This window comes from Microtus oregoni, unplaced genomic scaffold (genome assembly GCF_018167655.1).
Source record: "Microtus oregoni isolate MIOR12 unplaced genomic scaffold, Mior012 000013F_ref0000133, whole genome shotgun sequence".
In the NCBI taxonomy this organism is placed as follows: domain Eukaryota; kingdom Metazoa; phylum Chordata; class Mammalia; order Rodentia; family Cricetidae; genus Microtus; species Microtus oregoni.
Genome location: NW_024543072.1, coordinates 37,299,263 through 37,371,351, shown reverse-complemented (window position 1 = coordinate 37,371,351; position 72,089 = coordinate 37,299,263). Strand labels below are relative to the sequence as shown.

Sequence of the window (72,089 nt, the reverse complement as noted above, 5' to 3'; positions counted from 1 at the left end):
TGGAGAGATTCTTTATCTCTGAAGACTCACCTGAGTAGTTCCATTGAAAGAATTCTGTTCCCTATTTCCTTGTGAAGGAACTGATTGTCAAGCAGTACCCTGGTGTTGTCTGTATTTCTTCTGTCTTGTCTAAAGAGGCAAGTCTCCAAGGAGCTGAATGGTCCTGGATCTAAGTACTAGTTCAGTTTCTGGGAGTTTAAAGGTGACAAGATGACAAATCAGAAGCAACTGAATCTTAAAAAGTTTCACTAGGTGATGATGCCGGAATGAGATGCGTGTTTATACCACTCTCATTTTTCCATCATGCAAAATATTAACCCTGTAGTGCTATCCTACCACCACAAACAATTCATTTCAAGCTGTGAATGGTACATTTCCCCCCAATTTAACAACCATTTATTTAACAATAATTTGCTACAGAATAATATCTCAGTCACCAACAGATGGTACATATGACAGTGGTCCAATAATATATTATGTAGTGACATCATCATAGCAATCTTACCTTGTCTAAGTATACTCTATGATAGTCAGACAATAATAAAGTAGTGCAAAAATACATTTCTTACAAAGTATCTTCATCATTAAGCGGTGTGTGTCTGTGTTTAAAGTTAAGCAAGCACAGAATAGCACAAGGAGGATCATCCCCCCCCCCCTTAACTATTTTTCTTTTTCTTTTAGAGATTCTTAAACTTTATATGTATAAGTGTTTCACCTGCATGTATGTATGCACAATTATGTTTTTCTTGCCATGGAGGCAAGAAGAGGGCATTGTATCCCTTGGAGCTGAAGTTATAGAAAGTTGTGAGCTACCACGTGGATGCTGAGAATCGAAGCCCTGTCCTGCAAGAGTATCCAGTGCTCTTAACTGCAGAGCCATCTCTCCAGAGTCAGTGGAGGAACTTACTGGGAAAAGATGAGCACACGTTATAAAAACCTAACATTTTAAGCACTGCTTTGACAGCAGGTGCTTTCCCCTGCTTACTATAACTCTTAATGTCTCCGTTCCTAGCCCTTCCAGGCTCTGTTCATCATGCCAGCTTGCAGCATTCCATGGTTTGGGAAATTTGATGTTTTGTAGAGAGATCTTCAGAAAACACCCATGATTGGGAGTTTCTAGATCTACATCTACAAACATTAAAGAGCCAAGGGCTGGAGGCTGAATTTAAAGCACTCAAGGATGTTTCTTACAGATTAATCCAGGGGTGATATGGTTCTTCTAGAAGATGTTGTGTCTTGGCCATTGGATTCATGAAAGAACTGAGACTCAGTGGTCACTTGGCAGGAATAGTCAAATGTGATGAAATATACAGAGGGCTAGGGAATATGTCTGCCTGGGTGATCAAATTTATATGGATTATATTTTATTTTAAACCTAACTAAAGTTACATAGGCAGGAAGTTGTTCTTCAGTAGAAATATCAACATATTAGTGGTGCTTGAAAGCCTCTGTATTTTATATGACTACTGCTTCCTTTAATGTACCATCAGATACTGGACATTTGGACTATGTCTTTGTGTTTTAAGGTTATGGATTCTACTATATTAGAGGAGGTTAAAAATTATATCCATCTCACTTTCCATTTTCCCCTATCCTGTGATAGTCTTTTGGGCTGACATGATAGCTTAATAACTCTATAAAGAATCTGATGGCCTTTCTTATCAGGAAAAGTAGGTGACAGACAAATTCCCAGGGAGAAGACATTGTTCTTAACCAGAAAAAAAATGTGAGAGGAAAACATGGAATGAGGGTGTGAGTCTGAGAGAAATCCTTCCCTCTCAGGAAAGAAGGTTGCATTACACAGAGAGGCCAAAGGGAGATCTGCAAAAGGATGAAAATAGAAACTTTCATGGCCGGTTTTGGTGGGAACAAACATGGAATAAAATGGCTTCACTCATGAGGAGAGATTGACTTATGGAAAGGGCGGCTAATCAGTTTGCCACCTCTCTGGAAGCTGGCTGTTGGATTTTCAGACTGGCTGTTGAGGTCTATAATGGATGTATTTGACATTAGCAGATCTGTTCTGAAGACATTGGACAATGCCATGAGTTTGCATTGGCTCTTTGCGGCAGGACAATGGGAGGATGGATGGATGGTGATGGAGTCTAATGAGATGTATCATAGAATAAAGTTCTTTCTCAACCTGCGACGCCATGACTCTCTGACTCCAAAAGTATAAATTGAAAAAGTAAAACAGAGCAGTAAAGCCCTCTAATATCACCATTCTTGTTAATGAGAAAAGTAATACATCATTCCACTTTTTGCACTCCTTTTATATAAAGAAAGGTTAAGGTTGGGGCTGGGACGATGGTTCAGATTGTAAAGTGCTTACTCTATAAGCATGAAGACCTGAGTTTAGATTCACAGAACCCATGTAAAATCCAGGCCATGCATCTGCAACCCTAGTGCAGCTGAGAGTGATAGAGGAAGACATCTGATGTCAACTTCTGATGTATGCATGCGTGTGCGTAGATACCTTCACACATGTGCACCACCTGCCCTCCCCCAGATGTGAATATACCACAGACACACATGTTATAGATGTGCATATACCACAAACACACATTTTATAGATGTGCACATACCACAGACACATGTGTTATAGATGTGCATATACCACAGACACGCACATTACAGTTTGGATGTCAAATGTCTCATGTGTTAGAGTTGGTGGTACTGTTTTGAGATGTTGTGAAATCTTTAGGAAGTACAGATTCATTAAAGAAAGTGGGTAACCTGGAGACAGGTCTTTATAGATCCTCACCGCCCCCTCATGGATCTTTCTTTCTTTCTGCTTTGCTAAGATGTGAGTGCACTACCACCCCAATACCACGGACAGGCACCCACTCTCATGACTACTTGCCTTCCCCACTTTTAAACTGAGCTGGCATAAATCCTTCCTTGCCTAAGTTGCTTCTGAGAGGTATTTCACACCAATGAGAAAATATGAATGGCACAGAAGATTGGCCCAGAGAAGTGGGTCTGTTGCAATGATAAATCTTTCCATCTGGCTCTTAGGCCTTCTGAGCAGAGTATGGGAAAAGGTGAAAGAGTCTGGAGCTGCTGTAAGCTGGAGAATCTGTAGAATGCTGCAAACAGAGCTTAATGGATGATTCTGGGGGGACCCAGGAGACCAGGAAGTCAGTTAAAATGTAGACAGTAAAGGTTAGGTTTGTGAGGTTTCCAGGGAGAATGATGACTCTGTTGGGAGCTAGACTGACTATAGGCTTTTCTCGTTATATTTAGGGGAAAAAAACAAACAAGAACAAAAACAAAACAAAAATGAAAACAAACCAAAAACCAATCTGGTTCTGCCTGTGTCCTAATAGAGCAAAGCCAAACTCCAAAGCAACTGACTGATTTGTCTGGGGGAGGAAGTTTTAGTCTTCAAACACTTCAAAGACCTACAGAATATGGCATTTAAAATGTTTTAATAACATTAGGTTTTTCTTGACTCTGAGACATGTCTGCTTCTGGCAGTATCAATATACTTCAAAGAAAATGATGGGCATTGAAAAAACTCTGTATGGAGTTTGCTTTCTTTATGACAAAAGCTAGCCATTTGGGCAAAGAAAACGTCCTCACCTCAATTGCTGACAGTATACTGTCCAAACTGGACCGGCAGGATGCAAAAAAAAGTGACTACTAAAGTTTGCCAAGACAGGGGCAGTCCTTCAAAATTCCCTGCTTCTCAAAAATGTCTATCAGATATTCTAGGTCTGTATGCCAAAGATGGATGCTCCAACACTGCAAAAGAACTTTGGGTGACTGTTCAGGCAGCCAGATATCCCTGTCATTAGTAACATTTTATCTTCTGGGGTGTTTGATGGAGTTGAAGACTCGATAGTCACAGTTTAAGTTTTCCTTAGTTATGATAAAAGGTAAATTAGGTTTAAAACTTTAGACTCTGAAAGACGAGATAAACTATAGAGCATTTCCCCCAATTTGGCAAATACAAATGGACTGGGTATTGTACCTGTAATTATTACCTAATAACTTTTTCTTGTATATAATTTTACTATGTTAAAGTTAAGAACCTCTTTTTTTTAATTGGTCAAAAAGGGGAGAAAGTGAAATATTCCTTTATACTCTGTGAATATATGTTGCTGTGATTGATTTAATAAAGAAGCTGACTGTCCAATATCTGGACAGGATAAAGTTAGGTGGGAGAGCCAGACTAAGAATATTAGGAAGAAGTGCAAAGTCAGAGGAGTCACAAGCCAGACACAGAAAAAATAACATGAGAAGTTCACAGATGAGGTCAACAGACCTCAGGACAGCACATAGATAAATAGCAATGGGTTAATTTAAGTTGTAAGTGCTAGTTAGTAATAAACTTGAGCTAGCAGATGAGCATTTATAAATAATTTATAATAAATTCCTTTGAGATTATTTTTCCTTGAAGTGTTTCATTATTGACAGAATAGCATATTGTCTACATATACCTAGCACAGAACCTGCCATACCAAATAGATTTAAAATTTCCAGCTTTTATTTCTTTCAAGAGAAAAAAATTATTATTTAATATTCATCTAATAAATGTTTTGAATATCACTGAAAAATAATTAAGTTGGTATTTGATGATAATAAATTTTGCAAAATATCAATGCTTTTAGTGAACAAATGTGGCAGAAAGATAATAAGAATATTATGTGAAATACATATGTGAAATATTTTATAAGTCATGGTTTCTGAGAAGTTTTGATTTTCTGATTACTACCTGTTTATAGGCAAAGCAAGAAACATGCCAGAGGTCAGGGTGGCTGCCTGGGTAAGCCAGCACAAGCAGGAGCCCACACATGGCTGTCCTGATCTGTGCTCTAACCTCCCACACTTTGCTTGTTTACAAACACAAGTTGCTTTCAGTGATTTCAGAGGTCAGAGGCTCAATAGATGGAAAACATCAATCTCTAGCCTTTGTATTCTCAGCTGTTTTCTAAAGATGAAATGCCTTTCTATCTCTTCAGCTGTAACTATCTCTTCACTGTTATCACAAAAGCACGCTTACTATGACATTTAATAAATAGATCAGTAATTAAACAAACTGCAGTGGAGATGTTTTTCTTTCTTTTTTATTAAATTACATGATCTTTAAAAAATTTTTTTTTGCTTCTAAGCCCCAAATTGTGTTGTAGAAAGTAATTAAAAAGAAGGCACAGAACATAAAGGAAGCACAGAAAATGAAAATGACACATCAAAATGCTGGAAACGCTTTTGAATCCTTGTCATATGAGTGACTGAGTGTGAAAGTGCCAGCACCCACAGTATATGCAGTAAATGTGGGAAGATGAGGCAGAAAATATGACTGGAAACGATAGTTGAAAATGAGCTCAGTAATATTAAAAAGCGTGATTTAGAGTCTCACTTTTAACTTTTACACCTGGGCAAACTAAGGAATTTGATTTGTGATATGATGATCTTTAAATAATATTTAAAATCATTAGGTATCTTTTATATATCAGCTTTAAGGAAAGTTTAAAATAGAGTATATATTAAACTCAAAGTCTCAACTAGAGCTTTTGAGATGAAATCATAATGCAGATCTTTTAAGGACCTACTCTGTAGGGGACCAGAGGTCTTTGTGCTCACAGAAGAGCACTAGGGGAACCTGGGATATCAAGCACAGAGGGTTGTTCCTTCAAGGAAAGAGATACAAAATCTGTTTTCCATTTAGAAGGCTGGAATGAATGTGTTTCCTAGCTTGGTGACCCTTATGCAATCTGTGTGGCCAGAGACCTTATCAGACTCTCCCTGAGACCCTTTTCCTAAATTAGTTTCTCTCAGTTCTATCAAAGGTAGAACCTATCCTTATGAAAGGTGTTACATGTACTTTACAAAATGTTCTGGTTTTATTGCATGTACAGGGCTTTCATGCCATTATTAAGCTGAAAACTTTTGAAGCATTCTCAGTTGAGGTCTGTTTATGTATTATATTCTTTATATATATTTATTATATATTCCTTATCATATATATTTATATTTTTTATTATAGTTCTTTCCTTTAACCACATTCTTTACTGCATGACTGTGAGTTACCATCTTGCAAACAGTGGCTGGGCCTTTGTTAAATGTTGAACCTGTCACTGCATTGATTTTGTACTTCTTATTGCGGCGAACTTCTCGACCAGTGAGGAAGAACAACCACCACACGAGGATTCTTCTCAGATCACACTTTATTGGAGTGCCTCTTGGTTGAGGGGGAGCAGGAAGAAAGGGGCCCCCGAGAGCACAAAAGCAGCTGCTTATATAGGGAGTAGGCACACGGGTTGCCCTGTGATTGGCTGCCACCATCAGCTGACACTAGACTGCATCAGGATAGGCCCAAGGACTCTAAACCACTGCGCATGTGGGAAACAGGGACACACAGCTCCCAAAGGCATAGCCATATATGGAGTTGTTTATTTCCAACAAGACAGGATGTCAGAGCCATCTTGTAATGGCGATTCTGTCCAGCTCCCTGAACTTATTCTCCAGAGCAGTAAGAAACAAACTCGGCATCTAAAAATTACTCAGTTGTCAGAGGCATTTGGCTCTAGCAGTCTATCACAGAACCTTGACATCATTCTGTTTCGCTCTGTCATTGCCCTGACAACAAAATGTAGTAGGGAGCATGGGCCCTTTGTTTGTCCCGCCCTGCTAGCTTATACCTGAAACAACCACACAGAAATTGTATTAATTAAATTACTGACTGGCCCATTATCTCTAGCCTATTATTGGCTAACTCTCACATCTTGATTCAGACCAGTTCTAATAATCTGTATAACACCATGAGGTCGTGGCTTACCGGGAAAGATTCTAACCAGCATCAGTCTCAGGCAGGAGCTTCACGGTATCTGCCACACTGCCCTTCTCCCCAGCGTCCAGTTTGGTCTACTCCACCTATCTAAGTTCTGCCATATCAAAAGGCCAAGGCAGTTTCTTTATTCAACCAATGAAAGCAACACATAGATAGAAGAACTTCCTACACCAACAAAATGCCCAGAATCTCCTTCTATTCTCTGGAAAAGAATAGGAGACCCACTGGATAGAATCATGCAGCCATGTCAAGCCTCAGTCAGCTGGTCCCTAGCTGACATACAAATATCAGACATTTAACTGCCTGTTTCTATTGTACGACTGAGGTTTGGTGGTTGTTTGCCTCCTGTTGTTGTAGCAATAGGACCTTGCTATGCTATCTAACCAAGGGTCTTCCACTCCGAACATGTGGAGATTGAAGCCAAGAAAATTTCAAAGATGCAAGTCGATTTATGTTAGGTTCAGAAGCAAGATTCAGAGCTTGAGATAGGCACATCTGTAGACGCCTTTCTGAGAGGGTCTGAATCACGGTGATAGAATATTCGAGAGTTATTATTTAAGAGGAACACTTATTTCGACTCATAGTTTTCAATGTCTAAGTCCATGATCATCTGGTGCAGGTGAATTTAAGCCCTTGGCAAAGCAGAAGAATCATGACAGAAGGTGTGACAGAGAAGAACGGGTCCCCTCCTGTCACCAAGAACCACAGAAAGAGTGGTCCTGGGACAAAATATATCTTCAAAGACACGTCCTCAGTGATCTGTTTCCTCCAGCCAAGACTTATCAGCAAATAACCTCCCAGTATGACCTCTTCAGTGGGTTAACCCATTGATGAAGCTAGAACCTAAAGATCTAATCATCTCTCAATACCACCAACAATTGGGGACCAAGTGTTCAACACATTTATTTTGGGGATGGCCCTTTAGTATGTTCATTAAGTTCCTAGGTCTGGTTTATCTGATATGGCTTTAGTGTTTCCACGTACCCATGCTTTTCCAATCTCTTTTGACTAAGTTTATAGGTGGTAACTTCTTTTTAAGTGTCTCTTAGTTGGTACTGGGCAGGTGATGGTGGTGATATGCACAAGCAAGATAGGAAATTCTGCTTTGCAAAAGAAAGTCATCTAGAGCAAGGCACGGCCTAAAGGCCGGTTGCACACATTTACTTTTAAGTGCCTCTTGGTTGGATGGTGGACAGGTAGGATTATTTATGTGCATTGCATGATGTCAAATTCTGCTTTGTAAAATAAATTCACCCAGGGAAAGGTGCAGCCTAAAGGCCAGTATCACGTAATACAGACTGACTTAGGGCAACAAACAGTCTGACCACCATAATTCGGTTGATTGCTTTCTTGCCATGTAGAATCTTTCTATGGATATTTGGGGGTTAATTTATGATTTTCCTACTTCAACAAAGTTTTCATTCCATCATTAGTGTATGAAAATCAGGCGTTGGTGGTATTTGGATGTCAAAAAAAGAAAGGAAAGCAGATGTGTACATACCTGAAACAGTGACTTCTGTTTCTCATTGCAAATTCCTCTTTCACTGTGAGGGAGGAAGGAGACCTCTGCCACAACCTAACCAGTGGTATTTAGTTAACCTTTCCCCACAGGTCCTTTGCTTCCCAGTTGTTACGGATAACAAGGATAGGAAAAAACACTATTTGGAAAGCTGGTTGGTGGTTCTATGCAAAGGAATGCTACAGTGAGAACCGATGAAAAACAGAATGGTACTATTAAAGCCCAGAAATAGAAATAAGGGCTTATATATAGATAAGAAGAGAAAACCAGAAGATGGTGTCATTATGGGTGATGTGGGATTCCCCTCTGCATGCTGTGAATATCATTGGTTAATAAAAAATCTGTTTTGGACCTGTGATAGGGCAGAATAGAGCTAGACGGGAAAACTAAACTGAATGCTGGGAGAAAGAAGGCAGAATCAGGAGAAGCCATGGGATCACTAAAGGAGAAAGATGCAAGCCACCAGTAAGGACCTTGATGGTAGGCTACAAGCCTCGTGGTAAAATATAAAATAATAAAAATGGGTTAATCAAAGATATAAGAGCTAGCTATCAATACACTTAAGTGATTGGTCACACAGTATTGCAAATAACATAGCTTCTGAATGATTATTTTGGGTCTAAGCAGCTGGGAATGAATGAGTGGCCTCTGCCAACAGATAGGTCACTTCATTGCAAAGGGGTGCCAAAGAACTGGTGGCCAGGAAGGACAGGCTTGGCTAGAGCTGAGGCTTGGGTGGGAAAGCTGTCTTGTGCTCAGGTTCTGTCTCTACCTGCTGCTGCGCCATACAGTAAGCATACCCCCAGGTTCTCAGTCCCATGACTCTTCTCTATAACCTGTGTGTGACAATACCAGCACTGCAGCCAGGGACAGCCAGAGTTTGGCCCCACTCGTGTGTGACTCTGAAGACGTCATCTAGCTTTCGTGAACCCCCGTTTCCCCGTTTCCTCATTGTTTTGATGTTTTTGATGACTCAACAAGCTACTCTATGCAAAGTATCCAGTGGGGGTTTTCAAAGAACTCAATAAGAATAGCTCTCATCACTGAGATCTACCCATGAGGGGATGGGTGTTGGGACCAGGGTGGTATCATGGTTTAAAAGAATGAAATGGGGGGTTGGGGAGATGGCTCAGTAGCTAAGAACTCCTATTACTCTCCCAGAGGAACTGAGTTTGATTCCTAGTACCCACATCAGTTGGCTCACAACTGCCTGCAACTCCAACTCCAGGTGGTCAGACATCTCTGCCTCGGTGGACCAGTGTTCACAGGCACATACCCTCTCACTGGTACACACACACACACACACACACACACACACACACACACTAAAATAAAAATAGAATAAAATCTTTAAAAAATGATGATGTGTTTTAGTTTTAGAGGCATCTGAGTTTATATTCCATCTGTATTGTTTCCTGTTTCCCAGTTTAGAGGAAATCACCCTGGGTTTGGGCTGGGCCATATCCTTGCAGTCTCTGCTTAGTTGATGGACATTGCCCCCTCCCGCCCCAGGCAAGCCCTCTTTGCTGAGGTATTATGGGATCAACTGCTTTCTCTTTGTGCTGGCTAACACCTTTTCTTCCCCCTGGACTCTTGCTGAGGCAAGATGCAGAGACATAGAATTCTCCCCCACTTTCCTGCGTCAATACATGATTTTTCCTGGTGGCCTATTTTTAAGAGATGTCTGCAGAAAGAAGAAATTCTATACAAGAGGAAACCACAATTTGACTAGTTTGACGCAATCCTGACCGTCACACTTGAACACTTGAATTAAGTTAGGGTTGCTTTCTTTTAGCCAGCCCTCCTCATTGTCTTTCCCAATGAATTTCTGAATCCACTTTTACCTTCTCTCTCTCTCTCCTCCCATAATATAACTTTCTTCATCAATTTATTTAGAATTTTTTACATGACTGCTCAATATATTTTTCTAGGCTGATAGCAAGCAACAGAAATTGGATGAATTAGAACAAAGTTCTCACTGAAGGTTTTATATATATGTATATGTATGGCTGTTTTTTTCTACATTTGTGTTGTCTTAGAGTTTCTACTGCTGTGATAAAACACCATGATCAACTTGGGGAGGAAAGGGTTTATTTGACTTACATATCCTAAATCCTTCCACATCGGTCACTAATTAAGAAAATGTTACTGGGGCATCTTCTCAACTGAGATTCCCTCTTCCACAGTCATTCTAGTATATGTCAAGTTGACATAAAACTAGCCAGCACATGTGTGTATCTCATGGATGCAGTGCCTGAGGAGGCCAGAAGAGGGTATCAGATCTCCTGAAGCTTTGATTATGGACCCCTGTGAGCTGCCCTGTGGGTACTGGGAATTGAATCCAGATCCTCTGGAGGAACAGCTAATGCTCTTAAACTGCTGAGCCACCTTTTCCAGTTTAGCATGTTTTTCTTTTTAAAGGTTCATTCCCACTAAAAACAATCAAACAGAACAAAACAAAGCCCCCGTTCCAGTGAGACAGAAACTCCAGATTATAAAGCAAATGTGTTTATTAAAGGCCATGTGTCACAGGCATTGTCTTACTGTCACTTAGTAGCAACTCTCTGAGGTGAGGCAGAAAGTGAAATCGTTGTCCCCACCCTTCTCTCTCTACGGAAATCAATTTTCTCCTGGGTCTGGAGGAAAGAAGTGCCTGCCCAAGGAGCGGACATAGTTTGCTCCCGGGAGGCGCTGTCTTGGTTCGCAGGTGTCTATGCACAGCACACAGAAGAGACTGGGCTGAGGGGGTTCTCATATTCTTCTCCATATTCACTGATGAGAAAACTAAGGTTTTAAAAAGGTAAGTATTTTACTCAGTTCCTCCAATGATTCTTCCATTATGGCTGAAAGGCTAAGGCAAGTCAGGATTCAAGGTCGTCCTGTTGTGCTGGTGTCCCTCAGGGACGGAAGGACCCAGAGGCATTGTCTGGATGGAAGCAGGAGAAAGCCAGCTGAGGCTGGCACAAGACCTGTGGGAAAGGCACAGGATGGGTAGAAACTGCCTTATGTTCCGGAACACAGGAAGACAACTCCCCATGGCTGCGTGTCTGCATGGTTTTGCCTTTACCCTGCTTCTTCTGATACATCCCTTGTCAGTTGTTTGTTCTTTCATTTTTGACAACAGGGTCTCATGCAACCCAGGCTGGCCCCTAGCTCACTATATAGCCAAGGCTAGCCTTGAACTCTGGCTTTCATCATGCTTCCCAAGTGCTGGAATTATAGGTGCATACCACCACGCCTGACTTTTGCTTTCCGTGCCCGTTTTAATCATTACTTTCTTATTTGACCTTTAAAAGTCATTGAAAAGATGTCACATTGACCACTGACTGACTGGAGGGCTCTTGCCAAAGGATGCACTTACTACAGCAGAGAAGGAGAAAATAGTACACACAGTTTCCTTATGTCAGGGCGTGCAGTGTTACAGCGCAGCAGAGGCTGCTGTACCTGTTTGGGCTCAGGGAAGGTTTCCTTTTTCCTTTTGGACTTCCAGTTTCAAGATTCTTATGACATGACATGAGTGATGATGGCAGTGCCTGTGGCTTTTTTTTTTTTTGTCTTTGCTGATGCAACTAACTTTCCCTGGTTATGGTTGGGACTTTTCCCTCTGCTCATTTCAGACCCGTGCAGTGGAGTTTTCCTATCTTGTCTTTTGCTTTTTATGTTTTGTCGACTTAGTCAGACTTTATTTCAGGTATCAGTCAGTACCTTCCTTCACCTGTAAAGACCACTCACCATAGGCAATCAGATTCTCATATTGATATTCGGTTATAACAATGAGAAATAAGACAAGGACCATAGGCTAAGGCCAACTGGATGGAGAAAACACAACTAGGTATTATTATTTTTTTAAGAGTAATTCCAGGATGATAATGTTGTTATAGTCTTTGGAGATGAACTGCTATAATGCTAATACCTTTAAACTTTTTGACAGTTTCATATATATGTATTTATATGTATATGTGTGTGTATGCATCATTTTCATCCTACCTCTGTTCTCCTCTCATTACCTTCTTATTCCTGCCCCTCTTTCCCCCCAGAAAAGGGGCTTATTCATGCCTTTTGTTTTTCTTGTGATCATTGAGTTTAATTAGAATTGCTAGCATGTGCATGGCTGGGGCTTACTTAGAAGAGTATAGGTGCCAGGTGGTGGTGGCACACACCTTTATTCTCAGTACTCAGGAAGCAGAGACAGGCAGATCTCTGTGAATTTGAGACCACCCTGGTCTACAGAGTGAGTCCAGGACAGCCAGGGCCACACAGAGAAACCCTGTCTTGGAAAACCTGGAAAAAAAAAGTGTGGGCAACTTAAAAATCACTCCACCACTGAAGCAAATGAACTTCCCTGCAATCATGAACTGCCAAAGCACCTCAGGGAGTGAGTGGTGCAGGAGCCCTTCCCAATCCAAGATGGAATGTTCATAGGCCCCATCTTGTGTGGCGCTTGCACAGGTAACCACAGCTGCTGAATATTCATGAACTGCTCTTGAACATTTACTAGACACTATGTTTTGAATAGTGCCTATATAGCTCCAATTAACTTTCATGGGAAAAAATGTTCATTTTTCAAAAGGAGAGAAATTAGGGCCTAGAGAAATTAGGCAGGAGAAAGATTACAGAAACAGTAAACAGTGCCTGGGATTAGAATTCAGGGATCCTAACCTTATGGTACTGTAGAAAGGGAAATGTCACATAGGCTGAGTGTACTGGTAATCCCAGCCAAGTTGCATAAACTCTTTGCTTTTGTTTCCTGGCCTATGAAATGGGAAGAGGAAAGCGATTCTTGGAAAGCATGGTGTGCTTGAATGAGATGTGTAAAACCGAGCTCTCAGCATGCACAGTGCATCCCCTTGCCTGCCTCTGCAGTCTAACCTTGGCTTGTGATACCAACTCACAGCAGCTCAGCCCCAGCATATTAGAAATGCCATTGATTTCTTCCCTTTGCATGTCTAATCCAGTTGATCTTGTTGCTCAAGCTCAATGATCCATTGAAAGTGACCATTTGTGTCCTCTGTTGCCACACCCAGAAGTCAAGGCATTTCACATCTTTCCTGAATGGTGAGAGACTCTCCACTCATCCTCCTGTTTTAACCCCTGCTTCACTGTGATTACCTGCCACTCACAAGCCAGACAGCTAACTTCGCAAAGCGCAAATCGGATGCCAATTCTGTTTTGAAATCGCTCCTTGTCTGAAAGCTTCTAGCAACTTTCCATTAACTACATGATAAACAGCTCTCCTCATCCTAGACTTTGCCTCCTCTTGTTATGATCACCCTTTGCCTTTACTGTGTGCGGTGCTCATTTTCTTTTCTTTAAGCATCTCTTCCCCCTCCCCCAACTTTTATTGAGAATTGATTCATCCCGATGATGTTTTCCCCTCCTTCTACTTCTCCCAGTCCCTACCCACCACCCATCCCCTCAGGATCCACTCCCTTTCTGTCTCCCATTAGAAAAGAACAGGCTTCTAAGAGATAACAACCAAACAGGACAAACTAAAATACTATAAGATAAAACAAAACGATCACATCAGAATTGGACAAGATGGATCCACAGAAGGAAAAAAGACCTAAGATAAGGCACATGAATCAGAGAATCACTCCTTCACATTTTCAGGAGTCCCATAAAAACACTAAACTGAGAGCTATAATATATGTGTGCAGAGGACCTGGTACAGAATGTAATATAGGCCCTGAGCTTGCTGCTTCAGCCTCTGTGAGTTCATCTGAGGTATGCTCAGTTGGTTTAGGGGTCCTTATTCTCCTGGTGTCCTTCATTCCCTCTGGCACTTACATTCTTTACACTTCCTCTTCCTTTTGGTTCTCTGGGCTTGAGGGGTGGGATTTGATGGCAATATCCCATAAGAACTATGTGTTCCACAGTCTATTTCTCTGCTTAATGTCTGGCTGTGGGTCTCTGTGTTTGTTCCCATCTGCTGCAGGAGGAAGCTTCTCTGATGGTGGCTGAATAAGGCACTGATCTGTGAGTACAGCAGAATGTCATCAGCAGTCATTGCACTGTTCCTTTTTCTTTTTAAACCAGTAGTATTTGGTCTCTGGGCTTATCTAGGTCTCTGGGCTTATCTAGTCTCTGATTCTTGATAACCCAAGAAATGTTGGGTATGGGTTCTATCTCATGGAGTGGACCTTAAGTCAAATCCAACATTGGCTGGTTACTCTCACAAGCTTTGTGTTACCATTGCCCTAGCAATGAGCAGGACATATTGTAGATCAAAGGTTTTGTGGCTGGGTTTGTGTTTATGTTTCTCTTTTGGTAGCCACACACTTTTAATGGCTTAAAACCATTGGTAACTCTAGTTTTAGTGCATCTGATGCCATTTTCTGACCTCCTTGGACAACCCCCCCCCACACACGATGCACAAATATACATGCAGGCAAAACACCCATACACAGAAACTTAAATGATAATTAAAATCAAATATTTCTCATTGGACCCTGGATTTTACTTATGTCCCTATAACAAGTTCCTTATTGCAGTAGAGGATGTATGTGTCCATGCCACACCCAACAATCAGCTCCCATCCTCTGCCTAGCTCTTCCTTCCAGCAGAGAGAATGAAGCTCAGACTCTTTTTGGAGGAGGTGATTTGAGGTTAGCGATGGTCTAGTTAACCATCTCTGAGCACTGTGTATGTTTGGACTGTGGTCTATTTGGCCTCTTAAGTGCTTCTTACTACTTACACAGTAGCATGAATTGTTTCCCTCCACATGTACTAAAACTAATCAGTTAGCTCTCATCCCATTTTCTTTTTCTCAGCAATAAGTAAAAGGCTAAAATATTATTGTAAAATGACAAGAAATAATATTTTATGTGCTAACTTTATAAAGTTCAAACCCCACAGTTTACCCTTATTGAATAATCATTTCTAGTGGTTGTGTACGTACCTAATTCACAACACATAGGAATAGAGAAGCAGATCGGTGTGGAAGTCAAGGCAGTTAGACAATGCAAGGGCCTGAGGACCCAAGAAGGAAAATGGTCCAGAGAACTTGTGATGGATGTGACCAGCATTAGCCCAGACTGATTTGTAGGGCCCACAAACCTTCCCCGTGATGCCCAGAAATACCCGAGGACCACATTCTCCTGGGTATGATGGGATCATCCTACTACGTGGGTTAAACCAGAACTGACCAATACAAATATTACAATGTGATTTAAGATTTTTAGCAGTCACATAAAATAGTAGTAGAAAGAAGAAAGTGAAATTAATTTAATAACGTTACGTTTACCTTAATAGACCTCAAATCTTAACATTTTGATTTGTGGCTCTTGTTGTATGCTGATGGGTAGCTCTCTGGAAAAGAACAATTCCCATTTGTTCCTTTGCTGATTTCCTGGCTATAAGGATCCTTGTCATAGTCAACTTCAAGCTAAGATAATGATACAAATGGTAATAAATAACAATTATTGAATTCTAATAAGTGGTAGACTCATTTGTATTTGTCTCTTCTCTTCCATCCTTTCTCCTTCCTCCCTCTCCCCCTTCCTTCTTCTTATAGTGCATAATGAAAGCTAAGAGTCAACTAGTTTGTCCTATGAGAAGCAGTGAAACCGATTTACACACAGACCTTCTGACTTTTGCCAAGTGTCAAGAATAGTAAGGTAAGATTAAAGGGCTGGTGGCCATGGTGATGGGAGTGCTGGAGCCAGAACACAGATGCTCTGAATAGACAAGAATGAAACTACAGCCTGTGATATAATCTAATAGTGTTCAGATATTGGGCTAGATTGATAGTAGGTGTACATAGGGGTGCATGAAGATGAATGGGGCCTAGAGTTCCCCTAGCAAGGGCAGACAGGCACATATGGGCATCACTCTGACATACAACAGAGAGATCTGTGCTAGATGAAAGGCATCTATCCCCCCAGCTCCGGCTGAGCCTATAGCAGAGGGAAGGTAATGTATAATAGGAAACAAGGTGGAACACAGGCAAAGGGATGTGGGGAACAGACTTCTGGGCCAGTGAAGTGAAATCTTTCCCAATTTTACCAGGATGAATTGAGAACCTTGAGTCAATATAAGAGGATTAAAAAACCACAAAGGATTATAGTATAACCTCGAAAGGAAAAGCCCATAGCAATCCCCCAGGCTGATTTGCATAAACTATCAGTGTCCTGATGAGTGTGTGTGACTTTTGCAGAGACGTCACATTCCAAAGACTTCCAGGTTAAGGAGACAGAAATGAATAGTGTTGGGTGAGGAGATAAGCAGTATCATTTTCAAAGAGAAAGAAACGTCTAGCTCATCACTCTCTACTCTCTCTAGTTCCGTTCACCTGGCTCAGCCAAGAAGTCACTCCATGCTGGCTGTTCTTAATGACTTATGGCAACATTTTAAAATTGGTGATTTCCTTCCCCCTGCTGTCCTCCCCCAATCTCACTTCGTTATCTTTAGAAGAATGAAAGTGTAAGCAAAATGAGAGAGAAAGATTCCCCTAACTTTTGAGTTTAAAAGCTCAGGCCCTAGAGGGGAGCAGGGGGGCGAGCAAGGCAGAAAATGTTTGATGAGGGGCTGAGAGGATAGCTCAGTGGGTGAAGTTCTTATTATATAAGTTCGAGGACCTGAGTTCAAATCCCCAGAACCAACATAAAGGTAGATGAGGAGTGCAATTTTCTGTAATCTCAGCACTCTTTGGTGAGGTGGAAGGCAGACAGGAAAAGCCCTTCCAGGGATGGGCTAGCTCATGGTCCAGTTAGCTGGGCTAACACAACAAGAGTTGTGTCTCAAGCAAGTAGAAGGTGAGCACCCACACCTGATGGTGTCCTCTGACCGCCTCATGTGCCATGAAACACAGACACCTGCAATCATATACATGAACACACACATACACACAAATAAGCATGTAAACACACACACACACACACACACACACACACACACACACAATGATTTAAAAACAAAGAAGTGTTGGGTGAGTAAGTAAAAGGCTATTCTGCCACTCAGATGAAGTTAAGATGCCTAGATAAAGGTAGATTCCTGAGGAAGTGGGAAGCCCTGTCCTTGATGATGGGGGTGGAGGTGGGGTTTTGCCAAACCCTCAGTGTGTTGTAAGATGTACGATTTTGTTTTGGGAGTTTCTAGCAGCCTGTTAGGGATTTGCCTGAGCCTTCACTCATTTCTCTGTCTCCCCCTATCTCTCTCTCTCTCTCTGCTTTAGGTTAGTGCTTTTCAAGTTTCTTATATGTATACTTATTTTGAAGCAGACTCTAGGATTCTGCTTTTTCTAACAAGTTCTGGGTGAACAGCCCCTGATGGTGGATGGATCACACTCCCTGCAGGTGTTAAACACTCCTACATGCAAGGCACAGACTTTGGCTAATATAAATCCTGCAGCATCTCAGAAGAAAACCCTACTCTCCATCTTCAAAGTGAGGAAACCAAAAGTGATCAAGGTTCTTTGTCTGATTCAATGATTTGCATAAGGATAACAACAATTGATGACTGGACCCAGAGAGTTAACATTAAAAGGACCTTTGAGGTTAACAAAACAAAACAAAACACCCAAACCCAAATAACACTGCTACAATTGCCTAGGGACTGATCTATTTAGACATGCTGGTTATGTTTATTACATTGGTGATTTCATTCTATCCTCAACATAAGAACAACTTATTACATTGGTGATTTCATTCAATCCTCAACATAAGAACAACATTTAAGAAATGGGTTTTTGACAAAGAAATTGAAGCTGATAGGATAAAACCTTTTCTATCATAAAGTGGATATATCTGAAGGTATAGTCAAGAAATCCTGTTATTTTGGCACAATTCTTATAATTTCCAGATGTCAGTCTGTCTGTGGCACTATAAGGATAGCATAGAAATCGTACGTAGTTGTCAAGGTGAGGGTGGTGCCTGTTCATAATGATCATGGGCACAGTGATCACAAAGATGGAGCAACAAACATACGCAAAGGCTTGGAGTGAAGGCTGTAATGCCTGGTTCCTGGTAAGTTATAGACAAGGGTCCATTGACACCACGGTTTCTCTTCCTCAGTTTCAGTCACGTGTGTGTGTGTGTGTGTGTGTGTGTGTGTGTGTGTATCTTGTGGTATGTTTAGTAGCATCCTTAGCTGTCGTGTTTTATGTTCAGTCTCAATGACCAAAAATAACTTAAATATTGTCAAATTATCTCTTAGGGGACCAATCTGTCTTCTGGGTCTATCAGATTTCTTATGAACTCAACGTAGACTAGCTTTTGCAATTGTTAGATTTAAAGAAGGTTAGATTTTGAAGTTTTTATTTTGGGTGACATCATGACTGTATAGAATTGCCAAAGCTTGTTTACTGTATGCCTTAAATAGATGAATTTATTGTACATAATTTTATTTCAGCGTGAGGAAGTTCTTTAAAAATAAATATGTATTACTGGCTAATATGCTCACATTTTCCCTACTCTCTTGGTATTGCATACATATTTTGGATATACAGTTTGACACATTTTTTTGTGAGCACCAACAGTTTTATCTAGCTGGTTGTTTCCTATAAGGGTAGGCTATACAATGGGCTTCTCTCTCATACAGGGAAAAATTACTGCGACTGTTTTGTACCTCTGAATTTTATAATGTATCATCATGCCCTAAAATAGCTGCCAGTGGTCAATTCAAGCTGTAAAAAGAAGCATCAACTAATATGAAGACTGAAAAGGAAAATTAGCCTCTGAAGAAAAGGGACTAGTGGTTCTGAAACCCAAGTGGAACATCACTCTATGAGTTCACATTTGCATTTGAACTGCTGCTGCAAGTCTGGTTTCAATTAGCAGCGCACATCACAGCTGTGTTAACCTCAAATCGAAGATCACAGTCTGGGCCACCAGGAGACTTCAATATTTAACATTGCCATTTTCAATACTGCTCTCTTCTGCTTCTGGAAGGGCTGCACTTCAGATCCACAAGCAAGCAATTCAAATTAATTGGGCATATCTTTATAGAAAGCTTCTCCTGGCCTTTTGGGAATTCAGGACAACATCCCCGAGCTCAGGGATAGTCACCATGGGGAAGACTGAAACAATTTTAGGAAGTTTTAAGAGAAACAACAAAGTGTAACCAAAGCTCCCTACACTTGCATTTTCTTTGGGGCCCTGGTAAGAGTTCTTATCACAGAGGTGTAAAGGTGGAACAGATCTCCGTTTGTTTCTGGGGAGACTCAAGATCTGGTTCTGACAGGATCTCTCAGAAATATAGTTTATCATACCCTACTCCTCACGTGCTGGGTCAGAATGAGGAATAAATGGGTGTTGGGTCCGGGGGCAAATAATGGGGGACAGACCACTGAAGTCTGGGAAACCAGAGATGAACTTTATTCCAAAAATCACCACGGGGCATAAAAAGCTCACCAGCTAGCCAGGACCATAGCCAGAGTTTGGACATCTAAAATTGTGGCAATGAGGGTGGGTTCTGACCTTCTTTTTATAGTAAGAAGCAAGCATTAGGCGCGGACATTTTTACAATTTTGAGGTTAAGCTTAGAGACATACTGCATTTTAAGATTTATAATTTCTAATAACAAGATTTGAATTAAATTGCGTTTACATAAGCTTGCAGATTTTCTTTGTAGTTAATAGTGTTTGCAAAGAAGTTTACAGCTTTTCTGGCATAACCAGTTTCCCATAGCATGAAACAATGTGAAAAAAAGTCAGGTAAGAACATTTGGTTAAAGTTTATGGGATGGGATGTATGTGAGGAGTTTTGCACAAACCTTTATTAAAAGTCAACTTTGGTCCAAGGCGGTTGTCAGTTGTAAGAGGCAGGGAAGTTATCATAAAAAACTAACCCCTAGCTGCAGAGAGCCATTGGAAAAAGCTAACCTTTGGTCTTGGCCAGAGCTGCTGGTTGTAAGCAAAGAAAACCATTGTTAAAAACCAATCCCTAGTTGCTGACAGAGTGATGACTGTCAGTACCCACTTCTTTAGGCTTATAAATTTATATTTTTATTTCAACATGTTGTTTCTGGACTCTTCATGGGGAAATCTGAGTCTTTCTCAAGCTCTTCTAGTGACTCTGATGATCAATTAGGCTTTGGAGGCCGTAGGTGCTAAGAATGCTCTACTCAAACCTCGAATTCCATCCACAGTGTTCTTCCAATGTTATTGTTTGCAAGGTTTATTAGATTTTTTAATTGTGTGTATGTATGTGTGATTTTTGTGTGAGTGTGTTCTCTTGAGTGCAAGTACCCTTGGAGGCCGGAAGATGGTGCTGGATTCCCTGGAGCTGGAGTTACAAGCATCGTGAGTCACTGGGTATATACTGGGAAGTAAGCTGGAGTCCTCTGGAAGAGCAGGAAGCACTCTTAATTTCTCTGCTATCCCTCCAGCTCCATCTTCTAAAGTTTTTGTTTAGATTACACTTGAAGGCCCCTACCTCACAAGGCATCCTTCTTGGGCAAGTACATAGGGGTTTGGCAGCGAGCGATAAAACACAAAGGTTTCTGAGGCAGAGTGGATATCAGAAACAGAAAAAGAGGAAGGTAAGTTTGGAGAGGAAACTTAGAAAGACTAAATGTGGAGTTAGAGAATTTTAGCTCTTTCACTCTTAAATGTGTGTGTGTGTGTGTGTGTGTGTGTGTGTGTGTGTGTGAGAGAGAGAGAGAGAGAGAGAGAGAGAGAGAGAGAGAGAGAGACTGACTTTGCACGTGTTTGAACTTAGGTCGTCAGGCTTGGCAGCAAGTCCTTTGTGTGCCGAGTCACCTCCCTGCCCAGAGAATTTCAATTCTCCATATGGTTATGATCTCACTGAGCATAAGAAACAAATGGTTTGAGAATCAATGAGAATGAAGTAGAGAGGGAGGCTGAAAGTTTAATTTGGGAGTTCAACTAAGAAGAAATACAGTTTTGGGTCAAAGCAGCAGCAGCAGGGATGGAAAGAATAAGATAACATGAGCCCAGGAGCCCCACTTTGGGGACAGAGGCTCTGCAAAGTCTGACTGATCAAGAGTAAAGAAAAGCCAGTACTGATTCTATGACTCAGAGCGTCCTGGGCAGCCAAACCAGGACATCAGGGTCCACAGCAGGTTGATAACAACGAGGGCAAACCTAGTATTTGAAAATGCATTTAACTCTATCCCTTCCCACGGATCTTACTCAAACACTCAATACACTTGGTTATAACTCCTTGTGAATGTTCCAAGTATTTGGTGTGTGAAGAGCCACTGTAAATATCTCTGCATTCACTGGTCTCTTTACTTTGGTTTATAATCATACTATTTCTCACTTAAATAATTGTGTGAATTGGAACAACGCGCCCTCTCTGGGTTCAAGAACTAAAAAAAGAACATTAATCTGCAGGGAGCAGTCCTTCAGTATTTGGGAAGTAGATTATACCATTGTAGAAAGATAAAAGATGAAGGGCTTGGGGAGCTGAAACAGAGGTGATTCTATAGAGCATACATTTTTGGTTGGCACAGAACACCCTACACAGGTCTCCCGAGTGGAAGACATTTAACCCCACCCTTCAATTTGCATTGGACGTATTCCAAGTCCTTATTTTAAAAAGTCTAAAATATAAGTCACATCATCTTCTGCTTAAGCCTGTAAGGGTTTCCCTGGCTTCTTCAAGGAACATTCTAAAGTCCTTGACTTGTAACAAAATTCATTTCAGGAAAGCTTCCCAGAATCTCACCCGCCATGCACTTCTCTAGCTGCAATTCCCTGAATGCACAAGGCACAAGTAAGATTTACCCAGAGTGTACTGGCTGCTTCTGTCCCCGCTGCCTGTCCCTGCTTCCTTAGAAGATCAGACCTCTGGTTTCTCTGAGATCTACCCAACTCATGTCAGGGGAGCTACCTTTCTAAATTTCAGTGTAGAGTGGTACCCTCTTGCTGCATGCTTCTTCCTTTCCTTGATACCTCAGTTCTAACATCTTCCAGGCTATGGCCGTGCTACCTTCTTTTCTGTGACTCCTCTTCAGGGTATGTTTTCCTCGTGTGTTTTCTGTGACTCCTCTTCAGGATACGTTTTACTCACGTGTTTTTCCCCAGCACCAGTATTAAGGCACCTGGCCCAGGCTTACTGAGTGGAAAATGATGACATACATAGACATTTCAAATGGACAAACAAACAAACAAAAAGCCCCAAATACCAGAAAACCAAAACAACAACAAAATCCCCCAAACCAAAAAAAAGCCCCCAAAAGTTTTGCTACTTTCTGAACATGAGATGTTCTGTCAACTTTTGAAGTATTTTTATTTTCCATACTTCTCTATAGCTTTGGTTCTTCCTATATGAGGTTAATGTCTATGATAAGTAATCACCTTGGTTTATTTTACTTTCTAGATTCAAAGCTAATTTATTCTGGCAGACACGTTTGTGTAAGATGTTTTAAAACACACTGCTCACAGGGTTAGTAATTCACTCGAGTTCTTTACAAACCTTTCAACTATGTTTTATTAAAAAGTATTTTCAAGATATCTGCCCATTTGCTCAGGACTGAAAGGCCACCAATGATGTAATTGCCAGTAGTTTTTAAGAGTCATGTTCAAATGCTAGAGCAGCCCAATGGTGACTTTGAGACACTCACACAGTCTATCAAAGAGCTCATCCAGAATGCCCAGCTTGTTTTCTACCTCTCTCTCTCTCTCTCTTGTGTGTGTATGTGTGTGTGGTGTGTTTGTGTGGTGTGTGTGTGTGTGTGTGTATGTGTATGCATTTTTTGTGTGTCTTCCCTTTCATAAGGGCTGTGAAGAAGCCAAGAGACTGTGGTCAATAAAAAAGAAACAAGAGTAAGGTACTACTTAAACTTCAATAAAGATCACAGGAAGCAAAACAGCAGTAGGAAGTCAAGAGGGAGAGTTACAGCATATCTGTGCTCTACTTTCTTGGCACAAGATACCAAGCAATTCTACAGTTCCCACTGTATAGAAGAAAAAAGTATTTATTAATTTTTCTTCAGAGGAGCATGATGCCAGTGATAAGGGAAGCTACGTGCGTGCTGCACAGGTTTGTGCTCATAGATGTTCGTTTGTTTATTTTTGTCCTTTCGGCAGTCATTTAAAATATTCCCAAGACTTGGAGGAAACGGTTCAGTCAGTCAAGCACTTCCCATGCAAACATGAGGTTCTGAACCAGCATCTGTGTAAAAGCTGGTTGCAGTGGAGCATGCTCATAGCCCCAGAGCCAGGGAAACTGAAACAGGAGGATTTTTGTATGCATGCCAGTCTAGTCAAAATGCAAGTTCCTGGTTCAGCGAGAGATCATCCCTCAAAGACTAAGTTGGAGAGCAACTGAAGGAGACACTTGATGTTCATCGACCTCCAGCCACTACATTAGCCACACATGCATGTGCCCCCTACATGGATCCCCCTCATGCACATGCCACCCCCTCATGCACATGCCACCCCCACATACAAATACCTGCACTCATGCTCTTGAACACACACACACACAGACACACAGACACACACACACACACACACACACACACACACAAAGACACACACAGACACACTCACACACTGACGCCTAGCCAGACTATCCCTTGTGATTTTCAATATGAATGCATTTTCTACTGTTTCAGCTTGTGTCTAGCTTCGATTAGAGTTTAGGGCTTTTCCGCTAATATCTCTTTCAGCCGTATTTTTAACTGTGTATTATGCTAGGCAGGAGTTACACACAGATTTTCCTTTCACCTTTTGTCTTCGCTCCCTGTGCCTCGCTCACACTTTGCTGAGGGAATCTCTTTACGGCAGAGTAGCTTTTGAAGAACCCGAGTCCCACTTTTGGCTTTAAATCTTGGATGTATGCCTTAGTTCCAGTATGTTCTTCAAAGGCAAAGCCTCGTTATTTAAATTGTTGAATATTGTGCCAAAGTACTTTCCATTTTCTATGCTTGTTCTTCTTTTGAATATAACTCATATCCATAATTGTTTTTAATTGTGAAAAATTTGAAGTTTTATGTATCTTCTTATATTTCTAGCATTCAGAATATGTTTTCTCTCAATTCTTTCTTTAAACATCCGCTGAAGGCTCCATGAGAAACCATAAGACATACTTTCCCATAGAGATAGGTAGAGAGAATAATGTCTAGCATCCCTTCACTATCTTACATAGCATTGACTTCATATCACGTATTCAGTAAATATTTTACCATTTTGGACCTGACATTATTTCACATTTATTTAGTTCCAAGTGCATGTCAGTGAGAAAGGGTGACCAATGTTTATTGGAAGGGTATATTCGTAAAGGTTTTTTGTTTTCGTTTTTCATATATGGATATTCTGTCTGCATGCATGTGCATCCCTTGCATGCCTGGTGCCCACAAGGGTCAGAAAAGGGAGTCAGATCCTCTAGAGGTAGAATTACAGATGGCTTGTCAGGCACCATGTAAGAGCAGGGATTTGAACCCCAGTCCTTAGGAAGAGCATAACCGCTGAGTCATCTCTCCAGCCCTGGGAAGATATTCTTACTTAGCAGGTTTTGAGTGCAGCCAGCACTTGGAAGAAAAGAGCAACACTCAAAGGTAACTCGAATTGCTCATGCAGAGATTATGTGTGGGGAAAATAAAAAGTTGAGTAGGGGGGAGGGCAGAATTTTCTTCTGTATCTTTTCTGATAGTAAGAAAATAATTATGTGTTTACTGAGTTTCCCTGAAATGAATAAATATGATGGTTGCAAGGTCATTTAACACAGTGTCTGACACATAGCAGTTGTTCAATAAATACTAATTTATTTGGTTTAACGCAAAGCATTATGTAACTCTAAGACCTCACCTTTATGCCTGTCTGCATAATCCACCATCCTATGTTCCTCTTTGTCCTTTTCATCTCAAGGGCAAGTTGCAAGAGTTTTATTTTAGGGTCCGTAAAAAGGGCTGGGAGATTAATTACATAATACAGAAAGGATGTCAGGGCAATTTCCTCAAATCTCTTCTGTGGTTTAAGACATCTTGAGGGATTGATAAAGAAGCTGTGCTTAAAAAAGAAGGGGGGGGGTAAAAGAACAAAAGATGATCTTTATCTATCTTTACTGGTGCAATAAAAAACTACAATAAAAACCCTAATAGCACATGTTTGTGACTATCATTTCGAAGTCACTCGATTCATAACTGGAATGCCACAAAAACAACTCCCTGTTAGCCCAGAGGGAAAAAAAAAGAAAGAAAGTAAAGGGGAAATTCAGATTAGTCACATAGAAGTTCCCCCGCCTGCAAAAGCTGCAGAGTTAAAACTGAGAGAGTCTGCCTCACTCCTTCAATTGCCTGTTGTCTCAGGTTCTGGGACCTTTGTCTATCTTCTGACCTGCAGGCTTGGCTGTGCCCTTATCTTCTCTGTGGTAAAGATCAGTCTTCCCCAGGTTCCCCTTCCCCACATCTGCATCGTTTCTGCACACAGACTGTGAAGATGGAAGGGGTTCAGCCCCTGAATGAGAATCTGGAAACAAGGTTCAAGTGGAAGAAGCTATCGAAGGTGGTCTCTGGGATTCAGGGAGTGGGGCTGCTTCTGTGCCTGATCTACATTTGCCTGCATCTCTATCCTGCTCCGGTAAGATACATCACTGGGTGTTGCTTCTTCTCCAACTCTTGGTGAATGGCAGTTACAACGGCTGCAGTTTCCTGGAAATAATCGAATGTTAAAACTGGTGAGGGCCCTGCCATTGCCACCAGGTGATTGTAATGTGTGGTCAGATGCCCTTTGGTGTTTCCTTCCCTTCTTAGCTCAACAGGTGCAGAGGCAGGGCAGGCTGAAGGGCAGAGAAGCCCTGCTTTTAGATTAGTTTTTTTTTTGTCATTTTCTTTGTAATGCAAAAATCCGAATGTGTCTTGGTGAGCTGTCACCCTGAAGCTTTGGGTCACTGCTTTGCCTATCCATTCTGGGAACAACTATCAAATCAAGGAATCAATACAAAAAAGAGATCAGTAACAGATCCTATCATACGCATCTACCGATATTCAAGGGACCTGATTTTTTGATAACCCTGAAGGTGTCAATATTCAGCCCTTTCCCATCACGGCTTTTTATCCGATATTCAAGGGACCTGATTTTTTGATAACCCTGAAGGTGTCAATATTCAGCCCTTTCCCATCACGGCTTTTTATCTGAAGGGCTGCAACATGTGTGTGCACATCTGTTGGTGTGTGTGCTCATATAACTTCATCTTATAGCCGTTTGTTTTCTGATAACCACTTTAAAACCCCAGAGGGTTTTTTTTTATGCGTGTGCTTTTTTTTTGTGTGTTTGTGTGTTTTTTTTTTAAATGTTCTTCATTGTAGAAGGTAACTGTCTGTAGTCTCCCTGAACCTTCTGTTGGATCTGGCATCATAATTATTTCCTCAGTGTTTGCTTTATCTCAGGAAACTTTTCCGTGATAGATGACAGGCAAAATGGAACTTATTTTTAATGGACATGTCAGAGGTACAGCTACCTCAGATTAAACCAGGATATGATGAAGAGTCCAGGCAAATGCCTGGGCTTGTCTTTGTTTACAGGAAGTGGGGTTTTCAGTATATAGAAGCTAGTGGGAGTGTATGTGTTCACGACCGCTGAACCGTGTCGGGTGCTTGCCACTTGTGCCTACAAACTCCAGAAATGTAGCTGGCATGTCTTTCTTTGTTCTAAATGGGGCATTTTATGAACTCAGAAAAGGTTATTTAAACAACCTCAGAGAGCATAAATTAGAAAGTGTATGTTCAAGTCTGCTTTACCAGTTAGAGTACTGCCGTTTTCTTTCCTCCACTCCACACAGGACTCCGGATGACAAGGATTCACTCTGGGGAGAAGGTACCAGGGTAGAGTACTGTGTCTGTGGTAGGATGCCTAAGATACAGACCGGAATTAGGTTCTTTTCAGAAGAAAGCAAACAGAGTAACCAAAAATAGACCAGCAGAGTGCATTGAATAGGTCAGGGAGTCTTGGGCCATTTCAAACCGCAGGGTTGTGTGTTTCCTTACTCTGTGGGATGATGAAGACAGGATACAAGGCCCAAGTCTAGGGTAACCAGGTACACAGGGGCATCAAGGAAGAACAAGAGAGAGCAAAAAGTGAAAGAGGCATAAAGGGCTGGTGCCTGGGGCCTCTGTATTCAGTGTCCCCCATGACATGGAAAGAATAGGGGTCCTTTCTTCAAGTCACCAGCAACTCTATTGCAGAGGTGGGGAACCAAACGAAAGCCACATCTCTAGGGCCTGAAGTTAAACTGCAGTCTAGGAGAAAATTTGTTTTCTGGGGTCTTGGCTCAGAAGTAGAATCAGAAGTTAGGAGAGGTACATCGAACATTGAAGCTGTCTGCTGATGAAATAAGCAGCCTGATTGCTCTTGATAGAGATGATCTGGGGCCTTAGTTATCTAGAACATTTACAGCATTGTAGGACCTGGGCAATGCTAGGAATCATTCTTTTTAGTCTCACTTACTAAGGGGAGGAGAGCATGGATAGGTTGACCATTGCCCTGGAACTTGGTCAGATTGTATTGATGGAGGAGAGATGAGAGGGAAAGATAATATCTCTGACAAAGGGGCCCGTAACACTTGAGAACACTAATGTTTGGTGTTGTGGTTGCGGGTGGATCAGGTGGTGGGGATGATGCAATTAAAGCTCTCCTGGGAGACATATGTTGTAGTGCTGTGTCAGGGGAAACTGAATTGCAAAGCGTATTCTATACCAGGAAAACTGCCTTTTTTTTTTCTGTTGTGAGAGCAAAGTATTTTGAAAAAATCCTGTCTCTCCCCCTTATTTCTTAGCTTTGTTTTTAAGCCTTATTATCTACATTCAAGATTCTGAAGTAACAGCTTTTAAACTTTCTCTGGCTGTCAAGTTTTCTTTCAAGTTTATTTAGTAATAATAATTACTGGGTTAAATATCATTCACATATATGAAAAGCAGTTTTTGTCTTTGGAATGTATTCCCCCCATACCCACCACAGAAAAAAAAAAAAAAAGGACAGTCCTGATGTACATCTCATGCAGTTAGTTCACTTTCTCCTTTGGGTCTTGGTTTTCTCTTTGGTAAGAGTAGGTGACTGTATGAGATGGACATTGAGGTCTCTTTCAGCCCAGCAGATAATGAACATGGCATTTCAAAGAATAGGCCGAGAGCTGAAGGAACAGAAAAGGTGTGTTAGCAGATTTCTGTGCCCAAATGCACAGCTTTCTTGGTTTTTAAGACTAGCCTGGAAGAAATCCTATTTTCCTGCACACACTTTCTTTCTAATTTATGCTCTCTGTAGTTATGTAAATAACCTATTCTGAGTTCATAAAATACCCCATTTAGAATGAGGAAGGACACGAAGACTCTAGAATATCAGTGGCTTGAATTCTAAAACCAAAGGCTGCGGTTGCTGGCCCTACACACTGGGCGTTGCCATGAGGTGCTCAGTAAAGTGCCAGGCTTCGGTCTTATCTGGAACTTTAACTAGGAAGCAATAGCAGAAGGAAAACTGGTCTAGGGGGTGAGAAGCCTTTTATCTTTATTATTTTTATTGTAGTGTTTGTGGGGGTGTATATGTATGGGTTTATGAGTGCGTGCTTGCTTTGGTGTACAAGGCTGTGTGTGTATCGGCAGTCGCACGTGGAGGCCAGAGAACGAACTCGAATGTCATCTTCAGAAGTGCCTCCTCCTCTCTTTGACAACATCTCTCATTGGTCTGGAGTGCACCAGTTAGGCTAGACTGTCTGGCTAGTGAACCCAAACATCTTCCTGTCTCCACCTTCCCAGAACTAGGATTACAAGCACACACTCTTACGCCTGGCATTTTTATGTGAGTTCTGGGGATTGAATTTTGTTGCTCATGTTTTCTAGGCAAATGCCATATCATCTGAACTATCTCCCAAGCCTGTAAGACACTTTTATAAATTATATTTGTGTGTTCCGGGGCTGTTGAAGTCTTCCAAGCTCTGTGTCACCTTTATTGTGACCTTTTTTTTTTTTCCAGAGTTAAGGACTTTTTCCTTAACAAATCCCACCTTCTTTTTTTTCTCTTTTCTTTCTTTTTTTTTTTTTTTCAAATCCCACCTTCTTGTTGCTTTTTATTTTCTGCTGGGAAAAGCAGAAGTGGTTTGTGTCAAGGAGAGCCAAAATTAGAATTCAGTTTCTTGGTGATGTTTCATATCATAACTTCAACAATTTATTTTTGTATTGTTAAATACCGGAAAGAGGAATTTGCCTTAACTTTTTGTCTAGAATTAGCTTAATTTAAATGACTACATGTAATCAAACATGTCTTTTTCTTAGAAATTATTCAACCACATATATAAAATAACTTCAAATGCAAGTAAAATTTGCTTTTCTAGAGCAACTCATTGAGAATTAATAAAAGAACATTTGCAGTGTTGAATTAATTTATCATAAAGAATTTGAGGCTCTGATAGTGGGTATTAATGAAATGGCCCAAAGACTCTGAGTTTTTGAGGAGGTATTAGCTAGTCTTTTATAAAAACAAAAAATAGAGGCCAAAAGAAGGTGGGTAAATTGCTCACGATCAGCTATGTACTTAATTAACTAGGCAAATTTGACTCCTATACTAGACTTCTTTTTATCAGCTGGGGCATCCTTACCTTCGTTCTAAGTGCCTTTTTATATAGGATACTATTGGAAGTATAGGGTAACTGCATGGACAAGAGTTTGTTTCTGTCTTAAGTTCTTTGGATTAATGGTCAGATTTAAGGTGAGGCAAAAAGGCAGCAGACGTGGAAACCTGCTCAAGGGGCAAGAGGAGAGGAGAGGAGGATGAAGGCTTGTCCAAGATGTCTGAGTATGTATGAGGGGAGTTGGGAGAGCTGAAGCAAGAGAGTAAATAATTCAACTGATGTTTGAGAGAAGAGTGGAATTTCCCACACAGACAGGAGCGATGGGGGAGGGAGGCACACTAGCAAATCATTCAGTACGGCTGACCTTGAGTGTTCATAGAGAGTGGAGGGAGGAGATGAAGCTGAAGATCTAGGCGGGCATGGATGGCACAGGATCTTGTAAATCGTGTTGGAAAGCTTGATTTCTTCTGTTTTATGCCAGAGGGGGCGGTTTCGAACACTGATGATTCTTCACATTTTCCTTCTGGGCATGGGATCTAAAAACTGGCAATACAGAAACTAACCTACTCTTCCCTGGCACTAGGGGGCACCACAGTAAAACTAACCATCCCCTAACATCTTAAAGGCAGCCTGCTCTCCTTTTTAACCAAATTAATGTAGTAACCTCTGCTGATCTAAGATAAAACCCTCTTCCCAGGAATCACATAGATGAGGAGGAACATTATTGGGAAATATTATTTTTGTTCTTACAGTGATAGTATTTTCTAAACAAGCAATTTAGGTACTTGTATGTTCTGACCCAAGTCTTTAAATTAGGAGAGAAGAATGCGAATGGGAATTGGGTTGAAAAATGTCACCCACAAATGCACACAGAGACACAAACACATGCCGGCCTATGGATATGATTTCCCTACCGTATCTTTGTTGACCACTGCCCACAACTACTAGCACTGAAGACCCAGGCTTGCTAAGGGGCTAGCAACCCTGCCTTGCGTCTTCTTTTCATTTTGGTGACAATGACCTCTGTGCTCTGCAGTCTCAAAGAGCATGCCACTTTCTTCCCATTTCAGGGGTTTTGTGCTCATGGAAAATAAGCACTAATCCTTTGTGATTATGTGAGTCAGAGGAGCCACTGCAGTGTTATTGTGACTTAACGGGAAAAAAGAAAATGATGACAGCGAAACCCCAGGCTGCGATGTAGCACACGTCTCTCTCCATCACCATTGATGAACTAGACAGAAGAGTTAGTTTGAAACCGGACTCTCTAACATCCTGTGCTTTGCTAGTTTTGATGCTTTCTAAAAGAAGAAGCAAAAATACTTCCTTGTACAGAAACACAGAAGATCACCTTAGACATCGGGCAAAGGCGTTGAAGTGTAACAGAGTACCCAGTGAACCAGGAACCTGACGTCTGGCTTGTTCCAGGCTTTTAGCTTCATGACCCTGAGCCAATTCCCCGCATGTCAGTTTAAGACTTTTGAAATTGGAACTTGGTTGGGAGGATCCACCCTTTGAGAACCAAGCTTTATAAATGCCAAGATTATTATTGCTATTCGTGGGCATATTTACATAACCACACTGCTGCATGATCATTTACTTTGTAGTGGGTGTGTGTGTATGTCAACACAGACATTCAACTGCATTCAACTACAACCCATAACTCAGCAAGCATACCATGTTAAGATTAATTATAGCTTCACAGACTTGATTTCTGCTTGGGAATTAAAAAATTCACCTTGGAAAGAGTTCTGTTTTCTTTCTTTTTTTAAATGTAGAGTTCTAATTAAGAATTGTTTATGGCTGTAGTAGAGAATAAAAGCAGACAGAATGGGGAATTTATGAAGCTGTGAAGTGTTATTACGTTCAGGGTCTGGTTAAATGTGGTTCAGAAGTCTGGAATTCAGGGTTGGAGAGATGGCTTAGTGGATAAGTGTGCTTAGTGCTATTCTGAGGACTTCATCTGGTTCCTGGCACCCATACCAAGTGGCTCATAGCCACCTGGGATTCCAGTTTCAGGGAATCTGACACCTTCGTCTGGCCTCTGTGGGCACATGCGCATACACGGTGCACAAAAACTCAGGCAGGCACATACATATAAATAAATAAGTCAATATTTTTTGAAAAAAAATCTAGAGTTACAGGATTACAATACATGTACCGTGCTATTTCAGTTTTTGTTGAGGTTTATTCTAGTTTTCCAATTCTCCAGAGACTTGGCTGTTGAGCAGCAGAAGATTATGCGGTCTGGCTCACAACATTGGAAACACTGAAATGACCCGAGTGATTGGTTTCTTTTTAGATCTTTCATCTGAGATGTCCCATAGGTGCGTCAAGTTGTACAATTTTGCCTTTGATAACAATTTCTAATTTTTTTTTTTTGAGACAAGGTTTCCTTGTGTAGATTTGGATCTGTCCTGAAACTCGATCTGTAAACCAGTCTTCCTCTGCCTCCAGAGTGCCATGATTAAAGGCATGTGCCACCACCACCTGGCCTTAATAACATTTTTAAGTATGCCCACTAACTAAGATAGAAAAAGAGACTTTCAAATTAATTATTTTCACATTGTTTAATAAATATTATGGATAAAAGTCTTAATTACAAAGTATAGCATTGTGTTCGTGGGAAACATATTGAGGACTCCGGTGTGTTTAAGTGACAGACATTGAGGGCAGGGCTTCCCCGCAGGCAGCAACAGCAGGACCCTGGAATCCAGATAAGTAGACAGACAAAGGTTTTAATAGTGACAGTTAATATTAGAAAGTATAAAGGAACATCAGCATTATCAGCAAGGGAGGAAAATAAGGCCTTGCTGCATCATAAAATAAATTGTACAACATGTGTTTAGTGCCTATAAAACACCAAGTCAAGTAATTAATGTGATGATATGTCTGTGATTTCTACACTACCTACAAATGCACATTCAACTGCTCAGTGGTTTTCTGGGGGCGTCCGCAGTTTGGTATCACAAACTGGGTGGCTATAATCGACAGGACTTGGTTCTCACAGTCCTGAAGGCTGGAGATGCTGGAAAGGTCATGCTCTCGCTAAAGGCTCTAGGCAGGCATCCTTCCTTACTTCTTTCTCACTTTGGATGGTTGCCAAAGGTCCTTCAGGTTCTTTGGTTTCACACCAACCTCTGCCCTTCACATGGCTGCCTTCTTGTTTTTGGGGAACCTCTCTCTTTCTTTGAAGAGAATCAGTCATGTTAGATTTAGGGCCTACCCTAATGCCGTTGATGTCATTTTGACTACTTATATCTGTAACAACTTTATTTATATCTATTTCCAAATAAGGACACATTCTGAGTTTTAGGCAGACTTGCATTTGAAGGGCATGCTGTTCAACCCACTAAAACTTGAGGTATGATTTATAAAAACTCAGAGACAGAAATTGGGGTTTCAATCTGAAGGTCAGAAAAGCAAAACAGCAAGCCACTGGTTCTTACCTCTATCTCAGTCTGAAAACTGTGATCCTGCCTCCAGGAATCTCAGAATGAGACTGTGTCTGAGAGCTGTTTCTTCCCGTTTTAGAATTCTCTCTGGGGCTGGGATTAAAGGCATTCATGCACTGTTACCGCCCGGTTTCTATGGCAACTAGTGTGGCTACTGGGATTAAAGGTGTGTGTCACCACTGCCTGGTCTATAAGGCTGACCAGTAGGGCTGTCTTACTCTCTGATCCTCAGGCAAGCTTTACTTATTAAAATGCAAGTAAAATGCCACTACAGAAACTTTTATTCATTTTTTTTTAATTAGTGATCACCAGGCATTGGTTTCCACCAGGCACTGACTCAATGGTGACCAAGAAAAACGCAGTCCTCCTTGTTCTGATAGTTTGTTACCCAGTGGAAAAGAAGGCAGTTAAATGAGAATAGTGGGGCATAAGACAGACACCCCTTAGCCAAGCAGGGCAGAGATATTCAGTAAGGAATTTTGCAGGAGGTTACACCTGCTTTTCTTTTCAGTTGATATTTAAAAGTGAGAATCCTTTCCTTTGGCGTTCGGCAGTTGGTCTCTCTTCTGCTAATTAGTTGAAAAGCATTAGTTTCAAATGGCGTTCTCATCAGCCTCCCCATCACCAGTCTCCTGCTGCTATAATCTCGGGATTTCATCCTTCACTATTTATCTTTGCCAGCCTCATTTTCTCCCAGAGCACATGCCAAGAGTTCAGCTTTGTGCTGATGAATCTCGGCAGCTCACTGCACTAGGTATGCCCTGCCCCTGACTGTTCATTACTTACCAGTGGGAATTCTCTTCTCGGGAGGAAGGGGGTTGCATCTTCTCTTAAGTCCGCAGGGTCTGTGTTACGATCTGTGGTCCAGAAGGTCTTGTGACGCACTGTTTGGAGACGAGTCTTTGGGATTCTGTGGCATGACTTGATGAACTTCTGCAATGGAGCTGTCACGAGACTCTGCAGGGCAGTCATTTTGTTTGAGGTTGGACATAGAGATGAGGATATTAAAAGGCCAGAAAGGGAAAGGATTTGTTCTAGACTCAGTACAGAAACCAGGAAATCCCTACTGCCAGTCTGATGCCCAGCCCTCTCTACTAGGTTGCCTTTTTAAGCAGTGATCCCTTCGTCTATAGTATGAAGAAATGGGTGATTCCCAGTAGAAGATACCAATGGCAGGGCTTTTGCTGCTTTCCTTATGTCCAAAGATATCCAGGATAATTCCAACAATCGTGGGCGATGGACAGTGTTACAAGAGACACTGTCATCTTTTATGTGACCACACAGTTGCTGGCCTAGGTCCAGCCTGGTCTGAAAGATGAAGTGAGCATCTCAGCAAATTTAATTACAGAATGTCATATTTGAGGCCTGGCAGGAAGTGTGCTGATGCAGTGGGGGCATTGGAAATGTGCTCTTACAGGTGCTTAGGTGCTAAATTAGTGCAAGAATATTTTAGTGGAGACTTTCTCAATCACTGAGGGGGAAGGAAGAGAGACACGTTTTGGTAATCCCTCTGTTAGTGTTATGTGAAGAATCCCCCAGCTAATCTGTAGTGGGAAATCTTACTACAAGAATATCTTGCCTTTGAGGATACAAAGAATTAGTTTGTTAGCTCAGTCACAGACTTCTTCATGTATTTTAATATTCGGGTCACATGCATACTTTTGGCTGTTTTTGTTGTTTGGTTGAATATCTGAGATTACTGTTAGGAACCAGAGATAAAGAAACCCCAGTCCTTGTTCTCTGGGACACAGAGTGGTGAGTTCCTCTAGGGAGTCACATGCAGCCGGCACTAAGCAGTTTGATGACAGGACTGGGGATGGTTGGAAGAGGAGGCCACTAGGTTTACAGCAGGCTGTGCAGTCCGGAGGAAGGCAAAGCTGGGTTAAGACTGTCAGTGGATTCAGGGTGAACATGAAGAAGATTTTTTGGGGGAGAGAATTCATGTTCACAAAAAGTTCTACAAACTTTTCAAAGCAAGGTTTACAAAGCCACGCCTCTGTCTCTAAGAGAATGTAACTTTAGGGATAAGTTTTTATGAATACTGAAGATTTCTTGGCCAAGATTTTGCCTGCTCCTCTTCCCAATTGTTTCCCTAAACGAGGTTCTGAGTTCTTTTGATCAGAAGCAGAGCTCACTCTTTGCAGCAGGCTGCTTCCATAATAACTCCTCAAGCTGGGAATTCTACTCTCCAAGTCCACTGTAGTACGGAAGTGTGAAAAATCCCGCTTTTCTTTTTTGAGTAGCAGCCTAAGAACTTACTAGGCTGTGCTTTCACGACTTCTCAGATCTCCTCCCATGGTGGAAGTTCAAGGTGGGAACAGCAACTCTGTCACAGTGGGGGTGGCATGGTGCATTAATTGTCTCAGATTTCCCAGTCTCCTTAAGTGACTCACAGGTCATTCATGTGCCCCCTCAAGATTTTTACATTGTGCCCTGATATTGAGTGAGGAATAGCAAGCTCCAAATATGACTGCAGAGCCTACTTCCTGGTTTCATATCGGATGAGTAACATTTGCTCCTGGCACAGTTACCACTCTTCCAGAAAAATGCCAGATGAGTATAAGGTCAACAGCATTATGTCATATCCCACTGAGTCAGAATCAGAAGCTCACGCTCTCCAAAGATGATCTCTTCAAACATTGTCACCTTCCTGGGGATGGGGGATGAGCCGCTGGAGAAGGATCATGCATTGAATTCTTTCATCTATGTTACTGAACATGCCAAGAAATTATGTAATTCCAACTCCTCCACGCTCCCGCTTGAGCTTGTCTGTGGGCTTGCTATCCCCTTCTTGGACAGGAACACCCAGTCAGAGCCCACATGATGGTGCTGTCCTTGGGGTCTACATTGAGAACCTACAGGGTTGTCTGTCTGAGGAGTTACTTTTGGAGAATTTCGGGGTATTTTTAAATCTGAGTATTTTGACCACTATCCCCAAATTTGAAATTTTAATCTTATTTAGTGATAGCTAAAATAGTTTAAATCAGTTTTGTACGCCAGATAAATGCTTTTTTTATGAACTATTTTTAAGGTATCGTGGAACAAAGGGAAGAGTGAGTACTGTAAGTCTGAACTAAGTACCTTTCAATCCTTAACCAGCCCCAAACAGCTTGGGTTCTCATTTTCCTATTTCTAACTACTGGTAATTGTTATGTGTCATAGGGTGATTTCAAGCAGGGGAGAAAAAGGTGATGGATTCAACAAGATTATCTCAGTGCATGGCTCTGTCAGAAATTCTCAATTCTGTTTCCCGTTTTCTTAACTATGCAGAGAATGGCCTTATTTGGAGGTGATTCCGTCAGTTCATAGTAGAGTATCTTCTGCTGATCTCAATCTTTGCTCTTTCAAAAGCTAGATCTAGGTGTTTTCTCCATGTGTTACCAAACCATGAGATAATTTTGTTTGTATTTTCTGGAACTCTGGGGAATGCGTTGCTTGTTGATAGTTCCTAAAGGTTTTGTGTAGAGAGACTACTTTTATGAATGGAATACAAATTTGTCAAAAGCAAATAGTGTGAAAGTTTTAACTTTGTGTTCACAAAGTTGAGTATCATGGGTATCATATAGTAATATTTAGTTTTAAAGCATTTAGTTAACATACACGTAAAGTGTTTCACTGCAAAATTTTTATGTATTTGTATTATTATACTTTGATCTCATTTACCTCACTCATTGACCTTTACCATTAGCCATTCCTACCCCTTGCTGATCCTTTTCCTATTCCCAAATGGTCCCAATTTCTGACATATATATATATTTAGTCAACCCATCAAAAAATATATTCCTTTACTGTCTCATGTTCTCTTTCTCCTCTCTTTTATACTCTTCCTTCCTTCTTTCTTTGCTTCTTTTCCTTTCTTTCTTTGTTTCTCTCTCTCTCTCTCTCTCTTTCTCCCTTTCTCTCTTTCTTTCTTCTTCCTTATTTCTTTTTATATCCCTGGCTGTCCTGGAATTCACTCTGTAGACCAGGCTGGCCTCAGACTCACAGATCTGCCTGCCTTTGCCTCCCATGTGCTGGCTGGGAATAAAGGTGTGCGCCACCACTGCCCGAGCCCTTTTTCTATTTTTATGAGAAACACATAAATATAGATTTCACATTTTTAGAGAACTTGCAGTATTTCTCTCTTTGAATCTGGCTTATTTCATTTAACCTAAAGGCAGATGAGAGATTAAAGGCAAAGGACATGTATAGTATGGAATTCTATCCAGGGATAAAGGAAACCAAAATTATACTTTTTTCAGAATGGATATAACCTGATCTCATTATGTCAAACAACACTTAATAACTTGCTGCTGCTTTTAGCCAAACCATCAAATAATATGATAATCATAACATTCATCAACTATTGGATAGCTCTTTGGGAACAGCAAGCATTTCCTAAGCACCAGTCCCCCACTACCTACCACAGTGCTTATTAAAAGTCTTCTCTCTTGATTTCAGCCTTCAGAAGTTGACGATTTAGTGATTTCCGAACTGTGAATCCCTTTTTATTTCTTTCTTTGAGACAGGGTCTCACTATATAGCCCCTTAACTTGCCAGGAACTTGCCATATAGATCAGGATGAACTTGAACTCCCAGAGATCCACCTGCCTCTGCCTCTCTGCTGCTGTTTAAGGCATGTTCCACCACATCTGGCAACCCAGACCTTTTGAGTTGGGGCTTTGTGAATAAGTTGACCACTTCTACTTTTGTTTTTCACAAATTTCCTAGGAGATTCTAATGTATCTTAGAATTTAAGAACCACCAGACTAACTTCCTGTGGTGTTATTAGCTGTCCCCAGAAACGATCTATACATCACAGAGACGGTTGTCAAATACCTTGTACTTGCCACCTAGGTACTGAGTTGGCCCTGGGAACACTTGCTTTTTCTTCCTTCCTCCCTTCCTCCCTTTCTTCCTGCCTATCCTTCCCTCTCTCCCTTCCTCCCTCCTTCTCTGTCTCCTTCCTTCTTATTTTCTTCACCTGTAGCAGATCTGACACCTAAGGAAAACCCAGAACCCATGCTTTCTCCTTAGGTGTCAGCAATATTTGCTTTATTGCTAATCTGCTGGAAGGCAACTTTTCTCTTCAGCACTGGTGCTGAAGTGGATACAAGAACACAGGCATGGGATAATAATACAATCTTCAAGGCAGTTTCTCTTCATTTCATGTTCATTCATGCAGAAAAATTTATGTCGGATCTGGTGCCATAGAGTTTCAGTCTCCAGTTAGGAGGCTGAGGCAGGAAGCTCAAAGTTCAAGGACATTCTGGGATAGAAAGTAAGTTCTAGGCCAGCCTGGGAAACTTAGTGAGACCTTCTCTTTAAAAAAAAAGAAAAGAAGGAAGAAAGAAAGAAAAAGAGAGAGGAAAAAAGAAAGAAAGAACAGAGGTTATGGATCAGTGATAGAGCATTTGCCTTACATGGACAAGGCCTTGAATTCAATCCCTAGCAACCTAAGCAAGGGAAAAAGGAAAAAAAAATCATGGAATGATACAAAAATTGTAGTGGAGTTGGGGGCAGGAGTCAAATCCCTTCACTTCCATGGTTTTAATTTCTTCCTCTGAGACACTATCTTCAACACGAAGATGACTTCTTCTGTACCTTTCTTGTGCTTCTGAGACAATCCCATATAAACCCCAGTGTACTCAGTGCTGGATAATTCTGGAGTTTGATCTTCAATTGTGAAGGTGATGAGAGACCTTCACACTTTGCAGAGTAAGGAAATGCTGTTCTGCAAGCTGTGATTGTGTGGAAAGCCTCTGGCTCTTTGATATCTCCCAGTTTCCCTGGTGTCTGGAAATGCTCTGTGGGTTTTTGTTCTTCTTGGTATTCAGTCATGGTGTTTAATATGTGGGGGTAGACCAGATGTCTTTGGATTGCTTCTGAAACATTTTCTCATTGGGCTCAGGTCCTTTCTGGGTTATACAGAGAGAACTTCATTCAAGGACTTTGGTAGTTTTGTTTTATTCTTTAATTTATGCTTCCATTTTTCATATATCAAATACAGTATTATGGAGAATAAATCATAAAAATGACATTGACCTCGTTTTCTGTGTTTTCAGAACAATAGCTGATATTTGTTGACCCCTTAAATATGTCATGTCAAGTGTTTACCATTCACACACAAAATCAATTTAACACCAGCCTTCAGAGACAATACTTTTTCTATTCCTATTTTACAGATAAGAAACTGAAAATCAGCAGGCTGAAAGCAATTTTCTATAGGTTACAACAAAATATTCTAAGTAGGGGAAATGAGATTTATAGTCATTGAAGATATTATCAGTCAAGAGTGATTTTGTTTTACTATAAGGTTCACCTTTGATACTATACTTTCTATATTCTATGCTTTAACTAATGTATAATGACACATATTCCCTAATTATAACTCTACTATCCCCAAACATCTCCTGTGTTGCCCCTACTCAATGTTCCCCACCCCAGGTCCTGACCCTGGACATCCCCAGATTTTTTAGACTGTATAAATTTGCTTCAACCAAAATGTTTTACAACTGGAGTCACACTGAGTGGAGCCTTCTTTGATGGTTCTTTTACACAGATAAACAAAGTGAAGTTTTCTCCACAGCTTTTCATGGCCAGATGACTCACTTCCTGTTAGCACTGAAAATAATGGTCACCTTGTGGCTGCTCCATACTTTTATCTTTTCCAGAACTTTTGGTTGCCTTCAAGTATTGGTAGTTATTATTGCAGCTTCTATAAGTTTTTGTGTGGACAAAGTGTCTTAAAATATTTGTTATGGCCATACAGCTGTCAATCATCAAGGATTTGTTTTGGGACTGGGCTTGTGATTCTGATGGGCAGAAGCTGATAGGTAGACATTCTGGAAATAGAGAAGAGAATAAGCAGGGATTCCTGAGCATTTGTGACAGGCAAACTGCTGGGTGGTTAACTTTATTTTCCTTAAACTATACTGTTAGCTCTTGGTGCCTTCCAGTTGCAGTATGAAGCCTTATAATCATTTGTATAAAAGTTGAGAAATGGTTTGTATCTTTTCCAAATTCGCAAAGCCAAAAAAAGCCACAATTTGAATTAAATCTGAGGCCAACCAATCTGTTCTAAGTCTTGTCCTATCTGGTTCTTCATTCAAGGGGAAGGGGATTAAAGAAAAGAGTTGATTTAATCATAATACGCAAAAGGTCTATGTAAAGCTTGAGAACGAGGTTGCAGCCAGGCCAAGCATGATGCTGGCTTAGGAGCTGTGGGTGAATGTCTCTGAGCTGCGCAGGATGTCTCTGGGCAGTGTGGGAGCATCTCTGGATAATGTAGGATGTCTCTGTGCAGTGTGGGAGTATCTTTGGATAACGTAGGATGTCTCTGGGCAGTGTGGGAGTATTTCCGGATAATGTAGGGTGTCTCTGGGCAGTGTGGGAGCATCTCCGGATAATGTAGGAGTGTCTCTGGGCAGTGTGGGAGTATCTCCGGATAATGTAGGATGTCTCTGGGCAGTGTGGGAGCATCTCTGGATAATGTAGGATGGCTCTGGGCAGTGTGGGAGCATCTCTGGATAATGTAGGATGTCTCTGGGCAGTGTGGTAGTATCTCCAGATAACGTAGGATGTCTCTGGGCAGTGTGGGAGTATCTCCGGATAACGTAGGATGTCTCTGGGCAGTGTGGGAGTATCTTTGGCCAGGGTAGGGATGACTGTCTCTGGGCTGAGTATGAGGAGTGCAGAATGAGAGCAGAAAGTTCTGGGAGCAGGAAGGATCACCTTTTTGCATTTCATAAGACTACCTGAATTCACTAAATTGTTGTTTCTAAGAGACTTCTGAGGATATGCAAATTTCCACTCTGTGTGACCTTTGGGAGAAGGAACAGGATGTTCAGGGCTGCAGTAGATCAAACCAGTGGAGGAAGTCACGTGTGCTTTCCTGGCTGCCTCTTGGTATCTCAGTCCCAGAAGATGCCCTTTTGGTCATTGCTACCCCTACAACATCAGGGCGTCAAAAAGATAGAAATCTGTACACACACACACACACACACACACACACACACACACACTATAGAAGTGTTTTGCAAAGTCAGTCAAAATAATTAAACCATGTATCTAGTGAGTTCAAAGTTGACAAGACAATGTCACACACCAACCAAAAGGTTTCTGGAAGGCCTAGAAGTGTGGCTCAGTGGTAGGACTGGGGAAGCACTCTTCTAGAATGTGAAAGCTTCTGGGCTCAATGCCTAGCACCATAAAAAAAAAAGAGGAAGAAACAAGAGAAGAAATCAACTCTAAGGACTTTGAGATCAGAGAGATTGAAGTCAGTTTGTGAACTGGAAAACTTCCTGCTCTCTTCATTTGTAGGTAACTCGTTAACTCGGAGTTGCCACTTTAGTTTTGCTTTTGTGTTTTGAGACACAGTCTTACCGTGTAGTTCTGGTTACCTGGAACTCAATATAGAGACCAGGATAAACTCCATCTGCCTTTGCCCCCCGTGCTGGGATTAAAGGTGTACGCTATCACAATGGACTAGTTTTATTTTATTTGCTTGGTTGCTTATTTGCTGTTATTGTTGTTTGAGGGAGTTTAAAGAAACATACCATGAAAAGCTGGCCCTGAAATGGATGCCCACTGTGTTGTGTTTTTTTTTTAAAGACGGCAATCTGATGTTTCGGGAGCTTGTGATACTTAATCTATGACTACTCATTACTTGCTTGTCTGGCACCAAAACCCAGGAACTGCACATTATGTTGAGCCCTGGGCCTCTGGATAGACTGCTTCTGACAATGGGTATTGGTACTAGCCAGCCCCAGAGCACAGGAACATTTGTCTAGGGAATTATAGCGGTGAGGGTAACGGGTCTTTTGGGGGTCTTCTTCTAGAACAGTTCCTAGAGCACAAAGGAGTTGCACGGCAAGGGGTGGCCAACAAGACTCCCATTTCTATCCAAGTCTGCTTCCCTCCACATGCTCAGCACATTGCATCACTGCTGTTCTGCAGCCCAGGGATTGCAGGGCTCAGGAAAGCTGCTCTTCCTCCCTACGCAGCCTGTTGATTTTAGTTCAGGAAGGCCCAGGATAATATTTAAAAGAGAAGTAGGGGATTCCTCCTGGTGTGTGGGAGTCCCCAGTGGAATCCTCTTGACTGAGGCTAGTAGTCTGCCAGGAGAGTGGGAAGTAGGGATTCCACTGCTCAGGGCATGAAAACAAGTTTCTCCCATGCCTTCTATGAGGACATTCTGCCAAAAATAACCCTGTGGCTGTTATTCCTGGCTGGAACAGTGGGCATTTTTTTTTCTATTTTTTTTGTTAGTAGGGAATACACCATATTGAAAAAAGGGTCCCTATTTTTCCTGACCTCAGGCTTCTAATCATTTTTTCCAGAGACAGCCTTGTTTCTTGGTGTCTTCTTTGGGAATTATTCAGTGTGCACTGGGATGTTTCTGCCCCATGTTCCTTCACTAATAGATCTTTAACCTTGCTCCAATTTAAGTTTCTTTGTCTTAATGGCTATCAAATCCTGTGTGTTTTTATCTCCAAGTGTCTTGTCCTTACTGTTTTACTTCTTACTCTCTTGTGCCAACTTGGCTCATGTTAGGTTTTTCAAGTTGTTGAAGAGAACAGAAAGATTCAAGGCTTTTGAATAGCTAATTGGCTGGTAGAATGACTCAGTGGGTAAACGCACTGACGTCAACATGACAACCCGAGTTTGATCCCCTGAAACTAAGTTGGAAGGAGAAAATTGATTCTATAAAATTGTCCTCTGACATACACTCATGGGCCATGGCATGTACACACACGCACACACACACACAACCACAAAAAATATATAAAGCTAATTAATGAGAAGCTACATGTTTTAAAAAAAGGTCCAGCAAAGTGGCTCAGTGGGTTCTTGGTGGTTGCTACTGAGCCTAAGCACTAGAGATTGATATGATGAACTCACATGATAGAATGAGAGACTGACTCCTGAAAGTTGACTTCAGACCTCTACACACACGTACACACATACACACATTTGCATGCACACACAGTTGCACACACACATGCATGTACACACACTAAATAAATTAATAAATATATAAATAAAATAAGCTGGTTACATGCAAACATATTGCGCTTTTAAGGGTTAGAGAAGGTTGTTTAGCCCCTTGAAAATAGGATGTGTTTACTCCTGTGGAAGAGAAAGCAGACAAAAAACTTCCAGAACTTTCTCTTAATATGTTCTGGGAGTCTGTGCCCCTGATAGAGTGATTCTCTGAGGGATTTTCTAATGAGTGCTGCTATTTAAATGGAGGATTGGGGGCCCTCTGAACCCACATAGTATACCAAAAAAGAGTTTGGCAGGCAGATTTCAGATTCTCGCATGATAGATCAGAATTGCCATTCCCTATCAGAAGAGATGCTGTAGCTGTAGAAAACCAAGAGCTGTGTAGCCAGTCTGGGTCAAATCCTCCAAAAAAAAAAAAAAAAAAAAAAAAAAAAACCAAAACCAAATTAAAAAGTTAAAAAAAGCTACTCTCTTTTGTCAAGTATTTTTCCTGTGGGCTGCTGTATCCATTTCATCTTTCTTTTTTTTTTTAAATATTCATTTTTTCTTCTTCCTTAGGTGAAGTATCCTCCAATCCAAAGTCTCAGAGCACAAGTTACCAGTAAGTATTACCAAAAGTTTAATTTATCTTCATGTAGTTCTTTTGTATGTCTGTGTGGTACATGTATATCTGTGTTTATGAGTGCATGTGTGTGCGTGTGCTTGTGGAGATGGAGGCTGGCACTGGGTGTCTTCCTTAATTACTCTTCATCTTATATTTTGAGACTGCCTTACACTGAAACTAGAGCTCACTGATGGAGCCAAACAGACTGGCCAGCAAATCCCAGGGATCCATTGTCTCTGCCTCCTCAGGGCTGTGCTTGTAGTAATGGCTGTGTCACTGTGTCTGGTATTTCTCTTTTCCTTCTTTTCTTTCGTCCTTCTTCTTCTTCTTCTTCTTCTTCTTCTTCTTCTTCTTCTTCTTCTTCTTCTTCCCCTCTCTTTCTTTTTAGCGTGATGAACTGTACTCAGGTCACCTTGTACAGCAGATAGCTTACTGACTGAGCTGTCTCCACAGTCTCATGCCCATGCTTTCCCTAGGCTCTTTTCTGTGGTATCTTAACTTTCCTAGAAGACAGGATCTGCCATTTCCTTTAGGCAACTGTTACATCCCCTAAATTGTTGGAGTCTGAATATTTTTTTCAGGGGAAAAAGAAGGGATTAGTGACCAATACAGTTCCTGTCTCCGAACTTAATGTGCCATTCTTACTCTTCCCAGAAAAGTTTTTGTGGGTAGGAATTTTATTTTGTTTTCATCTAAGAATTCTATTCTACTCTAATATCATAGTGAGAGCTATGTGTGTGTGTGTGTGCATGTATGTGGGAGCTATACGAAGAAAACACTGATATTTTGATCAAGAGAGTATCGTTTGGGTCCTTGATCTCTGCCAACCACTGGAAGTTTCTATATGAGTTGTCAAGTATTTATTGAGTTCTCCGAGCTGAATGGGAAGTACATTTTGTCTTAATAAGTCATTCTTATTTTCGATTCAAAGTACAGCTCCCAGGTCTGGTACAAAGTAAGAATCATTGAGCTGGGGTCTACACTGGGGGCCTGTTGTTTCCTATCATCAAGGAGCATGAGCCAGAGTAGGTATATAAGATGTAGTTGGTTAGCCCTTCAAGATAATATTCAGGCTGATGCAGAGCTATGAGAAACTTAGGCTTTGGAGCTTGTGTAGTGTGAATTTTAATTGGTCTTCATAATAAAAACCTGGAGTCAGATATAGGCGTTAATACTGAAAGATCAGAGCAGCCAGACACTAGTTCTGACCTCTTCTGAAACTCAGACCAAAAGGACGATCCTGTCCCTATGAATCCTCAGACTGAATGCTTGCTCCTCGAAACCTCAGATTGAATCTACTTTTTTATTTATGTTGATATCCCCCCTTTTCTTTTCAGAGTAGACTCAATAATCTACCTTTATCATATCTAGGCTTACTTCTGGAGAGGCCTGGCAAAAAGCTACCAAAGCTGTTGCTTGTCCTGTTCTCCCCCTTTCTCGTCCTTCTCCCTCTCTTCTTCCTCCTTTTCTTTCTCTGTGGCAGTGACTCTTTCCAAGCTACCTTCCAGGAAATGCTGGTTATAGGAGATAGAAGGAAGAAACAAGGAACATGGCTGTGTCCCCGGGCTCCCTGTTTCATGGGACTGAGCCCACAAGCACCTGTGCTTGGCTGTATTCCTAAGCTTATTTGACTGCTGGCAAAGACCACTAGACATGCTGTCAGTGAGTCTGATTACTGGTGCTATATAGAAAAATCTGTATTTCATGGTCGGATGGGAAGGCATAGGAAATGGTTAAGTGTAGTTGCTTTGAGAGCTAATTAAAAGCTGGCAGGACCATGGCAATGAAGGCGCTGTTGTCCCACTGCTAACCTTGGCTGTAGTCTATCCACTCAACTGGAAAGTAAACACCGAAGAGGCCAGCATTTCTTGTTTTAGAAAAATCAGGGAAAATCAAAACCTGTCTTTCCTGCTACATGTCTGAGGTGACAATGGCTGCAATCTCTCTACTTTGTGCACGGGTACAGCAAGTTCCAGACACTGGTACACCACAGTGCTTCCTTGCTTTCTTTCCAAAATCTCCGTCCCTGTTAGTTTTCTCTTTACCTGATCTAGCTGTACTGGAAGGTTCTTTTCTCATATTTTGCTTAGGAATAATCTTGTTTTCAATTCTTTTTAGGATGTGAGAATGGGAGACTATTCATCAGCCTACCCAGGAATGAGTATCAAACCATGGAGGTGAAGAACAACTCAATTGTCATCACCTGTGATGGGCTTTATCTCATCTACCTGAAGGGCTCTTTTTTCCAGGGGGTCAAGATCAACCTTCATTTCCGAAAGGGTCGAAGTTCCATCTCTATGCCCATGATGAACGATGGTCAAAGGGTTGACTTCACTTTGGTAGCCTCTTTGGGCTTCAAAGATATAGTTTACTTGACTATAAATGCTTCTGATACTTCCTGCGAAAACCTCCAGATAAATGATGGGGAATTGTTTCTTGTCCTGCTAACACCTGGTGGATTCTGTGCCCCTTGAAGATCTTATAGTAACACCATGAACCAGGTGCCACTGTGAATTCCACTCCACGGGTGGGCAGGACACAGATTTCTTCTTGGGAGAGATGAGTCCATCCAGTTCAACTGTAGGAGATGTGACCAAATGCAGATCCTACCCCACTTACACTCAGGGATATTTAAAACCTGTCCTGCATGACAGTTGACCTCACAATCCCATGATTGCCTTGAGCCTACTAAGAGACCTTCTGGGAATGAGAAAATAAATGTCTCTTCAAGATGCATTGTTTCTGCTGGTCAGAAGATTATTGTAAAAAACTTTTGTCACTGAAAACCGCACTTGGCTACTATTTTCTAGACTTTCGGCATTGTCAAAAGAAAGAGCAAGGAATTGGGGGGCGGTTATGATTCTGGAAAAGGGCCGTGTCCACCAACCAGTAACAGGTGAAGTGCCCTCTCCAAGGCTAAAGTGATTAATGTTTACATGTTGCCTAAAGCCCTCTCTCATTTCATGGGAGCTCAGAAGGAAGAGCACCCTGTGGAAACCAGGACTGGAAGACAGCTGTTTTAAGTGACACTCTGGGGCTCTTGCTATTGCATTTCTTTCTTGGCCTCCAAACACATATAATAGAAAACTCCCTTGGAAGAACTCTCCTGGGTCTATGATTCCACCCAAAAAACCTCATCAATGATGGACTAGTTCATCTCTAAGGTTATTTTTATTATACAGAATAATAGTGAACTGTATGTCTCAGGATTTTACAGTCTGAGGACTGGTTTATAAGTTCTCTCTTTCAAAACGTCCATATAAATTTTTGATAAATTTTTACATTGTAGTATTTTCTGGCCATTTTCAATAGCAGATACAACACATCACAAAATCTCTCTAGATGATTCTGTAGCCCCCTAAGGATTGCACTGTGTTACAACAAAGCAACTATCTCTTGAACCTCTAGGAAGTTTGAAGTCTATTAATCTTTGTACTAAGTAAGCTAGCTCAATTATATTTGGATTTTTTTGTCTGATAATTTTATATTTTCTCTTAAGCATCTATCTATAATTATATTCCCACTCTGTTTCAATCTGTTATGAAAAGAAGTTGAATAAAAAGGCTACATAAAAGAGTTTGAGCATCAGATAACCATAGGTATTACTACTGGAAAGCCTGCTGTGGGCCACACATTGGGCTGAATGTTTTACATGAGTTACTTGGGGTAAAATATTCTGTGATCTTTGTCTTGGTGACTCAGGAGATTTGTGTGTGTGTGTGTGTGTGTGTGTGTGTGTGTGTGTGTATTCAGTTTTGGTTATTGACTATGTTTTGTAAAGTTGTTCTTACCTAATAAGTGACAATTGAAAACACAATTGTTTATAACTATGGGTTAATATTTAAGAAAATGCATGTTTTGCTTTTTAAGTTTGGGATTTAAGTCTGTCTATTTTTATGGATGTGCAGTGCACAGGCCTAGTCTAAGCATCACTGTTTTGTTGGTTGTTGTCTTGAGTGCCATGGCCTCTGCTCTGGAACCTCCATCCCCTGGAGCACACCTGGCCTGCTCCTTTTGTGCTGGCTTCTGTTAACCACTCTGGGATATTGTGAGCATGTGCCAGATTCAGTCACCTACCTGCCTCCATGTGTGGTCTGTGTCTCAGTTCTCTTATGAATTCCTCCAAAGGAACATTTAACCCTGTACTTTACACAAAGAAGACATTCATGGAATGGGAACTGAGTGAGAAAACAGGAGCCAGGAAATCTAAATTTGACTCAGTCGCAAAGCAAGTGACCGTGGAGAAATGGCATTCTATTTCTGCATTCTGCTTTCCCTAGTAACCTGACCAAAAAAAAACAACAACAACAACAACAACAAAAAACATGAAATGTTTAACAGTTTGGAACATTATGTTCATAACATTAGCCTAGGATATCTCACATGCTAAATGTCTCTGTGCTGGGTAACTTTCTCTTTGACTGAATGGAAGCTGGGAATTTTGTGGGGGGTTGGTTTTTGTTCATTGTTCTTTTGTCTGCTCTTTGCAATCTACATATTCTCCCTTAGGCTTCTTGATAACTCCATCCCGAAAAGTTACCCACGGTTATCTAATGGCATTGTTTACAGGATGATATAGGGAGGAATTTTTTTTCTTAATGAAGGTAAAAAAATTCCTTTAATTTTTAAGATATTAACTGTAACTACACACTGTATTAAGTCAGTTTTGGAATGTCAATCATAATATGTTCTTAAGCTTATCAAGTGGTTTCCTGGTTTTAAGCCATAATTTTGTATTCAGTGCATTCCTGACTCTCAGAGAGTATACATGTTAATGTTAACAATATAGATAATAATACTGTTGGTGTTTACATGGATAGAATAAAAGACCTTAGAATCCACTGGTGCTTAGAGTGTTGTTTTTCTTTGTGTTTCTTTTCAACATATCCTGATTAGTTAATTTTTCATAAGCACGAGGAGGGGGCAAGCTTTCTGGCTTCCTTACCTGCTTCTGTCTAGGGGATGGCTGAGCTGGAAGTCAGTGCCCTTGCTCACAGTTCAAGGTTTCTGGCTATGCAGGGTCCTTTCAAGCATACAGGGGCATACAGGGCTTTTCATCTCATGTCTAGCCCTGGATAATCTGAGAATTAGGTCCCCTCTGCCTGGTAGCAATAACTTGCTGTCTTAAAAGGAGGTCACAAGTATGAGTGACTTTTGTGACATAGTATGGCCACAGGAATCTTGGTGCCACCTTGATATTTATGACTGTCTCTTCCCCAAGTGCTCTTTAGCCTTAGCTTCTTTGGACTCCCCTTCCCTTCCCCTTTTCTCTTTCTTTTTCTTCTTCCTTCTCTTCCCTTCTCTTCATTTCCTTTCTCCTCCTCCCTTCCCCTTTCTTACTCTCTCCTTCCGTTCTCTTTATTTCCCTCTTCTCCCTTCTCTCTCCCCTCCTCCCTTCCCCTTTCTTACTCTCTCCTTTCCTTCTCTTCATTTCCCTCTCCCCTATTCCCTTTCCCCCTCCCTTCCCCTTTCGTACTCTCTCCTTCCCTTCTCTTTATTTCCCTTTGCCTTTCCTTCTATCCTCCTTTCTCCTCCCCTTTCCTCATCTCCTCTTCCCTTCCCCCAGCCTGCCTTTTTTATGCTCTGTCTTTCTTGGTATTTATACTCTTTCTTGTCCACTGCTCTGGCACTGGTGTTGTCTGGGACTGCACAGTCTCCTCTCCCCTCTGTGACAAAGATCACCATTAGGTACTCAACAAGCCATGATCTGGTTCCAATATTTAAACACTGAGAACTTTCTCAATGCATTGAACAATAAAGCAACAGTACAGTTTTGATTTTTGGCATGCTAGTAACCATCTCCAGCGAGGGGACAGTTTCTCTCTCCAGGAATGTTCTTCTTTCTCAGTTTCTCCAAGTTCTATCATTGTAATTATGTAATAATATTTTTATTATTAGTAAACAAACAAACTAACTAACTAACAAACCCCCACATATTGAGTACTCAACCTATTCTAGGCATTGTATTAGCCATCTTCTGAAACCTGTTTAATTCTGTACTCCCAGTAACTCTTTTAGGTAGGCATTACTATGATTCCTGTTTTAAACACAAGAACTAGAGACCTCAGGTAAATTTGCCTAAAGTGCACAAATTCAAGACCAAAGATACTGACACCAAAGGGCATGTTCCTAAGCTCTGTATCTCTGGCCTTCATGAGCATCTCTATGTGGATGGAGTGGGCACTTCTCAAAGCTTGTTAACTGTAGAAAGATCTGCCTTCCTAGTTAACCTCATCCTCCTGGTCCATGGTGTGGACCAAAGGCATCATAATCATTCCTGAATCTACCATCTTCCCTCCTTCACCCTTTTCTTCAAACCATTGATTATGGTTTCATTTATTCTCCCTATTAATCCTATTTTGTACTATTGCAGTAAGTGCTCACAAGGCCTACTTCAGAGGTCTAGTTTGATACGCATTATTCAATGAATGAGCAAAATGTGTAAACAAAACAAGGCAGAAAATGGAGAAAGCACAGTATTGAGAATATAGCTTTAAAGACTCTCATTTAATAGCTGAGGGATTTTGGCAAATTTTATTCTAACCACTCAGAATTTTATTTTCCTCTTCTATCTGAAGGTATTAATACATGTCTTAGGGGTGTGGGAAGTTCTTCTATATACATGTTGCTTTTATTGGCTAATGAATAAAGCTGTTTTGGTCAGTGGCTTAGCAGAATAGGGCAAGGCAGGAATTCCAAGCAGATAGAGGAGGAAATAGTAGGAGGAGTCAGGGAGAAGCCATGTAGCCATTGCAGGAGACAGACTTCAGACGTCAGATGGAACCTTACCAGTAGGCCACAACCATGTGGCAAAACACAGATGAATAGAAATAGGTTAGTTTAAGATAGAAGAGCTGGCTAGCAATACACTTAAATGATTGACCAGGCAGTGATTTAATTAATACAGTTTCTGAGTGATTATTTCAGGTCTGGACTGCTGGAAAATGAATGAGCAGCCTCCACAAACATCCTAGTTAAGGTTTCATTGCTGTGAAGAGATACCATAACTACAATAATTCTTATGAAGGGAAGCATTTAATTGGGGCTTAAGTCCATTGTCATGGCAGGAAGCATGGTGGCACACAGGCAGACACGGTGTTAGAGTGGCAACAGAGGGGTCTACATCTAGATAGGCAGGTGTAAGCGCCCTCACTCACTTATGTGGTCAAGGTCACCTGATATGGCCATAAATAACGAAGCCAGGCTTAGATTAGAGGGAGCACAGCAAGACTTGTAAGCAGAGACTGCTCATTCGTTTCCTGGCTACTCAGACCCAAATAATCACACAGAAACTATCTTAATTACAACAGTGTTTGTCCAGTATCTCAAGCATATTCCTAGCTAGCTCTTACATCTTAAATTAATCCATTTCTATCAATTTGTGTGTTGCCACAAGGCTGTGCCCTACCATTAAGGTTCCTAAAGTTCCAGGGTATCCTTCTTCTTTGACAGCTACGTGGTATCTCCCTGACTCTGCCTCCTCTCTCCTTTTCTATTTCTTCTGGCCTGGCTATATTCTGCCCTGCCATAGGCCAAAGCAGCTTTATTCATTAGCCAATAAAAACAGTGCATATACAGAAGGATATCCCACATCAAAGACTGAGGCTGTGACTTTTACTGAGAATAATCAGACTTTTTATTCTTTAGTCAGATACAAATTATAAAGATAATTGCCAGGAACAATACAGTTGTAGTTGCCAGGACACAATAAAGTTTGCAAACTTCACATTTGTTGTGTGGTACAGGTTGTGTGATATTTTGTTTGTGTTCTGATAAATAAAACTTTCCTGGAGATTAGAGGGGAGAGCTAGCCATTAGTTAACCTGGAAATCGGACAGTGGTAGCACACACCTTTAATACCAGCACTTGGGAGCCTCACACCTTTAATCCCAGCACTCAGGAGGTGGGGAGTGGAAGTGATGAGGCAGGAGGAGATAGGATCTCAGGGCTTCTCAGACTATTTATTGTTGTAAAGAGACATCATGACTATGGCAACTCTTATAAAGAAAAACATTTAACTGAGGTGGCAGCTTATAGTTTCAGAGGTCCAGTCCATTAGTATCATGACGGGGAGCATGGTAGCATGCAGGCAGACATGATGCTGGAGGAATAGCTGAGAGTCTTACTTCTTGAAGGAAACAGGAAGTTGATTGAGACACTGGGAAGTATTCTAAGCACAGGAAACCTCAAAGTCCACCCTCATGGTGACACACTTCCTCCAACAAGACCATACCTCCTCCAACAAAACCATGCCTCCTAACAGTGCCACTCCTTAGGAGACTATGGGGACCAATTACATTCAGATTAATATAACTGAAAAGATGTTGGCCATACCCTAGAATGTGATGCTGAAAGTTTTCCAGTAAAGAGAATTTACTGCAACTGGGGAAAAATTTAAGTTCTTGCCAATATTCTGTTTTTCATTTTGACTTAAAATTACTTTAAATATTTTATTTTCTGTCAATTGAAAAGCACTGAGCTATTTTTTTGCTAGACAAGAAAAAGGAAAGGAAAGTGGCATAGCATCCAAGTTCATCGTTATTGACAATAATAAGATATTCAGATCTTACTACATTCAGACTGTTTGTTTAATACAGACCAGGCTGTGTGGCTTTCAGTAGATGATGTTGTGACTGCTACAACCATCCCCCGGGATTTCAAACATTCCCACATACAAACTACTTAATGCAACATATCCTGTTTAAAAAAAAAAAAAACTCAGTTTGAGGAAACACTTTCAAAATTTTTATTCCCATAGTGTCCCCATTACATACTAATTATGTGGTTGGAATCTCTCTCAAAATTCCTAATAACCCAACACGGCAGTTACTGAAGCCAGCCATTTACTCTATGGTATCAAAGCCTGGGAAGGTGCCATGAACCACAAATGCGAGCTAGGAGAAAGCTACGTGAAGGTTTACTAGTACTTAATCTCTCACCAGACTCCTATAAGCTGGTCCGAGGGTGCATTCAGACTTTGGGAGGTGGGGTGTGGGGTCATTAGTTTTGACCGAGGAGTTGGGGTTGTAATTGGGGACAATCGATGCAGCACCTGAAACAGAGAGACAAAGAGCTGCCTGAGGACGAAGAATATAAAAATTCAGAGTGCTGAAGTATTATTTTGAGTCAAGCGAGCAGAATAGGGGATAATTAGAGGACATAGGGAACAAAAGAGGCATTTCGGGGGCTGGAAAGATGGTTCAGCCGTTAAGAGCACTGGCTGCCCATTGAGAGGACCTAGATTCAGTTCCTAACACCCACATGGCAGCTCTCAACTGGCCGTGACTCCAGTTGCAGGGGACCTGACACCCTCACACAGACACATATGCAGAGGAGACACTAGTGCACATAAAATAAAAATACATCTTAAAAAATAAAATAAATTTAAAAAGAGACATTTCACACTAGAGTCTAGTTGAAGTCATTGTCAGCCCAAAATTAAGATCTCCGTACAATTTACTATAAATGTTATCAACACAGAGACAATATTCTTTTTCGTGGACATATTTCAAATAAGAGTGCTAAAATATCAATGTACCTTGCTAAAGGGCTAAGCCTTATACTAACTATGCCTTTTGACCTTTCCCAACTGTAAATCTGCAGTGTTCTAGGAACTCCACAAGAATCCTCATTTGTCATAAAAGATTTTTTTTGAAAGTTCCCCTTCCCCACATGGTTATTGCTGAGACACTAGAGTGGAAAGGTCCTTCTTCGCCTGAGCACCTTTCTTTGGATCACTGTGCTTAAATCTATGTAAAATCGCTTCCCGATGACAAACTCCAGCTCTGTTTCTACTGGAAGCCTGTGAGAAGAACTCGGCAGGCTGCTGCAGGCAAAAGTGTGGAGCTGTACGTCCCGCTTACACTCCACCGTAGCTGACCATCCCACGGCCCTTGCAAGCGTGAAGCTCTGCTACTGGCGCCTGTGTAAACAGGGGCCGGCAGCAAAGTCTGGCTAACAGAATGGGTCGATTTTATTCATCTTGAGGCCTGTCTACAGGGGGAGGTCAGAGTGGTATCAGCCTAAACAAAATGGCAAGCGGGGTTTCCTTTAGGGAATCTTATCAAGCTTGGGAATATGATTTTTCATATATATGTGTGTATACTCTCTCTCTCTCTCTCTCTCTCTCTCTCTCTCTCTCTCTTTTGTTGATAGAGAGAAGACCTTTCGCTTTTCTTTCTCATTCGTGCTGTCTTGACCTTTTTAGGTTTTTGAGGTTTGAGCTTAGAACAATAATTAGAATAACAAAATTAAAAAGTAGTTTATATAGATTATAAAAAAGTTAGCAAGGAATTTCCATAAAAGATCCTTTTAGTCCAGTGGCCGACTTTATTTAGGGAGTAAATATTTATTTCTCTTAGTAGGGAAACACACTGTCTTTGTAATTTTAAGATATAGTAACATATTCTACCTTTATAATTGGTTTTAAGATACAAATTTCTGTAATCTACGACCATTCAAGACAACAAACCTTATTAATTATTTTAAATCAACCAGTAGTTAAATAACATAGATTAATTTTCCTATAGTACTATCCTTCAGTGAAATTTTATTTCTTTAGGGAAATGAAATTTAGCTATTGGTCTCCTTTTATTCACAAGATCAAATATTTGTGCCATTACATCTGTTACCAACCCTACTCTTAGCATACATACAATGTCTAGATGCTTTAAAACATTCCTCCAGGTGGGGTTGATGGCGCACACCCTTAATCTCAGTACTTGGGAGGCAGAGGCAGGTGAATATCTGTGAGTTTGAGGCCAACCTGGTCTACAAAGAGAGTTCCAGGACAGCCAGGGCTATATGCAGAGAACACTGCCTTGAAAACTGTCCTTCCCAAAATCAACCCCCCCCCAAAAAACCCCAAAATTATTCTATTAAATAAACAGCCTTAATAAAACATTAGATTATTTTTATTTTTATCATTAACATTTTTATTCCCTTAAAGCATGTTCATAGTATTTTAAACTCTTGACCTTTTATACTGACATATTTCTTCTCAATAAGTGAGTAATTATTCTTATTTAATGTACAGTTAAACTTCATTAAACAGTGGTCAAATACATTTTATTATTATTATTACTTAGAAAGTAGACATTTGAAAGTTTAAGAATGATTTCATCTATGGATTTTCAGCTTAGGGTATTGAATTGATAAAATACCCAGAGTTAGAAACAGTAGATTTCCTAATGCATCTTTTATGTAACTGATAGTATTGTATTCATCTACAGACACTTTTAAATTCCTGCTTCATGTACCGGCATGCCAACTGTGCTGTATACTGGAAATATAAAGATGTTATGACAATTTGTTCTCACTAAGTATTGAATATACTATATGTGGTGGTTTAAACATAAATGGCCCCCATAGACTCATGTGTTTAAATAGCTGGTCCATAAGGAGTGGCACTATTGGGAGGTATGGTCTTTTTGGAGTAGGTATGGCCTTGTTGGAGGAAGTGTGCCATTAGGGGGTTGGCTTTGAGATCTCAGATGCTCCAGTTAGGCCTAGTATGGCATTCACTTCTGCTGCCTGAGGTTCAAGATATAGAACTCCTTACCTCTTCTCCAGCACCATGTTTGCCTGTATGCTGTCATGTTTCCCACCATGATGATAATGGACTAAACCTCTGAGACTGTAAGTTAGCCCCAATTAAAGGTTTTCTTTTATAAGAGTTGCTGTGATTGGGCTGGAGAGATGGTTCAGTGGTTAAGAGCACAGCTTGCTCTTTCAGAGGACCCAGGTTCAATTCCCAGCACCCACATGGCAGCTTATAACTGTCTATAACTCCAGTTCCAAGGGATCTGACACCCTCACATGGATACACAGGCAGGTGGTACACCAATACACATAAAATAAAAGTAAATCTTTAAAAAAGAAATAAAGTAAATAGAAAAAAGATACTGTGGTCCAGGTGTCTCTTCACAGCTATAGACACTCTAACTACGACAGTGCTTACTATGAGATCAAGCAGAGAGGAGCTAGAGGATAAATGATCGATAAAAGCTGAGTGCTGATGACTGGAAAGAGAGAAGAGGATCTGAGACATGAATAACCAAAAGCTAATGGCACTTGGCGATGGATACATGCAGGCAGTAAAAAAAAAAAAAAAAAAGAAGGAATTTATTTGTTCATTCAAAATAATGTTTTCAGAGGTACAGAGAAATAGAAATAAGCTTGCCTTTAAACCCAGCTTGGAAGAGGCAGAAGCAGGTGAATTGCTATGAGTTCAAGATCACCCTGGTCTATAAAGGGAGTTCCAGGCCAGTCAGCTACACAGTGAGACCCCATCTAAAAAAATAAAAATCACACACACACACACACACATACACACACACACACACAAATATACATCTTGAAAGAAGAACATCAGAATGTTAAGAGAAAAAAATTAAGTTAGCTACTATAAATTAGGAAGAAAAAAGAAGGTGATTTAAGTCAAGTCTTCAAGATGAGATGAAACCAGCTCTGTGAAACATTACCAATGAGATGAGAGTAGAAACAAGGGAGAAGAAGTTCAAAATACCACCCAATACACTAAAGTCAATTTTGGATGTGAAGATTTGTTATTATTAGCATAGTTTCATTATTTCAATCTGACTATGCTTATGTATGAGTATTAATTGCTACTTTCCTTCAACTCTCCAATTTGTTTGCATCTAATATAACATGAAGTGAATGGAACTAAATTTATAGTTTACAGTATAAGTTACAGGATATCAAAGAATGGCTATAACTCGGGTAAAAGGAAAAAAAACACCATCTGAAGACGGGTAAGGTTCATGTTTCTTATCTGTAGGGAAAACTAACATGGCCTTGTTTACTTAGGAGACACCTGCCTCATTGAGAATAAGCACCAGTCCACTATTGCAGTGAGTTGAAAGTTAAATCTAATTAAAGATTTTTGTATTGATGCCAAGGTGATAAATGCAGAAATGTGGTGGTCTTGTACTAGTACAATTTAACTAAAATGGAAATCCTACTCCTAGAATCATTTCTCTCTGATAGTTATAGGGAGAACTCTGTAGGCAGAGTTTTTCATCAGGACTGCCTGCTCTCCAAATAATCACACAGAGACTTAATAATAATTCTAAATGATCAGTCTATAGCTTAGGTTTGTTACTAACTAGCTTTTACATCTTATTAACACATATTTGATCTGTGTTCTACCCTTTGCATGTGGCTCATCTCCTGTTTCCTCTGCTTCTGGCTGGTGCCCTCTGAGAGCCCCACCCTTCTTCCCAGCATCCTCCTAGTCTGGTTCTCCTGCCTAATCAATTCCTGCCCATCTATTGGCCAGTCAGCTCTTTTATAAAACCAATCAGGAGGCGCCTTGGCAAAGACACATCTTCACAGAAGGGTTATTTCACAGTAGAACTCTGCCTGAGATTGGAAGTATAAAGAAAAGGGCAGCCATGTTGTTAGTGTAAAGGTAAGTGCCAAGCAAGCCTATTGCTGTTGGCTCATTCTGTTGTCGTGAAGCAACATCTGAACCCAGCTCTCCTAGCTACCTGAACCCATCTGGCTTATGCAGCTTCCCTAACTCAGTTCTCAGCTTATCCAAGTCATGTCCAGGTGTGTCCACCTTTTCAGGCAAGGGGACTAATTCCTTCCGCAAGTCTGAAGTGTCTGTAAAGTTGGAAGTTCAGTATGGGTTCCAACTTGTCTGTGTGGGTCCAGAGTTCAAGAAAAGTGAGAGCACTGAAACTAAGGAGGAAAGACTTGATATATAAGAGGATATGAATCTTCTAAGACTGAAGCTAGTATTATAAATGTAAGATTCTAGATGTTATAACAAAAAAATTGAAACTACACATTGAACAGACATACTGCATACTGACCCTGAGTGGTCAATACAAAGACATGTTAATAAAAAATTCTCATGCAGGGCCTTTATTTTTTTCCCCCAAAATAATGAAATATCTGGAGCATGAGTATCCTCATTAATGGGAGTTTATTGCCAAATAGTAAAATTCTCTTGTAAAAATCCAGATCTTACCCTGGGGATTATTTTGTTCTTACTGGTAGCATGAAATAGCTCCCTGGGGGCCTGTAATTTTTCCATTTTCCAAAGTTGGTTAGTTCTTAAGTATACATTTGTAAGACACGCTTCATAAACCACAATTATCTACCCACAAGGAGAGCAATTGCATCATTACTAATTACCTGCTACAACCTCTCTATGCATAGGGTACAGTACCTTCTGTAAGACATTAGGAAGATAGATGTAGGATGCGTTCTGAGTTGCACATAAGCCATAAGCTTATAATTGGAAGACATTTATGATAGGAGCCAAGGCAGCTGGTCTCAGACTAGATCAAAAGCAGAACTTCCTCTTACCTTGGCAGACTTCCACACTAGTCTAATGTCAAGTAAAAACATAACTCATGTAATATTCAACAGGAATTTTTCTGGAAGAGGAATAAAATCTCCAGGAGTCTGGAGAAAAAAAAGCAATACAATTCCAAACTAATCTAAGTCTAGACATGCAGACAATTGCGTCTAGATCCACATGTTACAAGAATTTCTAGTCTGAACGGACTGTTGCCACCAGAGACTTAAGTCAGTAACCTCTCCCAAGTTACAATAAGCCATGCTTTTCTGGAGAGTACTGCCAGAAATTCTCAAGTGAGTAAGAACAATGTGCACCACACCTACCTCAGTAACATCGGTTCTTCTCAGCAGCCATGTGAGCGTGGGGAAAAGGAACAAGGGACTATGACGGAGGGAAAGTAAAGGATAAAGTAGGTGTAGAAAGAAAAGAAATCAAAAAATGTTGATGCAAGTAGCTTTAATGAATTCAGATTCATATTTGAGCTTTTTAAGTTTTAAGGTATGGATTGTGAATGGCTCCCCAAAGATCCATGAGTTAAATGCTCTTTCCCCGCAATAATGCTATTGGTGGAACTTTTAGGAGATAATGGGGCCTCATGGGAGAGTCTGAAGCCATGAGGGTGTGTCCAGTTGAAGGGTGTCTTAGGGTTTCTATTGCTATGATGAAACAGCATGACCAAAAGTAAAGTTGGGAAGGAAAGGGTTTTGGTTTACACGTCCATACCACTGTTTGTTTTCTAAGGAAGTCAGGGCAGGAACTCAAACAGGGCAGGAAACTGGAGGCAGGAGCATGTTTACTAGCTTGCTCCTCATTACTTGCACAGCCTGCTTTCTTAGAGAACCCAGGCCCACCAACCCAGGGATTATCCTACACACAATGGGCTTAGCCCTCTCCACCAATCACTAATTAAGAAAATGCCTTACAGGCTTGCCTACAGCCTCATTTTAGGGAGGCATTTTCTTAAGTGTGGTTCTCTCCTCTCAGATGTCTCTAGCCTGTGTCAAGTTGACAGAAAACTATCTAGCACAGGGGGAATGGTGGGATTGTAGCCCTCACTTTTTTTTTTTTTTTCACTTTCCTGCCACAAAGTGAATGTTTTTGCTTTGTCATGCGCTCTTGCTGTGATAGACTGCCTGGATACTAGCTCCAAAGCGATGGGGCCAACTGAACAAGGGCTGAAACCTCTGAGAAAGTGAACCAAAGCAACCTTTTCCTTTAAGTTAATTTAAATTGACCATTTGTTATAGTGACGAAAAGATGACTAGCCCAAAAGTTCAAGTTAACTTATTTAAGCAGATATTTGTTAAATTTCTTTTAAGACGCATCTATTTCTTCTAGCTGATCTAGAGCATCTGAGAGATTAGGGAGGTGGGAGAGGACCAGATGTGGCAATATAGGTTTATAATCCTAATACTCAGGAAGCAGAGGCAGGAGGATGGAAAGTCCAGTCTGGAATACACAGCAAGATTTTTGATGGGGGAACCTCCTTCAGTCAATGGCCTTTGAGAGGCTGGACCAGGTTGGGTGTGGCTTTGGGATTCCATTCCTGTTCCCCTGTTGTGATCTGTGAGCCCCCCCTTAAATAAAGAACCCCTTATTATGCCCTATTTGGAGCTAGTGTGGGATTACTTTATTTGCGTTCATCTGGTGCATTCCCCTCAGATTTAAGTTTATTTTTTTTTCAGGAGGCACAATATAGTTGGTAGAGAGTTCCCATGATTTGGTGTGTATTCAAGGTGGGATTTACTTTTGCTTCCACTTATCAACCGAATCCTTTGCTTAATCAGTTAATTGTGGGTTTCTTACTAAATGCAAATAAGAAGAGAGAAATTTCTCCCAGGGTCACTGTGAGGACTCAATGGGACGTTGAGAACAAGTCATAGTTTGTGATATTTTCAGCATGTAATATTTGTAGTTACTGTTTGTATAAACCACAGTCTCTACCCTGAAAGAGTTTATTTCATACACACCAAAGACATAGGTACTTGTAAAAGAAGTATAGAAAGTTAAAATTTATGGGGTTCCCCCCCCCAAGATGAGTATGAAGATGGTATTTCTTACTTTGTTACTAAATGGCTTCTGTTTTCTTATTTAAAATTCAAGGGAAGTAACACTAACAAGATGACAGGGTAGAAGTTGTTGTTTTCACTTTCCTTAAAAAAAAAAACCCGTCATTAATAGTAGCAATTAGCCAGCTCTCAACAAAGGAAAATGTTCTTCAGAGGGCTGAAAGATCTAGATAAGTACTTCCAGGAAGACAGAAGAAAACTGATGAATAAGGGAGAGAGATGCTGGAGAAAGCATACTTGAGACGTTTGGAATCGACGAGGAACCAAGAAAAGTTGAGAATATCAGTTTGAGCCACAGGACCCTGCCACCATTGTTCCTTGGTGTGTGCTGGGCAGAGGACACTGACAGATTTTGTCATTGGGGTATCAATAACTTCCACCCATGGACCTGTGGAGAAGGAGGTGGTGCGGCATTATCTGTAGTAAAAGAGGCCTCTGTTATGCTGCTTTAACCCTGGGTGCTGTAACTACTTTCCTCCTCTTCACTGGGCATGAACTCCAGACCCTGGCTTCGTAGACATGGGTAATTGCACTTCATTTAGTAAGACTTGAAAGAAGCCTCCACCTCCTTCTCAGTGTGTGCCTCTTGCCTTTGTAGAGGATGGTCAGCCCCAGCATGCAGGAATAATAAAAAAGAGACTCTTCGCTTTTGCATTGGATTTGTTCTCTTGGTGATCTTTAGGGTGATCCAGAGTCTGGGCACAATGCCAGTTTCACAAGCCGTTTCATCTCCAGTAGGAAAATATAAGATAGAATGTATATTAGATATTAGGCACAAAAGAAGACTTTCTCAATTTAAGAGACGGAAATCAGAGATCCCATAATTCTAGCCATAATGGTATCATATTAGAGTGAATTATCAGGAGGAGAAATGGAAAGTAGACAAGTGTGTGCAAATTAAAAGATATGTTCATGGAAATCGAAATGGGTCAAAAAAGAAATCAGAAAGGAAATTTTAAAAATCTTGAGGCATATGAAAATAGAAACATAATTACAGGATATGGCAAAAGCAATTCAATTAATAAGAGGCAAATTTATAGATATAAATGCCTATATTTAAAAGAATGATTTTAATTGAACAATAGACCCCCAAAGAACTAGAGAATAAGGAAATGATAAGGATCAGAGTGGGAATAAGTATAGATCAGAAAGGCAATAGAAGGAAACCCCATTCCAGAAAGGTCCTTTTAGCTGTAGATGTGAGTCGTGGTGACCCTCCAGAGATGGCACATGCAAGTGGAAGCTGGGAGTGTGCTGACCCTGTGTGAATCTGTATCGAATCCACAGATGAGATTGTTACTTACTGAGCAGCCTTGGTGTTCTGGTTCTAACTGCTGAGAAGCAAGCATGAGCACGCCTATGTGAAAGGAACTGTTTTAGACAGACCTCCATGCCCTGTTCCCATCCTAGCCCATCAGTTACTATACTAAGTTTTATACTAAGAGTAGTCAGTCTTCAGGGTGTGGTTAGCAACTTCTTTTGTGCCATTGGAGAGTAGAGAGGGTGGTTATATGCAGACAGTCATTCAGGACTTAATTTTTCCTTGCGTGGTGGTGTGGTTTTCTTTTCTTTGTTTCTCCTCTCCTCTCCCCTGCCCTCCCCTTCCCTCTCCTCTCTTTTCTCCTCTCCTCTCTTCTTCTTCTTCATCCTCCTTCTCTTCTTCAATTCATTATTATTATTATTATTATTATTATTGCTGTTGCACCAGAATATGGAATAGCTTCCTGTATCTCCAGCTCTGAGCTAGGTAGGTGATTGCAGTCACACCATGACAACACTAGGGATCTAAACTGACTTCTGTTATAGTCACTCCACTCTATTTTTTAGTAGTTTAGTGGCTATATTATAGACTTTCCTGTTTTGTGTGGAATTAACTCCTCCCCTTCAAATATTGTAATTAATATCACTTAAAATAAAACTTGAATAAAAATTGAAACCTCAAAAAGAAAAAAAATTCAATGAAACTGAGTTTTTAAAATAGATTTAAGCAAAAAAAATGTCTAATCTTTAACTAAACTAATAGATTCAGACAAAGAAGACCAGCTGTGAAAGAGATACCATTACAAAAGGAACCATAGAAATACAACAGATGATAAACACTGTGAAATGATTATACTTACAACCAGTTGGGTAACATGGCAGAGACAAATGCTTCAACTCCAAGAACTAATTTATCCAGGCTGAATCATGAAGAAATGGAAAGTGTGTATATACAAATCATGAGTAATGTGACTGAATCAGTAATAAAAATAATCTCATCAGAGAGATGTTCAGAGACAGATAATGAATCATATTGAACATTTAAAGAAATAACCTCAATGCTTCTCAACTCTTCAAGAAAATCAACTGGGAAAGAAAACTCCCAAAATTATATATAAAGTCAGCATTATCCCATACCAGAGTCAAAGATACTATAAGGAAAGACAGTTACAGGTCCTTATTCTGGATGAACACAAGAAAAATATTATCACTAACGTAGTGAATGGAATTATCAGTACATTAAAAGAAAGATTCATTAAGATCAAAAGGCATTTATACTAGAGATGCAAAGATGATTCAACACACACACACACACACACACACATCACATTGAAATAAGAGAAGGACAAAAAATACATGAACATCTCAACAGACATAAAATAAAAATAATGATAATGTTAAACATCCCTTTATGATATGAGAGAGAGAGAGAGAGAGAGAGAGAGAGAGAGAGAGAGAATATGATTGTATAGCTAGGGACTAGAGAGATGTCTTAGCAGTTAAGAGTACTCCTTGTTCTTCCAGAAGGCTTGGATTCAATTCCCAGCACCCATGTGGTGGCTTGCAATTGTTTTTTTTTTTTTTATTGCGAAAAGAAGAAAAAAAAACATAAACAAAAAACAAGTTTTCACCTCCTCCCAGCCTCCCATTTCTCTTCCCCTCCTCCCACCCTTCTCCCCCTCCTCCCACCCTTCTCCCCCTCCTCCCACCCTTCTCCCCCTCCTCCCACCCTTCTCCCCCTCCTCCCACCCTTCTCCCCCTCCTCCCACCCTTCTCCCCCTCCCCCCACTCCTCTCCCCCTCCCTCTCCAGTCCACAGAGCAGTCCGGGTTCCCTGCCCTGTGTTAAGTCATAGGTCCTCCCCCCTTCGTCCATATCTAGGAAGGTGAACATCCAAACTGGCTAGGCTCCCACAAAGCCAGCACATTAAGTAGGATCAAAACCCCCTGCCATTGTCCTTGGTGTCTCATCAGCCCTCATTGTTCGCCATGTTCAGAGAGTCTGGTTTTATCCCATGCTTTTTCGGTCACAGTCCAGCTGGCCTTGGTGAGCTCCCTGTAGATCAGCTCCACTGTCTCAGTGGGTGGATGCACGCCTCGTGGTCCTGAATTCTTTGCTCATGTTCTCCCTCCTTCTGCTCCTCCTTGGGACCTTGGGAGCTCAGTCCAGTGCTCCTGTGTGGGTCTCTGTCTCTATCTCTATCCATCACCAGATGAAGATTCTATGATGATATGCAAGTAAATAAACTGAAAGAAAAAAAACCATATGATCATTTCATTAGATGCTGAAAAAGCATTTGACAAAATTCAACATCCATTTATGTTAAAAGTCTTCGAGAGATTAGGGATACAAGGGTCATACCTAAATATAATAAAAGCTATATACAGCAAGCCGACAGCTAACATCAAATTAAACGGAGAGAAACTCAAAGCCATCCCACTTAACTCAGGAACACGGCAAGGCTGTCCACTCTCGCCATACCTCTTCAATATAGTGCTTGAAGTTCTAGCAATAGCAATAAGACAACATAATGGGATCAAGGGGATTCGAATTGGAAAGGAAGAAGTTAAACTTTCGTTATTTGCAGATGATATGATAGTGTACATAAGCGACCCCCAAAACTCCACCAAAGAACTTATACAGCTGATAAACAGCTTTAGTAATGTGGCAGGATACAAGATCAACTCCAAAAAATCAGTCGCCCTCTTATACACAAAGGATATGGAAGCAGAGAGGGAAATCAGAGAAGCTTCACCTTTCACGATAGCCACAAACAGCATAAAATATCTTGGGGTAAATCTAACCAAGGAAGTGAAAGATCTATTTGACAAGAACTTTAAGGCATTGAAGAAAGAAATTGAAGATGATACCAAAAAATGGATGGACCTCCCTTGCTCTTGGATTGGGAGGATCAACATAGTAAAAATGGCAATTCTACCAAAGGCAATTTATAGATTCAATGCAATCCCCATCAAGATAGCATCAAAATTCTTCACAGATCTGGAGAAGACAATAATCAACTTTATATGGAAAAACAAAAAACCCAGGATAGCCAAAACAATCCTATACAATAAAGGATCTTCTGGAGGCATTACCATCCCTGACTTCAAACTCTATTACAGAGCTACAGTAATGAAAACAGTGTGGTACTGGCATAAAAACAGAGAAGTCGACCAATGGAACCGTATAGAAGACCCGGATTTTATCCCACAAACCTATGAACACCTCATTTTCGATAAAGGAGCTAAAAGTATACAATGGAAGAAAGAAAGCATCTTCAACAAATGGTGCTGGCAAAACTGGATGTCAACCTGTAGAAGAATGAAAATAGACCCATATCTCTCACCGTGCACAAAACTCAAGTCCAAATGGATTAAAGACCTCAATATCAGCCCGAATACACTGAACCTGATAGAAGAGAAAGTGGGAAATACCCTACAACAGATGGGCACAGGAGATCGCTTCCTATGTATAACCCCAGAAGCACAGACATTAAGGGCAACATTGAATAAATGGGACCTACTTAAACTGAGAAGCTTCTGTAAAGCAAAGACATGGTCACTAAGACACAAAGGCTTGCAATTGTTTGTAACTCCATCTCCAGGAGACCTGATGCCATCTTCTAGCCTCTGAAGGTACTAGGCTCACACATGGTATACAGACATACACATTAGCAAAACATGCATACACATGAAGTTATAATAATAATGCTTTAAACCTTCTACAGCTAAAGAGTGTGCAAGGAATACATGTACCTCAACACAATGATCTCCATGTATTGCAAGCCTGCAGCTTTTTAACTTGATGAATGTGGACAAAAGACCATAGTGTTAACCTAGTGAGCTAGCAGTTGCTACAAAAATCCCTTTCTCCTTCTTTATGATCAGAAATGTGATTTTATTATGGAAAGCCATCTTGAATAGGTAAGAATGTACATTTCCTAACATCCTTCACAGAAGTTATGATCATAAGACCAAGTTAAATTCATGGAATTAGGAGTCAAAATTTAGAGTGGGGCACCTAGAAAAGATCTGTAACGTGGGGCTAACTTTCAAGAGTGTACTCTGCTCCTGCTTTTCTTATTTGTTCTTTGCCTTGTTGACTAGCAAAGTACTAGAGAAAGCTAAGACAGCCAACTTGAGACCTCGAGATGACCTTAGGAGAGCAGAGTTAGAAAAGAGCACTTGTAGTAACGACAGCAGAAACAAGGCAGAATCTGTGGAAATGCTGGAGACTCTCCATCATGGAGGAAGCTTGGACAATGCTCTATCTCAGGGGAAAATAATTAAGTTCTTTTATTTAAATGATTGCTTTGGTGATTTCCACTTCTACATCATACACCATCTCTAAGTTATATTTGTGGCTTTCTGGTCTATCTTCGGCCTCTCTTTTCAGACTCCTCTCTCAATATGTCTACCCACCTTTGACCTCTGCTGGTAAAGCCCTACTTCCTAAACAGAATGAATGACTTTCAGTTCCCCAATACTGTGGCTCTAATCATTCTGCCTGAAATATTTTATTATCTTTAAGTGTCTACAAAGTGAGTTCCAGGACAGCCAGGGTTATACAGAGAAACGTCTCTCAAAAAACAAAACAAAAACAAAACAAAACAAATGTGTGTGGGGGTGGGGGGATAGCCAGTCAGAGCAGTACAATATACAGTAAGACATTTTAAGAGGGAAAGTCCATATTTTTTATTTTTATAGAATATTGTTGTAATTGTTCCATTACTATTAACATTACTACTAATTATTTGTTCCTAGTTGTTCATTGTGCAAAAATTAAACTTTACTAGATAGACTGCCACATAACAAAATGCCCATCTTCAAAGATGACCAAGAAGTTATCAACTTTTAAGAGTTTGTAAAGTTACTTCTTTATTTCTGTGATTTTATATTATGTCACTGAATTTAAAAAACCCTTATTTTAAAATAGTCTTCAGATAGAGTTTTGAACCTCTAAATAGGAATTTTGAAACTGTGGACCAGAAAAGATACATTTTTGAGATTTATCTCTCACCTTTGCTGAGCTTTTAGAAAAAAATTCCCCCAACAGCTAAATACTTTTATCTTGATGGTTAATGTCCCAACACAATGGGATACAACTAAAATTCATGGTGTGTCTTGTTGCAGGGAGGAGGGTCTACTTGTTCGTCCCAGCCTCCTGGCTAGCTTACACCTGAAATAACCACACAGAAATTGTATTAATTAAAACACTGCTTGGCCCATCTTCTCTAGCCTCTTATTGGCTGACTCTCACATCTTGATTTATCTCATTTCTATAAATCTGTGTATCGCCACATGGCAGTGGTTTACTGGGAAGAGTTCTAATCAGAGTCTGTCTCAGGCAGAGGATCCATGGCATCTCTCTGACTCTGGTTTCTTCCTCCCAGAATTCAGTTCTGTTTTCCCCGTCTACCTAAGTTCTATCCTATCAAAAGGCCAAGACAGTTTCTTTGTTCATTAACCAATGAAAGCAACACAAGAACAGAAGAACCTCCTACACCAGTGTCTTAATTCTTTTATGAGCTGTAACAAAAGTTTTCAGAACCACTCAAAAACTTGGAAACTTTTGTAGACACCCTTGAAGTGGTTATCTTGAAAACAAGGTTTTCCCTTTTTATTGATTCTTTGTGGCTTTCCCATCATGCATCCTGATCCTACTCATCTTCCCATCCCATCATTTCCACCCTATGTCCTTGCAACCTCCCCGACAAAACAGTGTGACAGGTTGGAGAGCTAGCCCTGGGGTCACGAGAGTGGTTAGCACTTCCCGCTCCAGCAGCAGTGGGGAGAGCTGGTCCTGACCCTTACCAGCTGCAGCGCAAGAGAGAGCAGGCATGGTCCCTTGCCTGGGCAGCACACTAGAGCTGACCCTGTTGGCAGGGGCCCAGCTGAGCTGGGTCTATAGAAGTAAGAGCAGGAGTGCTGCCTTGCCCCCTCACTTGTATATCGTGGGGTGGCAAGGGTAAGGGAAATATGCCTTTGCCCCCACCCCCACCCCCAAACTTTGGCACCACAGGCAGGAGAGCCGGCCTTGGGAGCATGAGAACAGTTTTCCTTTTTAAAATATCAGAAATAAGCAGTGGAGTCTTACACCCACTGATGCAAACTTAGAAAGCAGAGAAGATGGAGAAGACATATGGAGGCAGGTGGAGTTGGGAAGGAACAGGTTGACCCCAACCATGAAATTATTTTCATTGCTACTTCATAACTGTAATTTTGCTACTGTTATGAAGCATAATGTAAATATCCATGTTTTCCGATGGTCTTGGGAGACCCCTGTGAAAAGGTTGTTTGATCCCAAAGGGGTCAAGACACACAGGCTGAGAACCACTGTCTTAGAGGCCTCATCAGGGTGATGAACTTGAGTCTGTGTTGGATGTAACTAGGGCAATGTGCCAAACAGGAAGGAGTCACCGTACCATGGGTAGGTATAGACATGCAAGGCTAAGGTTTAGGTGCACATCTGGATTCTCCTCCACAGAGATGTGAGGCAAGTGAGGTCATCCAGAAGATAAGCCCAAGTCATGTTCCTCAAGCTGGACAACCTCAAGGTGGAAAACCCACACCATGGCAAAGAGGTGCCAAAGTCAAGAAATAGAACCTTTCCCTATGACTGGAAAATTCTATGCCAGAAGAAACCTGCATGTGAAAGAAGAAATCAGAGAAAAGGGAGAGTTTACCCTTCCCAGACCTAGGTGAGGATTTAGGTCCCCAAACTACTGAACTGTGAATTACATCACAAGTTGCACATCTTGCTACTGATGAAGACTCATTACTCACGCTTTATGGAGTTCTTATCAGAGAGTCACGGAAATGTTTGGCAGCTGGTAATGATTCTGGAGTAGAATTTGGAGTGGGCCAAGATACTGAGATGACAGGGTTGTGGGTAAGCACTGAGTTCATATAGCCTTTGGGTAGCCTTCTCATAAACACTAGGTAGGTGCGGATGCATGATGAGAAAGTGACAAATCTTAGACCATGTAATTTTGGAATAACTTTCGGAAGCTGTCTATCCAATGACTGTCCGTGACTACCACATGATGTGGCGCTCACAGAAGACAGTGAGAGGACATTTTTCCTGATGATTTATTGTATTTATTACGATGTGTTAAGCATGGAAAATAGACACATGAAAGTATGAGAAACATTTGCGGGTGAATTTCTCTTGATTTTATTTCAGTCGCTTTTTAAATATTTATTTATTTATTTATTTATTTATTTATTTATTTATTTATTATGTATACAATATTCTGTCTGTGGTGCAGGCCAGAAGAGGGCACCAGACCTCATTCCAGATGGTTCTGAGCCACCATGTGGTTGCTGGGAATTGAACTCAGGACCTTTGGAAGAGCAGGCAGTGCTCTTAACCTCTGAGCCATCTCTCCAGCCCCCCTCAGTCGCTTTTTATAAAGAGAATAAATGGCAGATAAGTAACAGGAATCCAGGGCCAAGTGAAGAGCACAGACATGAGTGGCAGCAGTGGTAGACAAGGAGAGGCCATCGTCAGAATTTCTGAGAAAATTTCGTGTATGTGGTGAGCCACTAGTAACCTTTAGGATTTCCAAGTTATTGAAAAGGTGAAAGCACTGTGGCCAGACCTGCAGCTCGCAGTCTGTGTGGACTGTGGTCAGGGACACAGCTCCTACTGTGAAGGAGTTGCTAAACCCAGCCCTTCCTTATCAGAGTTGGGGTTGGGGGCAGAGAACAAGAAGGCATTTCGTTCTGTGGCAACAGACTGGAAGAGAAATCAGTGTGGGAATCATACTTCTTATTGATCTTGTTATTGAGGCTGCCTAACAACCTCTAAATAGATGTCTTGATGTCTTTTACTATTAAATATGTCTATTAAATGTACTATTAAAATAGTAATATGTCTATTACTATTCCTTCCTGCTGTATTTTGGATCTGGAATGTCTGTCAAATGGCTGCATGCTAAAGTTTAGTCCACAGCTTGGCGCTATTGGGAGGTGGTGGAACCTTTAAAATGTGGAACCTGGTGGGAGACCTTCTGTCACTGGTGGTGTGTGTTTGAGGAGGCTCTTTCCTCTGCCTCTCTTCATGGCTGACCATGAGGTGAGCTGGAACCTGGTGGGAGACCTTCTGTCACTGGTGGCGTGTGTTGAGGAGGCTCTTTCCTCTGCCTCTCTTCATGGCTGACCGTGAGGTGAGCTGGAACCTGGTGGGAGACCTTCTGTCACTGGTGGCGTGTGTTTGAAGAGGCTCTTTCCTCTGCCTCTCTTCATGGCTGACCGTGAGGTGAGCTGCTTCACTTCCCATGGACTCTCACCATAATGTGCTGCCGCAAGTCCACAAGCAATGGGACCCATCAACCAAAGACCCATAAAGTGAGAGCAAAATAAGCTTTTCTCTGCATAAGTTGATGACCGCATAGATTTGCTCCATTAACAGAAAGTTGACTAAGGTAGCATCCTTATTGGGGGGGGGGGGGTTAAGATATTGCTGACATATGGTGTCCAGAGTTTACCAATCAGACTCATAAATAAAAAAAGCATGAGAGTAGGTGGTGGTTTGGTTCAAGGGAATCACATCATGTGTGAGCTTCCAGAAGCAGGCTTGGGAAACTCAAACATAAGCTTATTTCTCTGGCTTTCTGGAGGAGCTAAAGTTGAATGATCAACTCTTTTTCTGCTTCAACTAACAAGAATGGTTCTCTTTTTGCAACCGAGAGGCTTAGCTGACATTCTCTGGGCTGTGGATAACCTTTGCGGGTCATGGTTTTACACCTTCATCCCACATAAGTATTGGGAGGATCACATGATGTCAGTGAACACGTGATGTCAGTGCAATAGAGTGAGCACATATAACTCATGCCAAAGATAAAGCATGAATTTATTGTCTCCCTCCATCCCTTCATCGTTTATCAGAAAAGACTGTCCTTCCCCACCCCTAGATTATAAACTCTGGAGGATGGCAAGACTGTTGCACAGGACACATATCCATTTTGAGTTAATGAACATTTTCAAATCAGTAATGAGAATATCCACTAACAGTTTTCTAAAACACAGCAGTGGCGCACCCCTTCCCTAGTGCCTAGGTCAGCCTGCTTCTTCTGGGTGCCTTCTGGGGGCAAGGGGAGTTGACTGCTCCTCTGTCTCCCTAATTTCTGTTACTCTTCCCAAACCTTGATGGATAGAGATTATAAAATGGAAATACAGGAAAATGTGTCCTGCATGAACCAGATAGAATTTACTTAAGTACCACATTTGAAAGCAGAAACAGTAAGGAAGTTCTTCTGTGGTCCTTCAGAAACCAGGATCCCTTGGTCTCTTGGATTGGATGTTGATCTCCTGTTCTTCTCAAGTCTGGATGATCACTTGCTTTTTCCTGACAACCCAACATGCACTTCTACTCTTTTGTTTTTAACAGTTTAGACGGACTTACATAGGATGATGACCCAATGTGGCTCCACTCTGACCTTTCCCATGCAGCTTCCCCTCTTTATTCTTTGCCCTGACAAACTCAAGCAGTAATGTCTGATTTGGACTTTCCAGCATCCTTTTTGGCCCTGCCCCCTGAGCAGTTATGCCCTATTTTGAATCAAAATTTTTCCTGAACTTCAAGCAACTATGTCTTACAAACTATGCTGTTCATATATCAGTCTTTTCCTTGGAAGCCAACACCTCTCCTCGTGTGTGAGACAGACATTCCATTTTCAAACCTCAATGCAAAGGGCAAGCATGTGTCTTGCAAAAGATAAAGAAAAAAAATTTGAAAATACAATGAATTGAACTCAGCCCACATGCATCAGGAAGTGAACTAGCCAATAGGGATGCACAACTGGATAACACTTGGTACTTTCTTCCTGTATAACAGGAATAGTGACACAGATGACTCTATTGGAATGTTGTCTGAAGAACAGATTCTCAAAGAATGTGTGGTGACGTGACCAAGGGAAAGTAAGCCATAGTGATTCCATGGAAAAGGCTCGGGTGTATGATTGACAAGAAAATATGGGAAAATTTGAAACAGAGAGATGATACTATGCGAGGAATTTAGCCCTGTTGAGGAGGTAGTTTCCCTTCAGCGGCAGCTCTAGTTTGCGATTTCTTATCTTGAGGAAACACCCCAGGTGATATCTGGAAGTCTCAGGGCCTCAAATATTTGCATATTTTATTGGCTTCCCTGTGTCTGCATAAGTTGTTTGATTGTGAACACTGACAAGACTTTTGCTTCTTTAAAAAAAGTCCTTTCAGCGAAAATTCTTAATGGGCAGAATTTCTCAATCAGAAAGCAGGGGCTTCTCAGGTTGTGTTAGCCTTCACGGTGGCAGAGGCTGCCTTACTAATGTCTTAGACAGCGAACCAGAAAGGACACAGGAGAGAGGAAAGGGGGCGGGCAGAGGTGATGGCAGCAAATGCTGTGGAGAAATCGTGACAGGTGGAACTGAGGGAGAATGGAAGCCCTTTGTGCCCGTGTCTGCAACTGAGAGACGCCAGTGCAGCTAAGGAGACACTGTATCTAGAGGGGAAGAAGTGAGGGGAAGATAAATCCGGGAACTAATACAGAAGCGTCTGGAAAGCCTAAAACTGTTTAGAAAACCAGACCCGTGTACAGAGCAGGCTGCACGACAATTCACA

General features: G+C 41.0%; 1 protein-coding gene across 1 annotated transcript; it reads left to right on the top strand.

Moving 5' to 3' along the window:
* Positions 1 to 25,659: 25,659 nt before the first annotated feature.
* On the top strand, positions 25,660 to 46,296 carry Tnfsf4 (TNF superfamily member 4). The gene is made up of 3 exons (XM_041662274.1): positions 25,660 to 25,800; positions 43,777 to 43,819; positions 45,941 to 46,296. Exons 1-3 carry the CDS (start codon positions 25,660 to 25,662, stop codon positions 46,294 to 46,296), a joined length of 540 nt encoding a protein of 179 aa, XP_041518208.1.
* The last annotated feature ends 25,793 nt before the right edge of the window (positions 46,297 to 72,089 follow it).

Excerpts from the sequence above, each read along its gene's own strand:
- Tnfsf4 (XM_041662274.1), top strand. The coding sequence starts at position 25,660 with ATGGAAGGGGTTCAGCCCCTGAATGAGAATCTGGAAACAAGGTTCAAG. Across the intron at positions 25,801-43,776 it reads TGCATCTCTATCCTGCTCCG|GTGAAGTATCCTCCAATCCA; the intron begins GTAAGATACATC and ends CTTCTTCCTTAG. Across the intron at positions 43,820-45,940 it reads TCTCAGAGCACAAGTTACCA|GATGTGAGAATGGGAGACTA; the intron begins GTAAGTATTACC and ends AATTCTTTTTAG.